The following is a 72,089-nucleotide window of genomic DNA, read 5'->3' on the forward strand; positions in this document are numbered from 1 at the left end:
GTCGCTATACCCAAATCCATGATGCAATCCCTCCTGAACAGCAAATGGATTTCTTTTTCTGGATGTGCTGCTCAAGTTTTCTTTTATTTCTTTTTTGCAGCAGCAAATTTTTCCATCCTCACCATAATGGCACATGATCGCTGTGTTGCTATCTGCAAACCACTCCACTATGAGAGAATTATGCATAAAGGAGCCTGCATTCAAATGGCAGGGAGTGCATGGATTGCTGGTATGCTCTATGGTATATTACACACTGGGGGCACTTTTGCCATCAACTTCTGCTCTAATATTGTCAATCAGTTCTTCTGCGAAATTCCCAAGTTACTAATACTTTCATGCTCAGATTTGTACCTAGTTGAGGTTGGATTTATTGCAGCTAGTTGCTGTGCAGTATTAAGTTGCTTCATTTTCATGATAACAACCTACATTCAGATATTTATGGCAGTGCTTAAAGTCCCCTCTGCACGGGGACAGAAAAAAGCCCTCTCCACCTGCCTTCCTCACCTCATTGTCTTCTCACTTTTTCTGTTAACTTCAATCTTTGCCTATGTAGTACCTCCCAGTAATAGTTCCTCTGAACAGGGCCTAATCTTTGCTATTATATATATCACAGTTCCACCCACAATGAATCCAGTGATCTATAGCATGAGAAACAAGGAGATCAAGTTAGCCTTGCAGAAGATGTTAACTGTCAGGCATTCTTCTACTACTATTCCCTGAATTGTTCTATGAACAGACTAAGAATGGTGATTCTTGTATTTGTTGACCATATGTGCATACTAGATGAACTTTTACATAAAATAAAGTAAAGTGTGCCATCGAGTCAGTGTCGACTCGTGGCAACCACAGAGGTCCATGGTTGTATTTGGTAGAATACAGGAGGAGATTACCATTGCCTCTTCCTGAGCAGTATGAGATGATGCCTTTCAGCATCTTCCTATATCACTACTGCCCAATATAGATGTTTCCCATAGTCTGGGAAACATACCAGCGGGGATTCGAAACGGCAACCTCTGGCTTGCTAATCAAGTCATTTCCCCACTGTGCCATGACGTGGCTAGTACATATCCATAATATTTCATCCCCATGTCTTTGCATCAGCACCAAGAGGGAACTTCAGTTCTAGAACATCTTCCGCTAATGCCAGGACATCAACTATGAACTATGGGTCAGGGGAGTAATAAGGAAGATTATTTCTGAGGATATCACATATATGGAATGCGCTCCCTACTAAGATACGAGCCTCCCCATCTCTGGCAATCTTTAAAAAACTTCTGAAAACACATCTCTTCAATGAAACTTTCTCAGCTTTTTAAAATTTGTTTTTAAATTGTTTTGGCTATTTAATTGGTGTTTTATGATGTTTTGTTAATTATTATTTTATGTATTTTTATAACTTCTGTTTTAATTGTTAATTGATTTTAATTGGGTTTTAATGTAAACCGCCCTGAGCCTGAGCCTTTTGGAAGGGTGGTATAACATTTTTTAATAATAAAAGACTAAATAAATAAATAAATAAATAAATAAATAGATAGATAGATAGATAGATAGTTATTGGGGGGGTGTTTTGATTGCTTTTTCTGCCCCCCCTTGGACCTTCAGTGTCCCTTACAAATACAAATTTGTACAAATACATACTCTACAGTCCTCTAATAGGCAAATCAACCTCCATTCTTTCCTACCCCTTGGCCCACAGTAATATATAGAACTGCTGGTTTCAAATTTATCTGTTGAGCGGTCTTGGATTTTGATGTTCTTGTTCCATCTCCATATTAAAGTGTCAATACATCCCACTTGCCATTGCTTAAACTTGGGAGGTACATTTATTAGGGGTGTGCACAAAACTGGGTTGCCTGGTTCAGTTTGAGTCCAGACTGGGCTTGAACCGCACCCGAGCATGTTTAGTTTTCCCACAACCCCGAACACCCCCTGTCCCGTCCGGCGGGTTTGAGATTCTTAAAAAAAAAAAAACTTCACTCACCCCCTCCAGGGGGCTTCTCTGAGGCCATCGGGGGGGGGGGGGGTCTCTGTAAGTTCCCTCTCCCCCTTCCAGCCTCCATTATGTGCCAATCCACCTAGTTCAGGCTATTTTAAAAAAATTCTTATTCTTATTCTTATTAATTTGATTTCTATACCGCTCTTCCAAAAATGGCTCAGGCCAGTTTACACAGAGAAATAATAAATAAATAAGATGGCTCCCTGTCCCCAAAGGGCTCACATTCTTTTTTTTTTTTTTAAAAAAAGACAGACACCAGCAACAGTTACTGGAGGTACTGTGCTGGGGGTGGATAGGGCCAGTTACTCTCCCCCTGCTAAATAAAGAGAATCACCACGATAAAAGGTGCCTCTTTGCCCAGTTAGCAGGGGATAAGTCCATTTTAGTCCATTCCAGGCCTCATCTCCATGATGGAGGTCATTTTGGAGGCTGCTGCTCATACCTGATGGGCCTCTGTGTGGCCGGGTCATAAGCCAGGCCATGCAGAGGCACATTGGGCATGTGGAGCAGCCTCCAAAATGGCCGGCCTCCAGAATGGCTGGCCCCACAGGGGTGAGGCCCAGAAGGGGTCAAAGACTGCCTGAACCAGCGGGGGGGGGCCTTCCAGGACACCCCCCCCCACAGCTTCAGCGAAGTCCCTTGGTGTGTGTGTGTGTGTGTAAAATGTGAACCCCCACAAATGGCCGGGGGGTTCAGTCCAATAATGAATCGATTGGGTTCGGTTCGATATTGGGCCATCGAACCTGTTTGCACATCCCTAACTTTTATATCATTGATAGGTTTCCCCCCATAAAATACACACACATATTAGCACTTTAAGTGAATAGTTTTCAATTTATACTTGTGTGTCCTGTATACCTGATATAATATGCATGTATGCATAGTTTTAGCTTATGAGCCCTTTTGGACAGGTAATTATCTTTTAAAAAATGTGAACTGTTTTAAGAACATTTTGTTGTTGTTGAAAAGCAGCATATACATATCTGTAATAATAATGTGTGGTTCTTGAGTTTGAGCCAAAAGGTCATTGCAATTTAAACAACATGTTTACATAGCTCATAAATATAGCCTTCCATGTCAAAAAGGGGAGATATCTAAATTACTCTGTGCTAGATTTTACAACTTTCTACAATTCTTATCCAAGTGGTTTGTCTGCTGCTCCAACTAGGTATAATTGTCTCCATCGCCCCCATGGAAACTATTCTTCTATTGGCTCATTTTTCTCCCACATGCTCTTATTACCACTCTTCATCTATCCAAAGGTCAGAAATATAAATCTCAGCATGGGGGTGGGGAGAGAGAGAGAGAGAGAGAGAGAGAGAGAGAGAGAGAGAGAGAGAGAGAGAGAGATGAATTTTTCTATTTATATTTTTGAAAGCTGCCTTATGGGTTTTTTGATGGGGATATGTAGGGATTGGAAGGAAATCACATAAGCAATGCATTTTCTTTGCCAGGCGAAGCTACCTCACAGGGTTGTTGTTGAGAATAAGTCATAGGTGGTTTTTTTTGTTTTTTTAAAATAATAATCCAAGTGCACACAAGCAGTTGTGCACCCTGTTTGACGGTGTTAGGTTTTGAAACTATATATTTGCTCACAGTCCTTGTACTGTTATCATAGTAATATGCATCTTTAGCCTTCTTTCCTTAAGGAAAGTAAGCTCATGAGATCACCCGTGTGTGTGTGTGTGTGTGTGTGTGTGAGAGAGAGAGAGAGAGCGAGAGCGAGCGCCCCCTATCAACTTCACAATGCCTAGACCGATTTGGACCAAATTTGATACAGTTGTAGTGGCACACAGAGCTACCTCAACAGCATAATTTGTTATGTCATCCACCCCGATTCAAGATGGCAGATGCATGGATATAAAGCACAAATGAGCTAAATTTTGAAGAGGCTAATGATCAATTATCCTTATACCCCCTACCAGATGTAGAGGACTTGCCCAGGTGGCCCCCAGCTGAAACGGAGTCCCCCATTTCCCGAAGAAGAGTGGAGAAGTCAAGTCCCCCAGAGAAGACCTGATCCCTCTGGGGCTTGTAAAAATATAATATATATTGGTGGGCTCTAGTCTTGGCTTAGTGTTTTACTTATATAGAATTTGATGGCCGTATTCCCAAAGACTAGGGGCTGGCGATTATCATCCCCATATTCAAGAAAGGAAAGAAAGGATGACCCTGCCAACTATAGGCCCATCAGCTTGCTCAACATCATCAGCAAACTCTATTCTGGACATCTACATGGGAAACATAAGGACTGGCTAGACCAAGAAAAACTGCTGGTAGAGGAGCAAGCGGGCTTCAGGGAGGGCAGATCCACAACCAATCAGTGCCTTGTGCTTCAGCACCTCATTGAAAAATATTCTTGCAGTGACCCGTCCTCCCTCTATGCTGCCTTCATTGATCTTAAGGCTGCCTTTGATTCTATCTTCTGAGTCAAGCTATGGGAGAAGTTGGAAGCCTCCTCAATCAACTGCCGTCTGCTTTATATGATTCACATTCTGCATGCAGACACAACCCTCAAGATAAGGTGCCACAAAGGCACCTAAAAACCTCTGTCCTGACACAGAAGGGAGTCAAACAAGGATGCATTCTGGTCCCACTCTCCTTTTCAACATTTATATCAATGACATGTTGTTGAGGCACCTTAGTAGACCAGACTTTCACCCTCCTAAGCTGATGGAGATATGCATTGCCTTCCTGCTCTGTGACAACGATGCTGCAATCCTCTCTGGGACCCACATAGGTCTCAAAAGAGCGCTGATGGCTCTAGCTCAGTATTGCAGGAACGATCCACTAGAAATCAACGATAAAAAACCTAAAGTTATGGTTTTTGCCAGAAGACCCAAGTTACAGCCCTGGAGTATAAATGGCCACAAGATCGAAAAGGTCGCCTGTTTCAAATATCTGGGAGGGGTCCTACATGCCTCTCGCTCAAGAAAGGCCCACTGCGATCATGTTGCCCTCACTGCTCAGAGGAGCTCAGCCACCATTCTAAAATTCTTACAGTCTAGGGGCAGTACATTCTCGCAGTGCTCAAACTATTTGAGGCCAAGACGCTGGCACAACTCCTTTATGGTGCCAATTGGGGCTCCCCTTTCATTCTTGTCCCCTTGGAGCTTGTGCAGTCCAAATTCCTAACAGTGGCCCGCCTAACTGTGTCTCAAATGCCGCTCTGTGCTTGGAAACAGGAATGATAAATGTTGAGGCCAGAATGTGGCTGCCCATTCTTAACCACTGGATTAAACTATCCCTCAACTCTCGGGGCTTGGCCCCTTTGACCCTATTGGACAATTTTCAATCTTCCTGGAAAGGGCCATGTGGACTAAATTGTTGCTCCTGAGCTTTACCCCCCCCCCACTTGCTATGGGCCATGACCAGGCAAAAACAGTCATCAAACAGAGTATAATGGATACTAAGCACCAGGCCAACTGAGGCAGGGTCCCATCCTTCCTGTCCTTGGAAAGGCTCAGCTATTTGGCCTCCCCCACCAAGTACCTGTCACAGCTAGAAATCCCAAGCCACAGAAGGGCTTATACTGGGGAGCCTCCCAGCCGGGGGTCTACTCGTGAGTAGGTGTGATGCGAAGCCGCACTGCGGATACTCATTATTAAAAAACCCAGGTTTGCAGAGCACTCGCTCTGCAAACCTGGTTTTTTATCAGGGGTTCTCGAGCGGGTTACCCGCTCTAGAACCACTGGGCTCGCAGCCGAGCCTGATGGTTCTAACAACTAACAAAAATCAGGCTAGGCTCTCCTAGCCCAATTTTTTGTTAATCGTGAGAATAGCCCCGTAATCTCCAATTCAAATGCAAAACAGGGCAGACCTTGTTTAGCAGATTCATTTTTGCTACCACAAGACCAGCTCTCCTTTCCAAGTCTTTGACTGCAGGGTTGCATTTCCCCCTTTATCCTTCTGCCATTGCTTTGGATTTTATATTACACTGTAGTAAAAATGTGAATATTTCCCCATCAAAATTGAAATATTTGTTGTGGGATCCGTGAGTAAAAAAATATTTGGAGATCACATTATTCGTTTATGTTATTCTTTATTTAACTTACTTCCAAGGCTCTAGTGGGCCTCTTCCATGTTTCCAGTCAGCCTCCACCTAATATCTAATTAGGTTTGCTTACAAAAGAAGAATCGGCTCTAGCAATTACAGAGAACGTTATAGGTTTTATCCGTCAGCTGTTTTAGATCATGGGCACAAGTCCCAGGCAGCCATGGAATTAACCTCTTTCTCACACAAGTACTACGTAGCCTTTCAAAAATGATGTATGTTACAGTGCAGTGAGACTGTGAGGCTATTCTGACAATCAAGTGAAATCAGGCTAGGAGAGCCTAGCCTGATTTCACCTGACCATGTGAACCACTGAGCTCAAAGGCAAGCCCGGTGGCCTCCAGGTGGTTAAGCCGCCAAAGTAACCCTCCCCTTAAACCGGGTTTGCGGAACGAGCGCTCTGCAAACCCAGTTTTTTTGCTTGTGAGTTGCTGTGGCACTGCTCCGTGCCACGGCTACTCATGAGTAGACCCTCGACTGGGAGGCTGAAAAGCAGCCTCCCAGCTTGGGGTGCTATCCAGCATGCCTTGTGTGCTCACACAGGGCATGCTGGAGCTTCTGGGGGCCACGCGGCCCCCGACCCCCCTAGCCCCTGCTGACTCCATAATGGAGCCGGCATTCATGTGGGTGGCCGATCTGGCCACCCAGGGCTGCCGCCCTGCTCATCAGTGGGGAAAGCAGGCTAAGCCCTCTCTCCCTGCTAATCTCCTCGTGGCTCTTCTCACTAATCGTGAGAAGAGTCTCATACTAGCTGCAAAAGAAGGTAGAAGGCTCTAGAATTAATAGATGTATGGGCAGAAAACATGTCCTGAAACAGCTAGAGGGAAAACTGCATCTAACATTGAGAGACATATCTTTAAAAGGATTTAAAGTGTCTTAGTACATTTTTCCTTAAAAAACAACAACACAACTATGACTTTATTTGAATCCCATGCCTCTTTTCTTCCCTTTCCTCATTCTCTCTCCATTGTACACTTGCAACTTAATATTTTCTCCTAGAAGTCTCTGTCAATCAAACCCATTTGGCTAATTAAAGAAGCACTTCAGCTTAACTGATACTAAAAGTTTTGAATGATTGCTCAGGAATTATTCCTATAAAGTATGGAATCAGTGGCCAATGTCCAGCACTGTGCGCGTGCAGCAGTGCTGAGATCCAGATACACAGAAATGAGAAAGGGGTGATTTTCACTGGACTCCCCTTCCCTCTGAAGCCAACTGTTTGTCACAAAAATATGTCCCCGGAGCCAATTGTTTTAATCTTTTCCTTTGTTCCACGGAGAAATCCTGGTTAAAACGTGGACCACGCAACTGCTTAATTGTATTAATTGAAATAGTGTTCTGCCACTGTTCCCCAATCTTTCCAGAGTCAGCACAGATGTATCTGGTACCTTTGCACTACTAATTGCAAGGGATCTCATTGAATAAACTGCTTAATCAATGCTATTGATTAAGAGATCTGGTCTTGTGGTAGCAAGCATTAGGGATGTGCACAGAATTGGCTGGCCCAGTTTGGTTTGGGTCCGAATCAGACTCAAACCAGACCGGGCCAATTCAGTCCGGCACCCCCTCGAGCCCCCCACCCAGTTTGGTTCGTCCGGGGGGGGGTCATGGACCAAGTTCTATTTTTTTTTAAAGCCTCATAACCCCTTGGGAGAGTTCTTGGAGGTGGCTGGGGGTGGGGAGGTCCGCGGAGGTTCCCCCTCCCCCATGAGCCTCCGTTATGCCCCTCTTCCCCCTGTTCGGGTGCTCTTAGGCCAGTTTTCGACCTCCACCCAGTGGCCCAGCGGCCATTCTGGAGACCGCACCTCTGCGCACATGGCCTCTGTGTGGCCTGGGCCATGCTGTTAGTTGGGGTTAAGGGAAAAGTGCTCCCTTAATCTGGGCTAAAGGATTGTGTGTCAGTACAGCTCCTTGCAGCCCATGCTGAAACAGAGACAGGCTCCTAGAGTGCCAGTCTCCTGGGGTAATCCCCCAATGCATCACATTCAGCGCACAGTGTATTGTGAGATTTCCGGAGACTGGGGCATGGTCTCCAGAGTTGTGTGCTGATTGGTGCAGCATGCAATCATTTGGGAGCATTTTCCATGCCCCTGGCAACAGTTCTTGCTTGTCTGGGGGGAAAGTAAGACTCATTCAGCCTTCCTCCTCCTGTCTGCTCCCCCACCTTTCCAGTTGTGTGAATGGGCTCTTTGTGATGTCCATGGGCCAATACAAAGGACTAGGGGTGTGCACAAAACCCGTTTTCCTGGTTCAGTTCAAGTCTGAACCAGACTCAAACAGAACCAGGCATGTTCAGTTGTGTGCCACCAAAAAACCCCACCCCGCTTGGCTCAAACCGATTCTAATTCCCCCCCTAGAATGACTCACTGATGGGTATGGCGGCCTCTGGGGGTGCTCGTGCAGCTACAGGGGGTCTTTGCAGTCCCCCTCCCCCACTGCTGGCCACTTTTAAGTGCCGGTGGCCCGTTTTCAGGCTGTTCCGGCCCTTTCCCCTAATAGTGGAGGCCATTTGGGAGGCCGCCGCACATGCGCCCTGTCCATTTGTGTGGCCTGGGCCATGAGGACCGGGTAGAGGTCAGCGGGAAAAGAGGGAGACTAAAATATATTTGTTAAAATGTTAGAATCCCCGAACCAGCTGGAGTTGGCTCGAGGTCGAGAAGAAGCAGGTCCAGTCTGGCTCGAGAGTGAGCCCTTGAGCTGGACCAGTTTGATGGTAAACTGGCTCAACTTCAAGCCAGTTTGCACATCCCTACTAAGGACATACAGAAAAGCTCTCTCTCTCTCTGTGCAAATTTTCTACCTAGCAAGCACACACCATCTGTGTCAATGCTGAGTACAGAATGGTCCAAAGTCATGAGTGCTGACTCAGCATGATAAAGCTACATCAGTAGAACAGGCTCTTTATAGGATACCCCAGCTTGCTTCAAGCCACACATCTTGTCAAGACATGGTGCAGGCTACAGAAGCATAGCAAGGAGGAACCATGTCATAGAAAATAGGCATATGTCCCAAGGCCTTGCTAGAGTGCATGTTGAAATCCATGATTTGTGCCAAGCCCATAATGAGACTCATACTTGTAATATGGATGCGCACAGAACTGGTTTGGGCAGTTTGGTTCAAATTCAATCCAAATTCAAAATGAACCGCTGGTCCATGGTACTGGTTCAGTTGAACAGATTGCCAGTTCACTCCATTCAGCCAAAACTGGTTCAAACTGGTTTGACATTTTGGTGGGGGGGCAGTGAGAGGGAAATGGGAACTTTTAGCATTTGTTTTTAGTGTATATTAGTGGTCCCCGGCATGGTGCTGAAGATCAGAGGCCTCCTCATGATATGCATGGCTGTGGCATGCTCGTCATGAGGGGGCCTCTTTGATCTTCCGTATCGAGACAGGGACCAATAATATACACTAAAAATAAATGCTAAAAGGTACCGCTGCCCTCTTGCCACCCCCAGTCCTGAACAGTTGAACTGGTTCAACTCAAACTGGGTTAGGTACAGTTCGACTGCTGACCAGCTGCCTCTGTTCCAGTTTGTGGCTGAACCAGCTCTGTTCAGGGTTAAACCAGGTTTGTTTTGAATAGGTTCACACACCCCTAATCTGTAGGGTGCAAACTAGAACAGCAGGTCTCACCCATGGAAAAAAATAACACAAAATGTTGGTACCTTGTCCAGTGTTAATGGAACTACTCCTGGGGAATTGCCAAGTACCCCAGCTACATATTGGGCTTGTGTGGGGGGAATTAGAAAGCTTGAATGGAGTGGTCCACCTCCAGAATAAATTTGTGTAAAGCTTCAGTTGCAGGAAGAACTGAACAGAGAGGTTAGACTTAAATCAGGTTTATTTTAGGGTTTTTAGGGATACAGGAAGAGAAATAATGATTAATAGGCAACAATATTTGACTAGCAAGACTAAGAGATTAACAGGACTATGTTACAGCTTACAAGGAGGCAATTTGGCTTGCGTTTCTCAATTAAATTCGCTCAAGGCCTGTGAGAGAAACAGGCTTTGGATTTTAGAAGAAGTTAGAGGAGAGGAAGTGAGAGGTTCGAAAGCAGGAGTTAGCTACTCCCTTGATGCTTCCAGTGGGGTGATGTAAACTCTTGCAGCTCAATCATTACTGAGGGATGTAGAGGAGGGCAGGAACAGGACCCCAGGGACCAGGGATAGGCAGGAAGGATAGGCAGGAGGGCAGAAACAGGAACCCAGGGACCAGGTGGAAGTTTGGGAGCCAGGAAAAATCAATAAGAGACCAGAATCTCACAGCCAAGAGTGCTGCACAGACTGGGTCAGGGGAAAGGGCTTGTCTGGAGGTGACAAGTGGGACAGGAGCGAGAGTCAAGGCAAGGCAAGATGGAGGTGCCAAAGCCAAGATGTAGTGAAAAGCAGTTGGTGGATCCGAGGAAGAAACACCAGTTGAATCTGGGGTAGAGACACATAGTATGCTGATCTCCCCTTGAATAGGTGGACAAAAGAGACAAAGGACAGGATGAAGCATTGTCCCTTTCAATTTGCTGGGTGTGCTGAAAAGGTCTAAAAGTCCCATGTTGGGTGAAATGCAATGGGTGCATCAGAGTTTATCTTGTGTCCTTAGAATATCTGGGAGTGACTAAAATGCAAACAAGGTAGATTTCTGTGCCCTGAGCCAAACATTAACATGCTTGTTAGCCCAGGAGATGACCTGCTACCATCTTAACATTCCTTCCTGAGGAAGCAATACCTTGACCTGATTTGCTGTGCCAAGAGAGAATAGCAATAGCAATAGCAATAGCACTTACATTTATATACCGCTCTATAGCTGGAGCTCTCATGATATGAATACTTGGCTAATCCTTGAAAGAATAGTGCTGACTCAAAAATGTCTACTCTGGCATTCCTCACCTGAAAGTAATCATGGAGGCGAGTGCAAGGAGATTCTCCTGCAGTTTTGTAATTGAACTTGACCTGAGAGCTATCATCCCAGGCTTCATGCCAAGTGACATGCCCTATGAGTTAGTTCATGTGAACTGAAAAAAAAGATCTCACGGTCCCATGGGGTCTGAACAGCAGAGTGTGGGAACTACCAGCCAGTAGCCTCAAACTAGGTATGAGGTGCTCCTGGGAGCCTCCAAACAGGCTCTCTTGGAAACATGAAGAAGGCCCATTCTGTGGTGGGTGTGAAACCCACCCACACCCACACCAGTTTAGATATTCTTCACAAATTTTTCACTGCAGAAATACACTCAGAAAAGGATATCTAAAACGGTGATGGTGAAGGCATCTCCTGGCTCCTTAGTTATCTCCTTAGTTCTCCTTCTCTATCTCCTTAGTTATTGAATATCTAAACTGGAGCCATTGTATACATTAGGTATCTGTGTGGTTTATGATGCATATGGTCTAGGACAGGGATGGAAACACATTATTTGTCTGCCATAAAGCCCATATGTGGAAGTTGGGGATGTAATTTTGGATAGGGTGTGCTAAAGACCTATGCTACTGAGACTATTTTTGTTGATTTGTATTGGATTTATTTCTCACCTGTACTGTGTTTGCATGTTTCAGTGCAGCTTGCATATGCAACGTAGGTGTCTCTTTTTAAGTTAAAATAAAAGCAAAATTACATGCAGGAAACAGGGAAGAAGATCTTGTGATTTTTCCCTCTCTTGTGCTGGGCTCTTGGGAGCAAATTATGAAGAAGCCAAAGAAAACATCACATTAATCACCTTTGCGTGAAAATATGCTTTTAAATGCCAATTTAGACTGAAATTAGCTGTGTACACACACATGCATATAGGCATCTCTAAAGAATTAAGAACCATTCATGGATGTATGCATGGGGTGAAGGATAATGATCTAACGAGTAATTGCATGTCATAATGACAGATGTCTACAAAGAAGTGTTAGAAGTATTTTGGTAAGATTTTTTTTCATTATGACTTTACTAGGCTACAAATCACCATATGCCAGTCATGTTTGTCTCTTTCTGACCTTAAGTTCTCTCATCTGCAATATTCTTTCTATAAGATTTCTCTTAGTTATTGAATTAAATGGAACTCAGCTAGTATAAGATTTAAAACGGATGGATTCATCTGTTAAGATATTTTCACGTGGCTATACACGGGGAAGCACAACCCCATTTTCACACACACCCCTTTATTTTTTTTAATTTAATCCAGCTTTAAAAAGCCAGGAGATGCCTTCACCATCACTGTTTTAGATATCTTTTTCTGAGTGTATTTCTGCAGTGAAAAATTTGTGAAGAATATCTAAACTGGTCTGTATCAGCATTGCTAAATTATACTTATGACTGTTTCACTAATACATGTATCTTTTGCTGCATCACTTAATGACTTGCAGCTGAAACATTTACTGCCTCAGTTGGAAAGTATTGGGTTAAAGGTAAAAAAAATGATTTGCATATAAATATTTGATTCATACTTAATACCCTGTGCACATGATCACAATACATTAGCAGACTATGTCATAAGAAATCCCCTTGAATGTTTAGTCTTCTGAGGTAGCATTACACATTTCAAAGATCTTCTTCTACTGCAAATTAATTTTCATCCTTTATTGTGTGAAATGTCTCCATTTTCCTTTCCAACCTCTCTGATGTTTATCAGAGAGATGTTTATCAGAGATGGCTACTCGAGGATGGTCCTTCTTCTCTGCTGCCCTGAAGCTTTGGAACATGCTCTCTGCTGAAATAAGAGCCTCCCCATCTCTGGCAATTTTTAAAAAACCTTTAAAGACACACCTGTTCACCCAGGCTTATATTTAAATATTGTTGTAATAGTTTTAACATTGTTTTAAAATATTGTTTTAAGGTTTTAAACTGTTGTAATGTGTTGACTTTTTGCAGTCATTTATTTTAACCAATGTTTTAACTTGTCTGTTGTCATTTTTTGTTGTAAACTGCCCAAAGACGTACGTTTTGGGTGGTATAAAAATATGTTAAATAAATAATATCCTAGAACTTAGTATAATGGAATAGAGAACTCCCCCCCCCATTTCTTTTCCTGTGTAGACTACATTGACAACTCTCAATAGTGTTTTATGTAATGTATTGTAGTTCCTCAGTATTGCTTCTTTGCCAGTCACTCTGTTTAATTTAGAGCAGGGGTTTCCAACCTGTCGTACTGAATATATTACTGGACTACACCTCCCATCATCCCCATCTACAATTTATTGTGGCTGGGAACGATGGGAATTGTAGCTCGGCAACATCTGAAGTACCACAGGTTGGGACCTCCTGATTTAGAGCATGGTTACACCTGCCAGTGAAAATGTTGTGGGAAGCTGGCTGCATAATTAGACAACTGTGTGCATTGGGGGTAAACAGAATATGAACTAAGTCTTTGCTTCCTGTCTTTGCTTTTTTGCTTTGTTATCACAAACTTCCACGGAGGCAAAAACATTTCAAAAAAATTAGTAAGGCTATTCACACGACTAGGGCCCCTGAGGATCCTGGCGCTGCACACGAGCAGCCTAACCTGGCTGGGCTGCCCTAACCTGGGTAAGGCTGCTTGTGAGAACAGTCTTAATGTTTGCAAGGAAGGTGGGAGGCGGTTGCTGAACTAGCCAATCTCACCAGGCTCGGCTAATTTTATGACAACTTAAAGGAACACAAAGGTCTGTGCTCCCCTGCTTTATCCAAAACCTCTACATACACACAAGAAGACCTCATTTCATTGATGAATACCATTGAATATGCATGAATGCATGAATATGCATTTCATTGATGAATATCAGTACACTAATGCTTTCTTTATTCCCCCAAGATAAAGGGACCTGAGAGAAACAACCATGTCCAATTTTACTGCTGAGTCTGGGTTTCTGCTCCTGACATTCTCAGAGGTCCGAGAACTGCAGCTCCTACACTTCTTTGTGTTCCTCGCATTGTACCTGACAGCAGTAACAGGGAATCTTCTCATCATCATGGCAGTGGCCCTTGATCATCACCTTCATGCCCCAATGTACTTCTTCCTCATGAACTTGGCCATTCTAGACATTGGTTGTATTTCTGTCGCTATACCCAAATCCATGGCACAATCCCTCCTGAACAGCAGATGGATTTCTTTTTCTGGATGTGCTGCTCAAGTTTTCTTTTATTGCCTTTTTTGCAGCAGCAGATTTTTCCATCCTAACCATAATGGCACATGATCGCTGTGTTGCTATCTGCAAACCACTCCACTATGAGAGAATTATGCATAAAGGAGCCTGCATTCAAATGGCAGGGAGTGCATGGATTGCTGGTATACTCTATGGTATATTACATACTGGGGGCACTTTTGCCATCAACTTCTGCTCTAATATTGTCAATCAGTTCTTCTGTGAAATTCCCAAGTTACTAATACTTTCATGCTCAGATTTGTACCTAGTTGAGGTTGGGCTTCTTGCAACTAGTTGCTTTGCAGCATTATGCTGTTTCATTTTCATGATGATAACCGATACACAGATTTTCACAGCAGTGCTTAAAATCCCTTCTGTGCAGGGACAGAAAAAAGCCCTCTCTACCTGCCTTCCTCACCTCATTGTTCTCTCGGTTTTCCTGTTCACTGGGACCCTGGCCTATACCAGACCTCCCAGTAACAGTTCCTCTGTACAGGACTTTGCCTTTGCTATTATATATATCATAGTTCCACCCATAATGAATCCAGTGATATATAGCATGAGAAATGAGAAGATTAAGGAAGTTCTGCGGAAGATGTTGTCAGGCATTCTTCTACTACCATTCAGTCATTCGTTGTGAGATGGTAAGACTATGAATGATGATCTGTACATGTGCTGACCTTATGTGTGTACTGTGTGAACCTTTTAGTACATATCATCCCCACCCACATCTTTTTACTGGTACCAAGAGGGACCTGACCAGAACTCCTGTTATAGAGCATACTTCTGAGGATATGAGTATTTACTTTTCCCCCTGCTGTTGTACATTTTGCTTTTCCTGCCTTTTTCACTTTTATTGGAAGCCACTCTGGCCCTATTTATGCTGGATAAGAGGTATATTAATGCTAATAAAATGTGTAGCACATATTGCAAACAAGAGCATCTAAAGAGAATGTATTTTCACTTTTATCACTGTCATTGCAAAAATGCTAACTAGTACTCCGAAAGAAAGAAAAAAACTTGAAAAAACTTTGCAGTTGATCAGGCTGCCAAGAGGAAACCAGGATTTCAGCCTGCTCACCCATGGAACAGAATATTTCAGATTAGTAGTTGAGGGTCATTGCTGACTATGTCGCAAATTCATTTTGTGTAGATTATACTTTCAGGAAATTTCAACAAATTACATATATGTAATATAATTTTTTCTTAATGTTGTTGCAAAAGGGAATTAAAAACAGTTTTAAATTTGTAAGATGTCATCTTCAGACACCTCATTTTATTGAATAATAACCATATATGCTAAATTTGAACAGTATTAAATCTGAATCTGAGAAGATCTGCTTCTCTTGGGTAAGGTGTTATTTTCTGAATTAGTGATCTGATTATTGATTAGTGTTAAAATATGTTGAGAACAAAAACATTTCAAAAATGATTGTTGTATTGAGAATTGCTTCTAAAAAATAAACAGTTTCCCCACCATATTCCAGAGTAAAATGTAAGTACATCAGCTCATTTTAGTGGCAGGATTGTGTATGCAAAATTTGGTATCCATAAGGTAACTGGGAAGTATGACTTATTGCACACAAACAAATCCCCAAGCAAACTCTTCTAAATATCTGCAGTAATAGATTAATGTTCACTTTAAATAGAAAGTTATCCTAGAAGTAATCATGAGAATATTTTAAGGTTCAAGAGGCAAAACACTAAACCGAATAGAATTTAGGGACAGATTAGGAATTTTTCTAAAATTTCTAGGAAGATGACTCAACATTTCTCATTGTACATTGGACATTTTTCTCCACAGGGAAAAAGCTTAAAGATGCACAATCTTCAGAAATTCTTTAAAAATCACACCTTTGCCCAATTTCTTTGAAATCTGGGTGGTAGCAGGCACCCATTAGGGCACTATCACCTGACCCACTCTTCTGCCCCCCAAAGCCCTTTCTGCCCCAAATCTGCCCCCAAAATATGCCAACTTCAAAAATTTTTAAAAAATCACCACTTTGCCCAATTTCTTTGAAATTTGGGTGGAAACACATCCTGTAATAGGAATGTGCCTATTGGTGTTGCTATAGTCAGATTTGTTTATGGGGAATATAGCTGCTAGGTTAGTCTCAGGAAAAATGTAGGGAACACTCAGCCCTAAAAACACAACTGCTCTTTACTGCTAGAATCAGGAGCTCCACCCAACATCTACAGCTCCCAAAAACTACAGGAGCTGCTGAGGTCAAAAAGCACACCTAAACAATTCGGCATCACCTGGCATACATAACAACCGCATTGTATTAAATAGGATGACCCTTTAATTCTACATCCAATTAATTGCATTGCCTCACAGAAATAACGGGCTTCATGTGGAAGCAACAACCCAGGCAACTCTGCATATTTCCTATGGAGGTCAAATTGAATTCCCTTCATCTTCCCCTGCTCCTCTGTCTCCATCACAATTTTTAGAAAACATGTTAAAATGACGTGCTTCATCCACACTTTTATAGAAAAGAGCTGATTGTTGCTGCTGGTGCCGCTGCTCTATCTTTTTGTCTTTTAGTGTTATATTTTACATATTTGTAAAAACCCTTTAAATAGAGATATAAGATTTTTATATTTCAGTTAATAATTGTACATATAATTGGGTATTGTTTTGATTGTGCATTGTTGTAACTATACTGTAAATTGCTTTGGGATTATCTTAATGAAAGGCAGTATATACATTCAACAATAAAATAAATAAATAAACTATTATGAAAACCATTGCATAGCACACATTAACCATGCTCGTTAAGCCCTATCGAATAAATTGGGCAGGGGCAGGCTTTTTACCCAACTTACAGTATCTGTAATACTGCACTGCTGAGCCGCTACACCCTTCAAGGGCAGCATTGGGGCTGCACAAAATATGGGGCTGCACAAGTGGAAACCTGTGGAAGAGTTGCTTGTGCAACTGCCCATTATGTGTATTGACAAATTGGCTCATTATGGTTTCTCTCAGGATAAGATTATCAAAATGGGATATGATCGAGCCAGGATTGAGATCAAACAACGTATCATGGACATGGAACTGCAGGAAGAAGTTGCTTCCTTGCCCAAGAATATCTTTCTGGGGGATCAAATATTTAACATTAAACCAGCTAGCTATCTGAGTCTAATTACCATTCCTAAATTTAGATGTGCTTTGATGCTCGCCCGTCTTAATGCACTTCCATCTGCTGTTATGGAGGGAAGATTTCAAGGTACCCCTTTATCTGCTCAACTTTGCCCTTGCGGGTCTGGTCAAGTGGAGACAACTGCGCATGCCATTTTATACTGTAACTTCTATAGGGACGCCCGCTTAAGATTAGTGTCCCCTTTGCTGCAACGTTTTCCTGGGCATTCGGATGACTTCTATTTGAAGTATTTACTGTCCAGTCTTGATGACAACCTAATCAGCAAAATGACAAGGTACTGTTATATCATTTGCAACATCCGCTTAGGTTTTCAATAATGTTCTGCTTTCTTCTTTCCGTGATTCCTATTTTATGATTGTAATGGAGGGTGCTCTGCTCTCTTTGGCTTTCAGTAAGTTCACCACAACTGTCCTAATTTTAACCTTTCAGTATTGCATTGATTGTTTGTTTTATTATGCTGAGTTTTGTGTAAGTATGTTTTACTAAATACTGGTCTATGACCGCAATAAAGGATGACTGACTGCAGTCCCAATGCTGCTATAGTGATGGTCAGGCCTGATGGAGGGCTAGACCTCAGTTACAGTTCTAATGAGTCAGAAAACATTTACCACAATCATTTATGGATTTTATTGTGAGGATCATATCAACCTTACTGATAGTATCAACTGAAGAACCAAATATTACCTGATGATGCATTCTCCAAAATTGTAATGTAAATCAGATACACTACAAAAATGAAGCAATAGAAATGGTACTCTAGTAGAGAAGGATTTTAAAGGATAGTGATGCATATCTTAAAGCTTCTTCTATCTCACTGCCATCCAATACTTACATGTAGTCAGGGCTGTCCTTAGGGCATGGCAAGCAGGATGACCGCCCCAGGCCCTGCTCTTTTAACCCCCATTAGGATTAACTGGAAAAGGCCTCTGCACTGACTGATTTGCCCTGCCCCCACCCCCAGGGGTATCTAAGGGCAGCCCTGCATGTGGTGCACCCTATTCATACAGAAGAGGCTCTAGCAACTACTCTTTTACCATACCTTGCATATTGCATTTGCTGTTTACTAATAAAAAATTCATGGATTTTTCAAAATGGTAATTATAAATTAAAATTATAGAGAAAAGAAAGTAGTAGGCAGATTAGTTTATTATCATTATTGTGCAATTACATTGCCACAGAAGCATTAAAGGATATCACTCAACAATGGGATTTGGCAAGTGCTATGTACGGTTGTGCACAGAACCGTCTGGCCTGGTTCAGTTTGAGGCCGGAGCGGCCTCGAATGGAACCAGGCCAGTTCAGTCCGTCCCCCCATCGGCCCCCCCTCAGTCTGGTCCAGTCCCAGACCGATCCGCAAACATTTTTAATTTTTTTTTAAAGTCAATTAAATACCTGTAGCCCCTTTGGGGGCTTGCTAAAGCCATGGGGGGTCCACGTGGGTTCCCTCTCCCCCTGCCGGCCTTTGTCATCACCGCTGCAGCCGGGTAAGTAATGACTTTTCAGCCCTTTGGGGCCGCCGTAAGTTTGAGTGGCCGCCATTTTAGCAGCCGGTGTGGACGCGCAAATGCCCTCTGCTGTGGCCATGATGATGAAGGCAGGTGGGGGAGAGGGAACATGTCCAGACCCCCCTGTGGCTTCAGCAAGCCCCCCAAAGGGGCTACAGGTACTTAATTGACTTTAATTTTTTTAAAAAGTTCATGGACCTGCCAGACAGGACCGGTGGTCCGGTTCTGGTCCGATGGAACCTGGGGTGATGGTTCAGTTCGACCACGAACCCCCGGACTGCCAGACCGAACCGCTGGACCGCCAGACCACCGGACCGGTCCGCACATCCCTAGTGCTATGTACTGATGTGCAGACCTGTTTGAAGGTTTGAACTTGGACCAAACAGGGCATTGCATTGACAATGCGGATCTGAGTTTGAACCGATCGAGTCAGGTTTGGTTCGAGCCTGTTCGAGCTGGTTCGAAGGTTCTAGAGGTCATTTTAGATCATGTTCTCCATTTTGTGTGACTTGTGTTGCTTGATTTCATTGGCTGAGCTCTTGGTTCCCTGATTGACCAGATGAGTCTGGCTCTCTGGTAGGCTGTGCACTGTGCCAGTCCTCTTTATTTTTTGGATAAATTCTGCCTAACTAATACAGAAACTTTTTGTCACAGTTCAGAAGGATCAAAAGGCATGTGGTCATGACTGCTGGCTCAGTGTGCTATAAAGCTATATTAATGGGATGGGCTATTTATGGATGCTCCACCATGCTCAAAGCAAAATATTTCACCCACTTCATAAACAGAACATGGAGAAGCCACATGATATACAGAAGGGGTTATACTGGCAAAATGGTTCCAGCATAGTTAGGATGAAGAGTGTTTTCAACATTCCACCATTGTAATCCCTGAAAATTATATTGCTTGCAAAATCATTCTATCACTTATAAAGATCAACATTATCCATCAAAATCACCATGAAAGTTTTCACACATCAACTAGGGGGCAGCAGAACCCTACACCTCAATCCTAGAGAGCTACAGCAACCTACGACAGGAATTAGGGATGTGTGAACAGGTTCATTTCCGAACCTATTCAAAATCAAACTGATTCGGTTCAAAGGTTTGATATTGGACCGACCTGACCCCCACCATGCCTATTCAGTGGGTCCTAAGTTTTTAAAAAAGGTTTTTTAAATTTACTCATCCCCTCTGGGTGGCTTCTCCAAGGCTGTTGGTGGGTCCCCAGAGGTTTCCTCTCCCCCGCCAGCCTCAATTAATTGCCAAATTGCCCAGTTTGGGCTGTCTTTGGCCAATTCCAGGCCTCACCCCTGTGGCAGCAACCATTTGGGAGGCTGCCATGCATGCCCGATGGGCCTCTGCATGGCCGGGTCATGACCAAGGCCATGTAGAGGCCCATTGAGCATGCACGGCGGGCTTCAAAATGGCCACTGCCACAGAAGTGAGGCCTGGAACTGGCTGGAAACCACCTGAACCAGATGATTTGGGCATTAACAGAGGCTGGAGGGGAAGGGAAAACTTCTGGAGACCCACATGCAGCCTCAGAGAGGCTCCCAGAGCAGGTGAGTAAATTAAAAAAACTCTAAATTTTAAAAAAAGCATGAACCTCTGAACCAAACTGGGGCTGTTTGCGGGGTGGCAAAACCAAACATGCTCAGTCCAGTTCAGACCCATAAAATTCTTCTGGTCAAATGGAGGCTATTATATACCTGAAGCCCTCAAACTATATGAAACAAATTTGCTGGCCCAACTTCTCTGTATTGCCCATCTGGGCCCCTTGTCCTACATTACCCCTCTGGAGCTCAATCAATCTAAATTCCTAAGAGTTATCCTGCTGTGTTTCACAATAACTAAATTCGAGTTATCCTGCTGTGTTTTCAATGCTGCTTTATGCCTGGAGGTGGGACTGGTGAAAGTAAAGGCCAGAGTATGGCTGTCAATACTCAATTTCTGGCTAAGAAAATCTTTCTTCCCAATGGGCCTTGCCCTCTTAACAATGGAGGATGGATACCAATCCACCTAGAAGTTATCCCTCTTGGTGAAACTAACATCACTTGGGCTCCTCTCCAACCCTCCACTGCGTTCCCTGGGTTATGAACAGGCCAAAAAGTGTCTTGTTTAAGGACATTTCTACCCCTGATAACTTGGCAAAGGGGCACCTTTTAACGTGGTGATTCTCTTTATTTAGCAGGGGGAGAGTAACTGGCCCTATCCACCCCCAGCACAGTACCTCCAGTGACTATTGCTGGTGTCTATCTTGTGTTTCTTTTTAGATTGTGAGCCCTTCGGGGACAGGGTTCCATCTTATTCAGAGGCGTAACGATAGGGGGGGGCAGGGGGGGCACGTGTCCCGGGCGCCACCTGCTAGGGGGCGCCAAAAAGTACCCCGGAAGATCCCCTGCCATTTTCGGAATTTTTTTTTTGAGAAAAAATTTTGTGTGTGTGTGTGCACTGCAGCAGACCCCCCTCCCCCTCCCCTCCCCTCCCCCAGTCCCAGCGCCAGCTCCAGCACTGGGCGCCGCCGCCGCCGCGTTTGCCTTTTGTAGTGCGGTGCGGTGCCTGCCTGCTTTGCAAATTGCAGCGTCGGCAAGGCAACGGCTATGACTCACTGACTGTCTCTGTCTCAGCTCAGACACTCCGAGAGTCCGCGCTGAGCACATGCGTGTTGGGGGACACACCACGCATGCATGTCTGGCTGGGAGAGCTCGCCGCCATGTGCACTTGCCGGGGAGGACGGAAGGATTCGGCGCGGCGGTCAGCCGAGCCGAGCCAGCATAGGAGGACAAGCAACAAGGACGATGGAGCATTGAGCAAGGATTCAGGATTCTCTTCCTGTGAGTTTGTTTGTTTGTTTGGTGGAGGGGGTAGTCTGCCTTATGTCTTTAACTTCAGTTTTCGTTCTTGACGTCTTTTGTGTTCCCAAGATATGAACCAGAGATATACTGGCCCGCGCCTTCAACTGCCACTTCCTCACAACTGGCGGGCAGGAAAACAGCAGCAACAGTTGCCCCACCAGCTGGGTTTCTTCGTCCCTCCCGCTTGCGCTGTGCCCTTTCCAGGGGGACGAAACCAACACAGTCTCTGCTCGGGAGAGACAAGCGAAGGGAAGCTGCTGCTGGCTGGGGCGGACCCTCCCTTCCCTTCCACCCGCCATCCCCTCTCTTCCACCCACCGTCCCCTCTCTTCCACCCACCGTCCCCTCTTTCTCCTCCCCCTGCAGGCTGCGCTAGAGACGGCGGGCTGGCTTCTGCAGCCCCCGCCCATCCGCCGGCTCAACCACTGGACCAAGAGCAGCAGCTGAGGAGCTGAGGTTTGCTGCTGCTGCTGCTGCTTCTCCTCACCCTTCTGCCTCCCCTCCCTCCCTTTAAAAAATAACAATAATAGTAATCCCCCCCACCTTCCTCCCCCGTTCGAGCTTTTGGCAGCATGGCCCGGCTCAAGGCATGCTCTGCCTTCCCCAGTATCTACTTCAGGGTCCTCCTCTGGGCCAGGAGCCTCTTGTGCTTGGCTTCTGCACAGCAGCCGCCGCCACAGCGGGGGAGCATGTGGTGCCCGAGCCGCTGCCTCTGCTTCCGCACCACGGTGCGCTGCATGCATCTCATGCTGGAGAGCGTCCCCGCCGTGTCACCACAGACCACCATCCTGTATGTGGGAGACGGAGAATGGGGGTCATCTCCATTTGTTGGGATTAGCTGCCTCTCTCTGCCCTGGTTGCGGGAGGGCGAGGACGGGCGCTACCTGGCAATGGCGAGAGGACGAGGGCACTTCAGCGGCGCTGAAGTTGCCGTCTCACTCCTTTGTCTGTATCTGATTGGGGTCTGGGTGGATCCCCTGCTCTTCCTCCTAGTTGTTCGCTCCGCTGTAGAGATTCTTTTGTTAGCTTCATCATCAACTTGTATATGTATGTAGGTAATGTATGTTTTGTCTGCAGGCATTTGGCTGCGATCCACAAATTAGTTAAGCTGGACGGCTTTGATGGATCCTCATCTCACATACAGCCCAGTTAAAATGAAGTAGTAGAGTTTAAGCCCCAGGGAATGGGGGCGGGGGGCGGGGGAGAGATTTATATCCCAATACATATATATCTGATTTTTAACTGGGTTGTCATTTGCTCTGTTAATTCAATTGAGTTCCGTTCCAAATACTTACTTCAGTGTAATTCATTATGCGTCTGGTTGCAGGATCTTCCATGTTTAAAACAAAAACATGCTTCATAGTTTTGTGGGTTCTTCCTTCCTGGCTGAGTTTGAGCCATAGTTTCAATACTTTTGTGTGGCTTTGTCCTCTTTAGGAAAGTAATCACAAGCATGAGCTGTGTGGTTTTTCCAAGTCACTGGTTGCAGAAGTCTCTTTGTTAGAGTAGCTTTCCATTCATTCTCTAGTTCTGTTCAATTCAGAATGTCTGTTTAAAGCTGTTGTGCAATAGGTTAAGAATGAAACCATTATCATTTGTATTGGTTTTGGTACCTGTCATAAATGAGAATGTTGGTTTTCAAAATGTCATATTTTGGGCAAGAGAGTGCGGGTCTATATATTTTCTTAATATAAAAATTTAAAAGGAATGTGGCCATGCAACATGAATGCTTGTGCATGCGGATTTTCTTTGCCAACTACAACTATTTCTGAGCGCTTTTTAAGTATGAGTCTTATCCTTATAAGAATTATGATGCAATGATGATACATACTACATTATACTTAGGTTTTTCCTCACAACAACCCTGTGGAGTTGGCTTGTATGCAGCTAGGGGCCCTTAACCACAGAAGAGCCTTCACCTTGGCTTGCTGCAGCACCCTCCCTTCGGCTGTGTTAGATGGAAGATACAAGAAGATCCCCTTACTGGAACAATGATGCTGGGCAAGTTGAAACAACTGAGCAGATCCTCCTATACTTCTTATTTTATAGGGACATTTGTAATACCCTCATTCCACATACCACTTCTTACAAGGTTGCCAGGCCTCACAAGCCGGTTCTACATCTCCACCGTACTCTCTGACTGTAACCCTTTTACAACACATAATGATGCCAAGTTCTGCATGGCAGTGTGCAGAATTTGCCAGGATCTGATTGCCAGCAAACAATTAATTAGGGCTGACATAGCTCACACCTGCACTTCACACACAATTTTCTTCACACAAAGTTTTCATGTTATCATATTTTAATCAACTTTTAATTCTAATCAACTTTAAATAGCTTCTCATAGATTTTAGCTTTATGCTCATAGTTATTAACTGGGTATTTCTCACAGGTTTTTTTCCTCATTTGCTGGCACCCTAATGTGAAATAATTTGCCAACAGGACTAGGACATTATGAAACAAATTTGAAATAATATTATACATGTATGTCCATTGAATTAGTGTTTTTTTAATAAAGCCACCTGGGTTTTGCTCATCATTTGTTTAGTTTTGTTACAAAAATAGAAGCAGCAACACAAGCTGGATATGGAACATTCTCTCATGAGGATCCCACCTATACAGCAGTTCTAAACCAATTTGCAAAAGAAGTAATAACAGTAAACCTCCCAGAACTACCCGAATAAATACCCAGTAGATAGTCTGAAATTTTCTTTGTCTCCTATAAGTATGAACTTGCCCATTCAAGCAAGTCCAGCTAGTTTTCCTCACAGTTTTTGAGAACCCTAAGCAACAAACTAATTAACACGCAGAGGAATGATCTCATTAAAAATTCCCACACAAATTAACAGCAAGGGAATCTCTTACTCAAACACACAATTTGTATCAGTATGTTTGTAAAATGCCCTTCATTGTTTTGCACAAATGATTAAAAACTTTGCCATATATTTTTTCACTGTAAGCTAAGTGAATGGATTCCTTCTCCACAGAAGGAGTTCATTAGTAAGAATCATCTTTAAGGGTACAGATCATTATTTCTAGGGCTGAGAGAGACTCCTGCCTGCTGCCAGTCTGTGTACACAATACTGAGCTAGATGGACCAATGGTCTGACTTGGTATAAGGCAGTTTCCTATATTCCTATATGTTGACTTTCAGCATACTACCAATTACAGTCCTTGCCTGCCCATCAATAAACCATCTACAGCTTGACATTTCAAGGTCATTTTGAAGGGGTCTACTGGTCTCTGTGCCTATATTATGCTCCCTTGTTCCCTCTCAACTCTGATTTCAGATCTCAGTTTAGTACATTAACAAGCTTTCTCATCTTCCTCCCACAGGCAGCATGGAACAGAGTATTGAAGATAAAGGGCCAAATCTGACATCAGTGTCTGAGTTTCTGCTCCTAGAATTCTCAAACATCTGAGAACTACAGATCACACACTTCTTTGTTTTCCTGGCATTGTATTTGGTGGCAATTACAGGGAATCTTCTCATCATTTTTGCAGTTGCCCATGATCATAATCTGCACACACCCATGTACTTCTTTTTAATGAATTTGGCCGTACTGGATCTTGGCACAGTTTCTGTCATGGTTCCAAAGTCTATGGCTAATTCACTCATGAACAGCCAATCCATTTCTTATTTGGGATGTGTCGCTCAAGTTTTCTTTTATTTCTTCTTTGGAGCAACCAATTTTGGAATCCTAACAATAATGGCACACGATCGCTACGTTGCTATCTGCAACCCACTGCGCTATGAGACAGTCATGCATAAAGAGGTCTGCATTTGATTGGCCGTGAGTGCATTGATTGTTGGTATACTTTATGCCACATTACACACAGGAGGCACTTTTGCTATCACCTTCTGCTCCAATATTGTCAGTCAGATTTTCTGTGAGATCCCACATTTATTAAAGCTGGCATGCACGGATTTATATCTAGTTGAAGTTGGCTTTCTTTTTTTTAATTGCGGTCTTGGAACGGGGTGCTTCATCTACATCATTATAACGTACATACAGATATTTGCTGCAGTGCTCAGAATCCCCTCAGCACAGGGTCAGAAAAAAACTCTCTCCACTTGCATTCCCCACCTCATTGTTGTGTCTTTGCTTGTGTTCACTATAATATTTGCCTATGAAAGGCCTCCCAGTAGCCATTCTTCTGTTGTTGATATAGTTGATGCTGTGATATATGTCATGGTTCCGCCAATGCTAAATCCCTTCATCTATAGCATGAGAAACAAAGACATCAAGAATGCTCTGCGGAAGCTCTTTGGTGTTGGCCATTCATCAAAGATATCCTGAGAAGCTGTACTGTAAATGTGGGGTTATAACTAGATAGTACTCAATGTATGAATAGTCCTTTGTGACAGTGGTTGTGTGTGCTATAAGCATTTATTATACACCCATATATTTTGTTCCTGTGGTTGTTCTCTTTGCACCATTGTGGTGATGTAGAATTTTCCAGCTTCTGGGATTCACCTGGAGGGCCTCCCTGATTGGCCTCAGTAGTAGCAGAGGGGTTCTTGTCACCCTTCTCCTTGCACTAGCTCCTTTTTGAGGCTGACCGTTTTCCGGGAGACCCAGGCACTCGCTGGTGCTCCCTGCCCTCCTCCTTGGCCAGGCCCACTTTAAATAGCAACTCACAGGCCAGACCTCCTGCCACATCCCAGTCTCCCCATCCTTCACCACCTCATCCCTCAGCAGGCCATTTCTGGCCTTGTCCTCTGGCCTGACTCCCCCAGAGCCACCATTCATCCTGCCACTCCATGGCTGCATTCATGGTTGCAGGCTGGTGTCTCTGCCTGCTTCACCCACTGGCTGATGTTGCTGTTCCTCCTTCCTCTGGTGCATATCCTGATGCCTCGTTTCAGACCACCTTGGCTGGCCTGGTAAGTGGTAGGGGCTTGGTGTCTAGACAACCATTGGGGTGTGCAAACAGGTTCATGGTAAAACCGGTTCAATTGTTTGGTTTGACAGTTCAGTTCTACAGTTCAGCACTGGACTGAACACCCACCCACCCCCAGTTCAGTTTGGCATTGGACCAAATACCCCTGGCCCTTTGGGGGGTGTTTGTGATTTTTTTAAAAAATAAGTTACTTACCCCCTCCAGGGGTCGCTAGTGTGGCCACGGGGGGCCTCCAGAGGTGCCTCCCCCACCACCAGCTTCCATAATTGCCCTCTCATGGGGATTGGCACTCTTTGGACCATTCCAGGCACTCTTCAGTCTGTTCTGGGCCTCACCCCCATCATTGTGGCCATTTTGGAGGCTGCCACAACTGCCTAACAGGTCTCTGTTATGACCCAAGCCATGCAGAGGCCAATTAGGCATGCATGGTGGCCTCCAAAATGGCCAGCGTGATGGGGGTAAGGCCCAGAACAGGCCGAAGAGCACCTGGAATGAGCTGAAGAGTGTCCAAACCCGGCAAGGGTAGCAATTTCAGAGGCAAGCAGGGGGAGGAGGTGCCTCCAGAGGCCCTCCCCACAGCCACACTAGTAACCCATGGAGGGGGTAAGTAAATTAAAAAAAATTGTGTCCCCCCCCAAACCAAATGGGGTGTGTGTGCTGGACTAAACTGGACAGGTTTGGTTCGGGTCCAGTTTGGGCAACTGAACCAGGCTAGTTGGTTTTGTGAACCCCCTAACAACCATTCATCCAGTTTTGGTCATCTCCTAATTAGTATCCCTTTTTGGCTACTGAAGGCCCACTATTTCTGGAAGCCCAAGTTTCATTTTAAAATGGGGAGTATGATTTGTAATGTTTCTTAATTACTTTTTAATAAAAACCTTCTTCATAAGAATTGTTCATGATCTAGTTTAAACTCTCCAAATTAGGTATGTCTGAAGATACACCTACTTCAATCAACCATTATCTGTTTTAGAGTCTTAGACTAGCCTAAGTAAGTACAAACTTAGATAATTATGCCAGATATGTCTAAATTATGCAGGTTATAAAACTGAATAATATTAAAGAGTATTGCTAAAAGCTGTTGAACTGTATAAACAGTAGCACTAAAAGTGATTAAAAAAACCTTTAAAGTATGCAGGGTATATAAAACTGTAAAACTATAAGAATGTAAAATACTATTGCTAAAAGCTGATGAGTTGTATAAACAGTAGCACTGACAGCTCTAAGATTTAAAACATCTAAAAAAGTATAAAGTGAAGTAACATATATAACTGGGGTGTGGGTAAAAGTGCATAGGAACTGTACACATGCAGGAATGTAAAGACTGCCACAGAGCAGTATAGTTGAGTGCAGAATTCATCATGGTCAGGACTTGCTGGCTGTCAGGACCTGGCAGATCTTGCATGCTGCTGCACAGAATCTGGCAACATTATGCATGATGGCAGGTTCATCATCAGAGAGCAGCAGAGAAATGTATAATTGGGTTGGGAACTTGTGTTGGCTACCACCAGGGGTCCATCCACACTTTCCATGACCAATCAAAGGAAACCAGTGCGACAGCCCCCACAATTCTAGTTCCTAATGTGGCTCATGGACAGACTGATGTTACAAAGAGAGAACCAGACCCAAGGCTATTGAAGAAATGTAAATGTAAGAAAGTAGAAACATAATGGAGCATCTGAGCAATACTACATACAATGTTTAGCAATCAGAGTTCAGAGCACAATACTAACTTCCTAATGATGGATTCATGTAAGCTCTTATCTATTCTCAATGACCAAATTAAAAAACAACAGTTTCGACTGAGAAGGGCGGGAGAGAAGACATGCTTAGACAAATGGGGGAGTGGGGTGGGTGGAATACAGGTGAGTGAATGGAGGAAGGCTGGGTACCAGCAGCTCAGACAAGCAGCTGCTGCTTATCAGTGGGGGAAGTGGAGGAGGATTTCAAGCAGGAGAATCTCCAAAAAGGCAGAGGAGCTGCATAATTACCTGTTTAGGCTTGGCAGTCAGACACGAAATCCCAGTTCAAGTCACTCAGGCTGGCAGATGGGAAACATACATCTAGGATCTCATCCAAATATTGATAGCATAGGAGACTTACTCTGCATAACAGCCACACAGCGTTATAAAATTAATAAGATCTCTCTATGAAAACTGACTTCTGTCAATGCTCAAGTTGGACAGACAGACAAGATAAATTGTTTCCCTTATTGTTCTGCCATATTGGTACAAAGATGGAATAATGAACTCACTAGAACAGTAGACACAATAGCTCCTATGCATCCTCTCCAACTTGCTTTAAGGACAGCCCTGAGGCATTCGGATGAGTTACGGGAGCTGATGTGGCGAGGTAGATGATTAGAGCGCAAGTGGAGGAAGAATTGGCGTGAGTCTGATAGGGCGCAACACAGAACACATTTGAAGACCTATGCTCTGGTAGTGAGGGCGACAAAGAAGCAGTTCTTTTCTGCCCGCATTGCTTCCGCAAATTCACGTCCAGCTGAGTTGTCTAGGGTTGTGAGGGGGCTAGTATGTAGGGACCCAGCTATTTGAGACAGTGCCTCCTTGTCATAATCCCTGCTGCATATTATGATCTTCTGGAGAGGTCCAGTTAATGTTGCCACTGGCTTGTTTGGTGGCGACCCAGGACTGGGCTTTCTCTGTGGCTGCCCCAGGGCTTTGGAATAAGCTCCCTGCTGAAATAAGAGCATTTCCTTCTCTTTTTGTTTTCAGGAAGAACCTTAAGACCCTCCTGTTTTCTCAGGCTTTTAATTAGAGTGAATTTTAATAATTAAAAAAACTTCATTTAATAATTATTTTATTCTATTGTTTTTATTGTCAAGTATTTTCATTTGTGACTTTTAAATTTTTTTTTTTGTACACTGCCTAGAGATGTACATATCAGGCGATATATAAACATGAGAAAGAAAGAAAGAAAGAAAGAGTCAGACAACCAACCTCTCTTATAGGGTTCCAGATGCATAGATCTGCCCCTATAGCTTTCAGATGGATTTTTCCATGCCCATCAAGACTGGTACTGTAAACAATTTGCCTTAGACAGCATATGTACTCCTGGCCAGCCCCCTCTCCACCTACATGGTGGTCTTATCAATAAGACTATGTCTCTGAAGAAACATGTCAATAACTTGCACGGGCAACTCAGAGCCTCTGTATGGGTCAAGACAGGGAGGGGCCCTTGTTGCCCTGGAAACAGCTGTGAGAGGGACCTCCGCTAGTGCTGGATGAGGAAATCTTTTCCCACTCCCAAAGAAAGAGAAATGTCTTAAAAGGGTAACCATTACATTCAAATGGTATGCCTCATGTTTCTGAGGTAAACAGAAGAACAGGCTCGATCACACAGGCCTTGTTTCTTGCTTCTGGCTGCTTCTGTTTTATTCAACCTACTTCAGACCTGGTAGGCCTCAGTGCTTCTGTATGGTTTTTTCCCACCTTCCCACCTTGTTTCTCATAAGTGGAAAGAGCTCATAGACAACCTCCAGTAGAGGAGGGGTGTGTTAGAGTTTCCTGGAGGCCCCTAAGTGGGGCCTCCTTCAAAACGCTACAGTTAAAAAACAGGATCATGTATTCTGGAGGGTTTTCCATAGATATGAGAGAATGGTTGACATGCAGAGCAATGGCTTGAGGACACAAGGGGAGTGGCTTTCTCACTGCTGGAAGCTGCTCTTAATGCAGCAAGAGGCTTATTCATGGCTCTTGTGCCCTGCGGGCTGCATGAGCCTCAGGGATGTAATTTGATAAGGTACAAGGGTTTTCCAGAGAATGATTGCCCAAATCTCCTCTCCCATGCATGTATAGGCACAGCAGCTGTGAGGAAACTCACCCAAAATTGCTCCTCCTCCTCTCCCTCTCCTCCCACATCCTTGCCATGTGATGTGGTTATGGCCACCAGCTTGGTTGTCTTTAAAGGGGGCTTAGACAGATTCAGGGTGGACAGGTCTATCACTGGCTACTAGTCTGGTGGCTGTGGGCCATCTCCAGCCTAAGAGGCATGATGCTCTCAATACCAGTTGCAGGGGAGAAACAGCAGGGGAGCGGGCAGGCATATACCTCTTGCCTGTGGGCTCTCCAGAGGCATCTGGTGTGCCACTGTGTGAAACAGGATGCTGGACTAGATGGGCATTGTGCCTGATCCAGCAGGGCTGTTTTTATGTTCTTAGGAGCCTTCTGCATCCAAATGGCCTCTTGGGGATAAAAATGGTCAGAGAGCACATCCATAATTCCCCAATGTCCCCCAAACCCTCCCCCCCAAAAAATCAAAAATTGGTTCACCTTTTTCACCTGAATCAAATGCAAGATGCATTTTGGATCAGCTGTAGTAGCCAGCATTTCAGGGGGCTATTGTCTGGGCTTCCCCCAAGCCTTTTTAAGAAATAATATTTCATGCACTTAGAGGTGTCTGTACTTATGTATGTTCTTGTGTATGAATGGCATTCATTTTAAAAGTGTACCTGAGTACAGGCTCCCTCAAATGCAGAGTACACAAAGGAACTATACTAATGCAAGTACTTTGAACAAAAGGGGAAATAACTTTATGTAAAAACATAATAGGACCTTGCCAATTATAGCTGGCATTGTCAGATTTTTAATAGGGAATATAGTGCTAATTTCACACCCATTTAATTCCACTTCCAACTAACTGCAGTGCCTCACAGAGCTAAAGGGCTTCACTATGAATACAACCTGACTGACTGTGCATGTTTAACTCGCCTCATCTTCATTCTCTGTGTTAAAGTAAGCATTAGCATAAGTCCTTCCTAGCCCTTAATTGACTACAAAACAACAATCCTAAGTACACCACATGTAAGTTAACGAAGAACAAGCATAGTTATTTTTGACACTGCAACTTCAGTTGCCTCCTAGTGAACATAAGAAGAGCCTTGCAGGATCAGGCCCACAGCCTAGCTTGCCCACAAGCAGGAGTTCCCCTATCCAAGGGCAGGGTGCTTTTTCCATAGTGGTCCAATTCAATTACTTTCCTCTTCCTTCAACGATTATGAAATCCATTGCATTAGCCAAGTTTAACTCGCCATGTGGAAAAAACAGCCTGGGGCAGGCTTATACCCCAACTTATTTGCTTTCATTAGAACATTTCTAGGGAGCCCATGTGCTTCTCCTGTGATTTCCAGTAAGTCAGGAGAACTTCCTGACTCACAATTCTTTAACACCCACAACAGCAAAAAAAAAAAAAAAAAAAAAAGCCTTTCCCTACTCCCCCACCTCACCAACTTAGGCTGTAGAAACAGAGGCCAGGCCGCCTTTGCACATAATGCCAAACCACAGATTTATGAATCTGAGGTTAGAACATAAGAACAGCCCTGCTGGATCAGGCCCAAGCCCCATCCTGTTTCACACAATGCCCCACCAGTTGCCGCTGGAATCCTACAGGCAGGAGTTGAGGGCATGCCCTCTCTCCTGCTCTTGCTCCCCTGCAACTGACATTCAGAGTCATACTGCCTCTGAGGCTGGAGGCGGCCTATAGCCCTCAGACTAGTAGCCATTGATATACCTCTCCTCCATGAAGTTATCCAAACCCCTCTTAAATCCTTCCAGGTTGTGTAGCTTTAACTACTACAGGATTTAACAGAACTGATTTATTCACATTCTGAATATTGACATGTTTGCATAATGAGCAAAGGTGCACTAGTGCAAACATATTGCATAAAACAGGGATTTTGGGAATTGCTCTTGCACTATAGTGCTTGTGTGCAAAAGTTCTCCTTTTTAAAAAAGAGGCTTTTGGAAGGCTGTAAAACAGCTGCACAAGCACAAGCATGTTAGTGGCAGTACAACAGTAGTGTGGAACACAAGATCCAGACTTAACACCAGCAACTAGGCCAAATATCCTGCTTCATTAATTAGAATGTTAGCCATTGACAATATTGGAGCAGAATGGACATGATGAAAGAAGGCTGAGATACAGCTAGGCATAGATCTCATTCATATTATCTTTTTCATCTACTCTGACATACCTTGCCTGTGCTAATTATCTCTATGTTTGTTAGAAAAGCAGAAGCTGCAATTCAAGATGGGGAAAAGGTTCCAGCACTGCACTCTTGGGAGTAAGTTGCTGTGAACCAAAACAGTTGTTCCATTAATCCCTTCCCATTTAAGCAGCCCTTGAAAAGCTGGTGTCAACACAAATCTGACATTTAGACATGTAGCAAGCATCAAAAGAAGACTGACAATGTTTGGATGAGATGATGCATGGACTGAACCAAATTTTGCCACATCATTCTGGAGGGCAAAGTGAATATATATATATATATATATCTAGAAGAAATATTTTCAGGTCTTTTGGTAGGTTTTACTTTTTACCATAATTAGAGGGTTAAGGAGAATTGTATATCATTTTTATCTGTATCATCTTCCATCTCTCTCTCTCTCAACAGATGTTTTCTATTCATAGTTTATTCTACCCTCAGAATTTCCCCAGTCACTGAAGTCACTGGGACTTAAATATAATAGAACACATTTCATTTTCTTGTTACAACAAATGTTTAAGTGATATCTTATCATTCATAAACATAGGAATAGTTAAAGTTATAGGTATATACATCTTTCTTTCTTTCTTTCTTTCTTTCTTTCTTTCTTTCTTTCTTTCTTTCTTCACTGTTTGACTTAAATGAACAATGGTGGTCTGGTCTGGTATTAAGAGCCAATGCAGACACTACTTCATCTAGATAACTCTCTGCAACAGAAAAAACAACAACTGCTTGCTTTATAGATGCAAGAGCTTGTAGAGCTCGAGGTAAATCACAGTTGCTTTTCCACTGATAGAAAACTTAGTGGCTACAACCAATTTTATTACTGTATTGAAAACATTCTGCTATATAGGGCTGCTTAGGGACATTTGAGTTCATCATAATTTGGTGGTGGGGGGAGTCCTCAAATTATGTGGACTGTTCACTGAAGGGAAAGGGGAAACTTGTGTGAGTTCACTCATCCAACACTACAGTTGTGTGAGTGGTAGTTTAAAGGGATTCTGAGTATCACTTCATGAGAGCAAAACTGGATCTGAAACACCCACCGAATATGTTGGGATGAATACTTGTGTTTTGGTCTGGGAAGGTCATCATATACTTTTGTGCTAGGTTGATACTTAAATTAAATTTCAGGAGGCTACTCAAATTCAATTGTACCAATAGGAAATAAAAGAATGCTTCATCCCCTAAAATTCTCAGCAGAGTCACAATGCAGGTTTCACTCTATGCTGCATTACTTAGTGATTCACAGCTAAAAGTGTGAATTGCCTCCACATTGAAAAAGAATTGTTTGAACTTAAGTGGAAGCTCTTGCAGGGGTGTTGAGATATGATTGTAGGCATGCAAACAGTAATGTGATGTTGCATCTATCATGGATGGAAGAAAACACTTCCAAACTGCCCCAGGTGGCAAAGTCATGATTCAAGACTCTCCTCTATGAATGCTCCCAACATACTCAATCAGTTAGTCTCTCAGACGTTCCTCCTCATATTCTTCATCATGTTATACAATTAGCATTAGCCCTGTGTTGTGCATCGATATTGCTTAGTTTTGTTGGTATCAAGTGACATCTACAACCAACTTTATGATTCTATTGAAAATATTCTGCTATATAGGGCTGCTTAGGGACATTTGAGTTCATCATAATTTTGGGGGCAGGAGTCCTCAAATTATGTACATCATTGTCCAATGTATATTCTCTTCTGAAGCTCAGCAAGATTTTGATAAAGGGACACAAATGAAAAACACTGGTTACAAACTCTTCATATGAATGCACGTTGCTCTCCATATTGAAATACCAAATTCTGCTGAAGCCTCTTTACACCAAGATCAGAATGACTCCTAGGAACACAGGAACATAGGAAGCTGCCATATACTGAGTCAGACCATTGATCTTTCTAGCTCAGTATTGTCTACACAGACTGGCAGTGGCTTTTCCAAGGTTGCAGGCAGGAACTTCTCTCAGCCCTGTCTTGGAGAAGCCAGGGAGGGAACTTGAAACCTTCTGCTCTTCCCAGAGCAGCTCCCCAACTAAGCATCATGGATCACAGAGATGGATGGCACTGCTAAGAGGTATGCATACTTTATTCCAAAATCAAAATACTGTTAAAAGAGCCAAATTCCTCGAGAAAATACTACAGAAATGCAAGAGTCTGAAGGAGACTATCACATAAACACCGAGGAAAGGATGTAGGCATCACAACTGCTTGTATATTATGCAAAGCAATATCTGATGGATTGGATTGCTAAAAAGGTTAAGTGGTTGCTCAATATTAATGAATGACCTAGTCTTTCCTTTTTCCTCCCACAGGAAGTATTCAAATGCATACTGAAGACAGCAAGCAGAATTACACTTCAGTGTCCAAATTTCTGCTCCTAGAATTTTCAGAAGTTCGGGAACTTCAGATCTTCTACTTCTTTGTGTTCCTAGCATTGTACTTGATGACAGTATCTGGAAATCTTCTCATTGTTATTGCAATTGCCTTTGATCATCACCTGCACAGCCCCATGTACTTCTTCCTAATTAATTTGGCCATATTGGATCTAGGCTCAATTTCTGTCATTGTACCCAAATCAATGGCTAATTCCCTCATGAACAGCAGGTCAATTTCTTTTTCTGGATGTGTTGCTCAAGTTTTCTTTTATTTCTTCTTTGCCACAGCAGATTTTTCCATTCTAACAATAATGGCACATGATCGCTATGTAGCTATCTGCAAACCACTCCAATATGAGAAAATTATGCACAAAGGAGCCTGCATTCAAATGGCTGTCAGTGCAGGGATTGCCAGTATGCTGTATGCCACATTGCACACAGGGGGCACTTTTGCCATCAACTTCTGCTCTAATATTGTCAATCAGTTTTTCTGTGAAGTCCCAAAGCTAATAAAGCTCTCCTGCTCTGATTTAAACTTAATAGAAATTGGATTTCTTGCCCTTGGCTGTAGTTATGGTTTAGGATGTTTTATCTTCATCATATTTACTTACATGCACATCTTCGCTGCAGTGCTTAGAATCCCATCAGAGCAGGGTCAGAAGAAAGCTCTCTCCACTTGCCTTCCCCACCTCATTGTTGTGTCTCTGCTTCTTTTCAGCGGAATGTTTCAGTATGCAAGGCCTCCCACTAACACTTTTTCTGATGTGGACATAATTGTTTCTGTGATATATACCATAATTCCACCCCTCCTGAATCCCTTCATCTATAGCATGAGAAACAAAGAGATCAAGACTGCATTATGGAAGCTGTTACATTTGTCTAAGATGATGTCCAGAGAAGTTCTTCTGTGAGATGTTCTTGTACGCTTTTCTGTATGTGATTTGTTCTCACTGAATCTTATTAACCTTACAATACACAGCAAATAGTAATTCTATTATTAATTCTATCAATATGTCCTTCTGAATTTTTTAGTCTATTTTCTCTGTCATTCATTCCTTGTTACCTTATTTTCTTCCCTCTTTGGCTACATAATTCCCAGTATTCCACAAAGTGAAAGACTGCACATTGGGAATATGAAGAAATGCAGAGGAAATTTAAACATTTCCAACCCTGCATTCCTTGGTCAACATTGCTTAGACCAAGGTTCCCCAACTTTTAAAAAACAAGTGTAGCTCTTCCATCACAAAACTTCAACACACGCACAAATGTTACAGTTCTGAGACAGGCCACTCCAGTGACTGGCTTATATCCAGAAAATGTTACTCAAGAGTACTACTCCCATCAAAATTAATGGGACAAGTTTACTTACCCATTCATTTCAATGGGAGTACTCAAAGCTAATTTTCTGAAGCCTGTCAGTCAGGGCAGTGGCAGATGGTGAGAGCACTGATGTTGGGCAGCAAGAGGTACCTTTAAAATGAAATTACTAGCAGCACTGCCAGGACCTGCAAGCTTCTGCAAGCAGCGGCACCTTGCCTGGCATCCCATGTAGTGGCTACCATGGATCAAGCAGTTACCTGGCCTCCGTGCATGCACAGAGGCCATTTGTGTGGTCAGCATGGTGTTGCTGACCAGCAAATGACCTCCACGTATGCACAGAGGCCAGGTGACTACTGGAGCCATGTCAGTCATGTTGTGGGATGTCAGACAGGGTGCAGCTGCTCATGGTGGCTTGCAGATGCTGTTGGTACTGCCAGTAATTACTTTTTAAAGTTACCTCTTTCTGCCCCAATAGTGCTGCCCTCACCGGCCATCACTGAGTCAGGGTAAAGTGAGCTTCAGCACATAGCTAGCCAATCAGGATCAGAGGAGTAGGGTCTTCACCTCCCTCCCTCCTCTTCTGCTGTGGACACATCTCTGAGCATACAGCAGCTTCAAGCTGGCAATCCTCAGATGGGGTACTATGATGAGATGAGATTAGAGAATAAAACTGATAGAGTTATGTTTGGGTTTAGAATATTATGTGGGCAAAAAGGAACTAAAGCACATATTAAGTGTCTAGTAGAGAAAAGTCCTGCAGCCAAGATTGGGAAACCGTTAGTAGAGAGACAAAAGAAGGGAGGCAGTTTAAAAAAAATGTCCAGTTAGAAAGCAGATATATTTCGGTTGTTGAAGAGATCACCTGGAAACAAAGGTCTGTTTGTTTGTTTCATTCAGTCATTCAATTTATTTACTGCACTTCCTAAAGCGGCTCTGGGAGGTTTACATTAAAATGATAAACACACAATAAAACAATCTAAAAACACACATTTAAAAACCAGATTAAAACTCAAATTAAAACTAAAACTAGATATCACTAAAAGCCAGGCTAAAAAAAATTAAAGCCAGCCTCTTATATCCACGAGGAGCATGTTCCACAACATAGGGGCAACAACTGAGAAGCTCTGGTCCTAGGTCGCCACCAGATGAACCTGTGGCACCAGAATATGGACCCCTTCTGATGATCTTAATAAGCACCAATGATCTTAATAAGCAGTGGGAATCTTATAGAGAAAGGTCTGCTCTCAAGTAAATCCTAAGCCATTCAGGGCTTTAAAGGTAATATCCCATACTTTGCCCAGAAACATATCAGAAACAAGTGCAAGAACAGGCATAACGTAGTTTCTCCAGGATACCCCAGAGACCAATCTGGCTGCTGTATTTTGAACTAACAGAAGTTTCTGAACTATATACAAAGGCAGTCCTAAATAGAGCACATTGCAGTAGTCCAACCTGGAGGTTATTAGCTTGAGTACCACTATTTTCAGGTCGTTCACCTCAAAAAATGAGCAGAGTTGTTGAATCATTTGCAGTTGATAAAAAGCGCACCTGGCCACAGAAGCCTGAGGCACCAGGGTGAGACCCAAGTCCAAGAACACTCCAAGTTATGAACCTGGTTTTTTTTTGGGGGGGGAGTGTAATATTGTCCAGAACAGGAAGCTCTATCCCGTCCAGCAGATTGCAACCCCCAACAATGAGCACCTCTGTCTTGCTTGGATTCATGTGGTCATATCATGTTGTGAACCGCACTGAGCCGTATCGGAAGGGCGGTATACAAATCTAATAAATAAATAAATAAATAAATAAATAAATAAATAAATAAATAAATTCAGGCACAGTTTATTATCCCTCATCCAACTCATTACTGCTTGTAGGTGCACATTTAAGGGGATAATGTAATTTCCTGATATCAATGACAGGAGAAATAGATGCAGGTGTCATCAGCATATTGATAACAACCTGCACCAAATCCCCTGATGATGTCACCCAGTGGTTTCACGTAGATGTTAAAAAGCATTGGTTACAGAATGGAGCAACTCGACGGCACACTTTTTCTTTACAAAGGATATGTGCCTGCAGTGTCTGCATGCATGTGCCTGCAGTACATGTATGCCTGCAGTTGTTGTTGTGGGACTTCAATGTTCACTAGGTTGTCCAGGTTGTCATGAGTGGCTCAGGAGTTCATAGTGACCATGACGACTATGGGACTATCCCAGGTGGTCTCTGGACCAATGCATGTTGCTGGTCACAGCTCGATTTGATCCTTTATTTTGATCAGGGTGGTGTTCTGTGGGTGGGAATGCCTGTTATTTCCCCATTGTCACGGAGGGAACACCATCTCATTAAAGTAGGACTTGCATCCACCCTCTTTAGGGATAAAGAACACATTAGGTTGGTTCACCTAAGAAGGTTATTAGATCCAATGGGATTCCAAGAAGCCTTGGAAGGGTTTCAAGTTGTCTCTGCCGATGATTCTGTCAATGTTCTGATGCAAACTTGGAATTAGGGATGTGCAAATTGATTCATATACAAATCGATTCGTACCTGAATCTAGCTGATTTTGGAGATTTGGAGACAAAACGAATCACCCTTGTGGTCCATTGGCTAGATTCGGGTACAAATCTAATCGCGGCTGATTCGATTTGAATCTATTCGGGTTTAAGATCTGTCCTATTAATTCCCCCAGATTCCTGGCTTTCATTTAAAAAAAAAGCTAAGCTCCAGCTCTTATAGAAGAGGAGTTGTGGAGCAAAATGTGTGGTCACTATTTTTCAAGTGTTCAGATTCTTTGATGTATAATAACTTCCACTCAATGAATCCTTATGAGGATTCATTACACACCTTCATTTCTTCTATTCATTTTGACTGTCTTAATGCATCTTTAAGGTTTTTCTCCATAGGGCATCATGTTTTTGAAGAAAGATTTATACTATGATTGTAACCTTATCTCCTGGATAAGCAATGATTGAGAGTAACTCTTGGGACTAGAAAATCTTTTGTGGGTAAATATTAGCTGTGCAGAGATATTGCTCATTGTAAGGTTTTTTTTTAACTGGAGTGGAAAGTGAAGATGTATGTTAAAGGAAAACCTTCTGGATGGGGAAAGATCAAATTTAATTTAACTGGTGTGTATATCTATCTATCTATCTATCTATCTATCTATCTATCTATCTATCTATATATTTTCTTAATAGACCCCAATAGATACTCAAACATATATTTAACATTGAGACAACCACAATAGTAATCTACATTTATGCTTTCACACTAAGTATTGAACCTAGAGATAGATAGATAGATAGATAGATAGATAGATAGAGATAGAGATCTTTAACCACTATTAATTTTATTATAGTTAGATAATTCTTTTCTTTTTGCTTTTCTTTTTTCTATTTTAATTTAAGTTTTTTATTGAAATAGTTTTGAAATGTTGCATTTACGTATTTTAGTCTCTAATTAGAATTTTGGTCTTAGCTGTATTACTCTGGGTTTTTTTGGTCCTTGTTATTTTCTCATTGGTCCTTATTATTTTATAATTTGTACGAGGGTTTCTCCCTTAAACTTCATAGACACATTTTTATTACTCTGTTTTCTGATGTCTACATATTGGCATTTTGTACTACTATTTGTAACTTGGAAAGTCCGGACTTAACTATGTTTTTATCTCAACTTGCTATCAAAATAATAAAAAACTTTATTAAAAAAATAAAAATAAACGTTTTCTTGGAGGGATGCCCTAAATCTAACAGTTTCCACAATTCAATCTTGATCTCTCTGTTCCTTATGCTGTAGATGAAGGGATTTACCAGAGGTGGGATTATAGTCTACCTACCTACCAAGTGGAGAGAGCTTTCTGACTTTGCAATAAGGGGATACTAAGCACTGCAGTGAAAATTTGCATGTATGTTACAAGAATAAAGATGAAGCACCCAAAGTAGTCAATTGCTCCCCTTTTAAGAGATCATAGATTGACCTCAGGTCAGGAAAGAGAGGAGTTTTTACTCAAAGACTTGGATGATTTCATCTTTGCAAGAGTTGCCAAGTTCCTTTGCATTGCAAGTAAACTTTGCAGAAGAAATGTTGAGAGGGTAGATGTGGACATAATACATTAGGAGGGTGAACAGATTTTATTTATTTGAAACTTTCCTATGTATGATACTGTAGCTTTTATTGTATTGTTTGTATTGTAATTTCTATTGATGCCACTGATGTGACGAGATGTATAGTTTTCTGTGTGGTTCTGTTGTAATGAGAGGCTGTTGGCTGTAATAACAATAAAGTTGAAGTTGAAAGTAGACAATTTGATTCCCCCCCCCCCAAAAAAATATTTTGCACCTATAGCAGGAAAGAACTGCTAAAAGAATGAAAATGCATCAGTACATTCTCAAAGACAGCAAACATTCGAATTTTTAAAATCCTATTGCTTCTGGGCACAATGATGGTTTTCCGAGGGCTCTGAAGACTGTGGTGTGGCCAAATTTATACAAAAAGGTTGGTACCTTCTCTAAAATTCTATTGTTTCTCAGTGGGTTCACAGCTGTGGCTGGCCTCCAGTGCCCACCACCCTATTGTCAATCACAGCAGGGCATGATGGGAGTCAAAGTACAACACTTGCAAGTGGACCAAAGTTGGCTGGGTGTGCAGCGCATTATGGGATACCTGGAGGCAGCAACATGTCATCCCAGCCTCCGGATTACTGTGCTGCCTGCCACAGCAGTGGATCATCTGGGATCACAGTTCGCACTCCCAGCAACTTTCCATGGCCCATCTGGGGGGAAAGTAAGCTTTGTGCAGCCTTCACCACACCTGCCCGTTCCTCTGCCTGCCCGGTTGTGTAAATGGCCACAATAAGTCTTAGTGTACCTCTCCTAATTGTGTATGCCTTCTACAGCAAAGTTTGTGTGGGTCATCCTGAAACTTATTTTTCCTACACTATCACATTCCCAAATCAATATGTTTTAATCATTTTTCTAAATGAGCTGTGGTACTTACCTTGCTCCCTGGATTTCTGGTTATGATGGTGGAATGCAATTCATCTGACTCACCCTTAAGAGAATAATAATTGTAAACGTTCTCCTGGCAACTGACCCAAAATGAAAGACCAGCTTGATAGTTTGAAGACAAACCAGCTGAGGAACCTAAGCTTCCTGGTGGCTTCTCTGCCCTCAGCTTCTATCAACCCTTTCCTTTCCTTTCCCTGAATGACTCATTGAGGTGATGGCAGCGGGGAATAGAGTCAAATCTGATTCAGGAGAGGCAACAAACCTTTGAGATCATCATCAAGGAGATGACCCCAGTTCCATTCTCCCCCACCATTCCCTTTTTTCAACTAACAGCCTGATCCTAAATCATCTGTCAAGAGAACTTGGACAAAATAGCATAGCATAGCATAGCATAGCATAGCATAGTCTTTATTTCGTTCTTCAACCAGCAAATGGACAATATAAATCTGACATAATATTAAATAGTGGTTTCAGTCTGTGAAATATGCTCTTCTTTCATGTACAGAAACTAGCCTTGCACAGGTGAATGATCTCTGTTTGATAAAGATGTAACAGTGCAGGAGTAAAAGTTCCAAGAACTTTTTTTTCCCCATCAGGTGTATTGCACTCTTGGGAGTGTGATGCTGAGAAGCTAAATTACTCTTTCCTCCACGCCTGTTGTAACAGAATTGCTCCAATTGTCATTCCGGATGCAGGCTTTTAGAATCAAGCTTAGACAGAATTGTGGCAAGAGCCACAGGAAGACTGAAAATGTTTGGATGAGAAGCTACATGAACTGACATGTCTTTCAGCACATCAAGCTCTAAAGCAATTGAAGATCAAACTGAATTTTACAGTGAGAAAAGGTAGAGAAGAAAAGATTTAAGGAGTTTTGGTCGGTTTTCTTTGTATTATGATTTGGAGGTTACAATTTTGCTCTTCCCTGTCATCCTTCTATTGATATATCTAACTGTTACTCTTACTTTAATGCATTTTATCTTGAAAATATGTTTTACCTTCAGAATTCCTTCAGTTACTTCTCTGAAGTCAGTGGAACTGGGGTTGTATATACTGCAGTTGAAGACAGAGATGCATCAAAATGATAAGGAAAGGTTGTTCACACTGTTTAATTCTAGGTGGCAGCCCCAAATGACCCAATATAGACATGATGACCTTGATCTGACTAACTCTGATAGATGTTGCTTGATCTGACTAACTCTCTGCCATAGAAACAACTTCTCAGGTTGCTGGTATGTGAATGTGAGCAGTGCAGCAGTTAAGAGTGAGCTCAAGTCAGACAAAAATCCCCTTTCCACTGACAGGAACATTTGCAATGTTCTTGTTTACTACAGGGAAAGAGGGACCTTGTGTGAATCCACTGTCTCAGAGTTATATTTGTGTGAGCTGTTATTTGGGTACAGTAACATCTCATCCTCCTCTTTCACACTTTCTAGGAATACTAGTCCACACTGGGTCATAACCGCATACTGAACTGCTGGTGAAATGTGTTGGCATGATCACTGATGTTTTGGTCTGTGAAGTTTATCATGTGCTTTGTGATTCACAGTTATTATTTGGGGTTTTAGGAGCCTTTCATATAAGGATATACACTATCCATATGTGATATGATATTTTCAATACAAAAAAAATCAAGATTGTATTGAAATCTTTATAGGTATGGTATAAATACCTCTCTGTTCCAAAGACAAACTTCAAAATGACCTCTTTAATGTGCAAAAGATATTAAAATAACTTACAGATTTTTACACAAAACATGTAAGTTAAAACAAATACCGAAATTGCATTACATCAAAATGTTTGCTTGCGTTTTTTTAGCTTATATTTTTTTATTGGTGCATGTGCGGAGGCCATTTTATTGACCTCCACATACATGAAGAGGTCTGAACTGGGCCCAAACCGGCCCTGCCTGAACTAGGGGGAGGGTTTAGGGAGGCCACACACCCACGCCCACCCCTGTGGCCGCCACAGCTGCCACAGCTGGTGGCATTTTAAAGGTAAAAATATACTCCTCTCCTTTCCCAGCTAGTGAAGTCCCCTGCTCCCCACTTACCCTTCACTGGTAAAGAAGAAACCTTACCAGATTCCCCCTTACCAGTAGAGCTTCAAGCCCACTTGAACTGGGTTTGGTTTGAACCAAACCGGACCCAATTCAAGTGTGCACAAAACCGAACTGGACACAGTCTGGTTCACTTTGAGCCGAACCAGGTTTTCTGTTTTTGTGCACACCTCTAATTATTACATAAAGGTAAAGTGTGCCATCAAGTCGATGTCGACTCTTGGTAACCACAGAGCCCTGTGGTTTTTCTTTGGTGGAATACAGTAGGGGTTTACCATTGCCATCTCCTGCACAGTATGAGATGATGCCTTTCAGCATCTTCCTATATCGCTGCTGTCCGATATAGGTGTTCCCATAGTCTGGGAAACATACCAGCGGAGATTCGAACTGGGCAACCTTTGGCTTGCTATTCAAGTCATTTCCCCACTGCCCACTATTTACTGGGACAAATGACTCTTGCCAGAAGCCTTGCTGCTTCAAGACATCCAACCTTTGGGGGTGTTAATGCTGCCCGTGTTAAAGAGAGGCAAAACCCCAACTTTCCTTGTGCCCTTGAAGAACTGATTGGAGCCTCCTCTTTTCTTTTAAGGGTTTGTTGGGAATAATACACTGAGAGGTCATTCATACATTCAAAAATTGTGTTCTACCTGTGTTCGGGAGCTGTGTGTACTCCCAATTTTTGGTTGTGTGGAAGCAAGGTAAGAGGAAATCCTGGGTAGAAGTTATTGCGTGGAAGCACAAACCGGGGTAGCTTTTCCTCCTGCCTTGCATCCACACAATCTGGATTGTGCAAAGACAATTAATAGATGCATGTTGAAGCCTTAGGCACTCTAGTTCTAGGAAATTATCTTTGATTTATCGGCTTTTTATTATTATGGTACCATGTTTTCCCTCATCTTCCTGCCTCTGTTCTTCAGCCACTCTCTTCTCTCCAGACATTTTCTTGTGCCTACATTTATCACCAAGACTTACTCCTTGTGCCAATGACTTATCAACTAACAGTACACCTGCTCTGAGAAGATAACAAAAGTGGACAAAGAGGAGATGGCCTTGTTGATACAGTTCATGCTGTCATGGATTCTTTCACTGAGCCAAATTCTGTGTGCAAGGATCTGGGAGAGAAAGACATGACAACAGTGTAGAAGCAAAACCATGATCACACTGGTGTACAATTCTCTACTGATTATGCAAAGAAATTGGGATTGTTTTTAATGAAAGGCGGCATATAAATTTAACAATAAATAAAATAAAATAAATAAAAATAACTGGTGAATATGATTGCTGAAAGAAAGGAATCCTGACACATTTATTGTGCTATCCTAATTACACAATAGTAACTAAAATTAATGAATTAAGATGTCTCCTTTTTCCTGCAGGTAGCATGCAACTGCATACTGAGGACAACATGAACAATTTTACTTCGGTGTCCACATTTCTGCTCCTGGAAATTTCAGAGGTCCGAGAACTACAGATCTTACACTTCTTTGTCTTTCTAGCATTATACTTTACAACAATATCAGGGAATCTTGCCATCATTGTTGTAGTTGCCCACGATCATCACCTACACACTCCCATGTATTTCTTTCTAATGAACTTGGCCATGATGGACCTTGGCACAGTTTCTGTCATTGTACCCAAATCTCTGGCTAATTCCCTCATGGACAGCTGGTCAATTTCCTATTTGGGTTGTGTTGCTCAAGTTTTCTTCATCTTCTTCTTTGAAGCATCAAGTGTAGGCATCCTCACCATAATGGCACATGATCGCTATGTTGCTATTTGCAACCCACTTCAGTATGAGATAATTATGCACAAAGAAGCCTGCATGCAAATGGCAGTGAGTGCATGGATTGCCAGTATACTCTATGCCATGTTACACACAGGGGGCACATTTGCAATCCCCTTCTGCTCCAATATTGTCAGTCAGTTCTTCTGTGAAATCCCTCAGTTACTAAAGCTCTCCTGCTCTGACTTGTATCTAGTTGAAGTTGGGTTTCTTGTATTTGGGTGTAGTTTAGGATTAGGTTGCTTCATCTTTATTGTTGTAACATATATGCAGATCTTCACTGCGGTGCTTAGAATCCCCTCAGTGAGAAGTCAGAAGAAAGTCCTCTCCACATGTCTTCCCCACCTCACTGTTGTCTCTCTGATGATGTTCAGTGGAATATTTACCTATGTGAGACCTCCCACTAAGACCTCCTCTGATATGGACATAGTTTTTGCTGTGATATATACGGTAATCCCTCCTTTGCTGAATCCCTTCATCTACAGTATGAGGAACAAAGAGATCAAGATTGCATTGTGGAAGCTGTTTGGTTTTGGACATTCCTCTAAGTTGACATCCAGAAATGTTCTTATATGAGAATGGGATTGTATGCTCTTTTGTAGGTGAGTGTTTCTCTAAACTTTAGCTGAGTAGGACATATATGACATCCTACTCTCAATTACTCCCATTGTTTACAGTGGATGCTTCCAACTTTTCCAGACCACAGAGTTTATAGTAACAGTATGTTTCACTTCAGGGGAGTGCAGCAGTGTCCACTAGTGGTGTGCACACAGCTGGTGTTCCCAGTTTGGTTCAAATTTGAACTGTACTGGACATGTTCCATTCCCCACCACCACTGGACAGGGCCTCCAATTCACTTCAAATTGGGGGAGGGATTTGAACCGGTTCAGGCCTGGTTTGGAGGTATCAGATACTATTAAATTTTGTTTTCCTAAAGGTTGACTTACCACCATCAAGGGCTTCAGGGGAGACCCGGCCAGTGGCTACAGCAGCACACCTGAGGTCACCAAAGCCCTCAGAGGCAGTGTCAACCTTTATTAAAACAAAATCTTATGGTAAACTGACCCAGAGGGTTCAGATTGACCTTGAGCTGAACCTGGCCCGGTTGGAGGTCAAGACTTTGAAGTTGCATATTAGAGGTGTGCACAGAACTGGCTGACCAGACCAGACCCAAACCGGACAAGGCCAGTTCAGTCTGGCACCCCCTTGAAAACGTCCCCCCACACAGTTCAGTTCAGTCTGGCAGAGTTCACAAACATTTTCTTTTGTTAAATATTAAAAAATATTTTTACTTACTCCCTCTGGGGGAGTGGTTGGAGGCAGTGTGTGTGTGGGAGTCTGTGGAGGTTCTCCCTCCCCCCACTGGCCTCCCTTGATGCCCATACTGGCCCTCTGGCATGGTGGCCGTTTTGGAGGCTGCTGTGCCTGCGCAATTGGCCTCTGCATGGCCTGGGTCAGAGCCAAAGAGCTGGCTGGACAGCTGGTATGGGCATCAAGGGAGGCCAGTGGGGGGTGGACCTCTGTGGACTCCCACCCCAGCACCTCCAACAACTCCCCTGGAGGGGGTAGGTAAACATTTATTTTATTTATTATTATTTTATTTTTTAAAATGTCTATGAAACCACAGGGAGTGTTCTGTCTGGGGTCCAACCAAACAGGGGATGGTTTGGTTTGACCCTGAATGGTTGAACCGAACTGTTTTGACATCGAATATGTTCAACATCGAACCTGTTTGCACATCCCTATTGCACATCCCTAATGGCCCCCTCTCAAACATGGTCTGCTTTCCAACTGCACAACTCACGGAAAGTGTGAGTTGCTCCCTAAGAAAAAAATAATATTTCAAAGCCAACACTAATGAGGATCCAAACTTCAATAGTTCAGTTTTCAATATACATTAGAGGTTTATGCCTGCACAATTCCCTGCATCACCCTGCTCCAACTGCCCCACGTAGTTCCACAAGGCCTCCCATTACCTTGTCACAACCTCATGCTTCCTCATAAGCCCATTAGTCCCACTTTCTGTTCCTTTGCACAGTCCCTCATGACCTCTATGCATTCCTCTGCAAGTTGATGCACCCCTTTGCCACAGCTACTAAAATGGGTATAGCACTGGGAGGAAACACACTTCCCAGGTCTCTTTTCCCATGCCCCTGACTGCCTTCCTAGCCAGCCATTTGGGGTCCGATTCCCACAGAAGAGGCTCTCCCAGCACCAGGAAAGTGATGAACTGTGCAGAGATAGCCACAACTAGTGGTGTGCAGGGTTCGGTTCGGGGCCATTAAAAAAAGCCTCTGGACCGGTCCGGAATTCTGGCGGTCCAGCGGTTCGGAAGGGCGGGGGAGTGTCACTTTAAGGGGGGGTGGTAGTACTTACCCCCCTGCCGCTCTTCCCCCTCCGGCGCTGGTGCTTTAAAAAACCTTCTTGGGGCGGTGGAGTTCCTCCCTGCCGCCCCTGCCCTCGTCGTTGTCCTTCTAAGCCTTAAACAAGAAGAGCTGGTGGCACACATGCACCCTTCGTGGCGTGCGTGCTCGTCTCTGCTGCTGGTGCGTGCATGCAGTGTGATGTATGCAGCGCGCACCAGTGGCGAAGATGAGTATGCACGCCACGAAGGGCACATGCACGCCGCCAGCTCTTCTCGTTTAAGGCTTAGAAGGCCAACGACAGGGGCAGGGGCGGCAGGGAGGAACTCTGCCGCCCCAAGAAGGTTTTTAAAAGCACCAGCGCCGGAGGGGGAAGAGCGGCGGGGGGGTAAGTACTACCACCCCCCTTAAAGCGACACTCCCCCCAGTGCCGGACCACCCTTCTGTGGTTCCGTGCACATCCCTAGCCACAACAGGAGCAGTCATCTCATAAAGCATCAACAGGATGCTTCAGATTCAGAATTGGAGCACCCAATGAACAGCCCTAGTAGCCAACAATTGTTTTCTATAGTTTAAGGAGTTTTGGAATTGTTGTTATTCTTGTTGCATCTCAATCTCTTTACCTCAGATTTGCACCAGATTTGAAGGGGTATTTTCACCTAGTTAATGTCTATAAACAGGCAGATTAGTCAGACAGTTTGGATTTTATCACCAATAGAATATCCAGGGCTTATAAAATGAGAATACTAAAACTCCTCACCTTAATTATATTGGCACTATCATTTCTTAAAGAAAGGTTCTTTGATAGGAGTTTTGTTCCACCTCATAAGTTCCCTCTGCAGTGGCAGGATAATTTTTCCTTTTCAACTGAAAAACTGGGTTTTGGATTAGTATTTTTTATTATTTCATTCACACACACACACACACACACACGGATGATCCATTTGTTTGTTTGTTGTTTGAACTATATATAGGGAAAGGCAAATAGAGCAGTACCTTAGACATAGAGATGACTTTTTGGGTAATCCACAGACTTTACGCCAGCCAGATATTTAAGCCAAATCTTGATGTTGAAATAACAAAGGTCTTTAACATTAGCTCATTGTAATATACTACCCACAGTTCTCAGAAGGAAAATTTAAGGAAATTCCTTATGCAGATCACCGTTGCCCATGTGGCGTGTGAACTATTGTAATGATGGCTCATGATTTATTATATTGTAACTTCTATAAAAAAACCATGTATGCTCATTATATAACACCTTTATTAATCAACTTTTAAGGCTGTACAGATCCCCTTTATCTTTAGTATTTACAGTCTGATCAGAATGATCTATTCTACCTAAGCACTGCTAAATTTTGTTTATCTGTCTGTAGAAAGCAGCAAGAGCAGATTGCTTTTTTATCTGTATTAATAATTCCTGTAAGTGGACAAGGGGGATGCATGGGGATGTGGCAAGTCCTGCCCTCACTGCAGCCACGACCAATGGTGGGCCCTGAGGGAGTGATACATGCAAGGGCAGGAGGGAGTAGCGCATGCCAGGAGGTGGTTGGCGAGACTCCACAGGGGTCACAGTTGAGGGAGGTCGTGGCTGAGGGAGGTGAGTAGTTGACCGGCAGGGAGGAGAGGTGCCTTCAGGAGCTGCTGGGTCACCTGACAAGCACCAGACAAAAATGGTGGCCTGCCACCCAGTGAGGTTAGAGACTCTGTGCAGGGTCAGCGGGGGGGGGGGAGGGCAGAAGTGACAGTGGGATATGGGGGAGGGCAAGAGAGACTGGGGAAGAGGTGGGGGGATGACAAGGGAGATGAGGGCAGGAGGTGGGGGAGGACAAGAGAGATTGGAGAAGGTGGTGGGGCAGGTGAGGGCAAGAGAGACTGGGGTAGGAGATGGAGCAGAGAAGGGAGAGAGAGACTAGAGCATGAGGTGGGGGAGGGCAGGAGAGACAGCAGGAGGTGGGGTGGGGAGGGCAGGAGAGACTGGGGCAGGAGGTGGGGCAGGGGAGGTCAGGAGAGACTAAGGCAGGAGGTTGGGCAGGGGTGGGCAGGAGAGACTGGGGCAGGAGCTGCGGGGAGGGGGAACCACCAGCCCCAAAGAGTGTACAGATGCTCTGTTCGGGGTCATAAGAACATAAGAACAGCCCTGCTGGATCAGGCCCAATCCCCATCTAGTCCAGAATCCTGTTTCGCACAGTGGCCCACCAGATGCCACTGGAAGCCACAGGCAGGAGTTGAGGGCATGCCCTCTCTCCTGCTGTTACTCCCCTGCAACTGACATTCATAGGCATACTGCCTTTGAGGCTGGAGGTGGACAATAGACCTCCAACTAGTAGCCATTCATATACCCCTCCTCCAGGAAGATATCGTAACCTTTCTTAAAGCCACAGAGGGTGTTGGCTGTCACCACATCTTGTGGCAGAGAATTCCACAAACTGATTATGCATTGTGTGAAAAAGTACTTCCGTTTATTGGTCCTAGATTTCCTGGCAATCAATTTCATGGGATGACCCCTGGTTCTAGTGTTATGTGAGAGGGAGAAGAATTTCTCTCTATCCACTTCCTCCACACCATGCATGATTTTATAAACCTCTATCATGTCTCCCCGCAGTCATCTTTTTTCTAAACTAAATAGTCCCAGTTGTTGTAGCCTTGCTTCATAAGAAAGGTGCTCTAGGCCCCTGATAATCTTGGTTGCACTCTTCTGCACCTTTTACAGTTCTACAATGTCCTTTTTAAGATGTGGTGACCAGAACTGTACGCAGTACTCCAAGTGTGGTCGCACCATAGTTTTGTATAAGGGCATTATAATATTAGCCATTTTATTTTCAACCCCTTCCTAATGATCCCTAGCATGGAATTGGCCTTTTTCACAGCTGCTGCACATTGCGTCGACACGTGTTACATTTGCTACTTTCCAGTGCTCTGGTACAGAGCCTGATTGCAGGGATAAGTTATATATTTTAGTAAGGAGTTTGGCAATTTCACATTTGAGTTCTTTGAGGACTCTTGGATGGATGCCATCCGGTTCTGGCGATTTGTTAGTTTTCAGTTTTTCCAGACAATTTAAAACATCATCTCTTGTCACTTCTATCTGACTCAGTTCTTTAGCCTCCATACCTAAAAAGCCTGTTTCAGGAATAGCTATATGCTCAGTATCCTCTGCCATGAAGACAGACGCAAAGAGCTCATTTAGCTTATCTGCAACCTCCATATCCTCCTTAATAATCCATTTCACTCCCTCATTGTCTAATGGTCCAACTGCCTCCCTGGCAGGTTTCCTGCTTCTGATGTATTTAAAGAAGTTTTTGTTATTCCCCTTGATACTTTTGTCTAAATGTTCCTCAAACTCTCTTTTTGCCTCCCTTATTGTCACCTTGCATTTCTTTTGCCAGAGTTTGTGTTCCTTTCTGTTCTCTTCATTTGGACAGGCCTTCCAGTTTTGGAAGGAAGTCTTTTTCCCTTTTATGGCTTCCTTGATGGCACCTTGCTAGCTTGATGGGTCAGCTAGTAAGTTTTATTTTCTGTATTTACCAGCGGTTTGTATGTGATTTTTCTGGTCTGTGACTATTAAAGATTTCGACTACTTACTATTACTAGGGTTATGCATGGAACCACCTGGTTCGGTTCGAGTCTGAACTGGACCCAAACTGGACCAGGCCAGTTCAGTCCAGCACCCCCTCAAGTCCTCCTGGTTTGGTTCAGTCCGGTGGGGTTCGCAAGCTTTTTAATTTTTTTCTTTCTTACTCCCTCCAGGGGAGTTGTTCAAGGTGGTGGTGGTGGTTGGTCTGTGGAGGTTCCCCCTCCCCCACGGCCTGCCTTATTCTTTAAATCAGCCATTCACATGTTCTTCAGCTGGTTTTCAGCCTCCCCCCACCCTCCCCACTGGCACAGTGGCCATTTTGGGAGGCTGCCATGCCTGTGCAATGGGCCTCTGCATGTTCTGGCATGACCCAGGCCACACAGAGGGGGTGGTTTGGTTTGACCCCAAAAAGTCAAACCAAACTGATTCAACATCTAACATGTTAGACCTAACTACTACTACCCATGCTTCTGCATTAAGAGATTAAAAGGACTCAGTAAATAGGCACAGAATGGATCTTCAAACTCACAGAATACATTTCCCACTTTACTACAACAGGAGTTGTACTCCCACAATGTCAGATCTAGTGTTTGAAACAAGTAAAGCATTCAGCTTAGGATCACAACAGCAACAACCACAACTTGTCAGATTCCATAAGCCTGGTATGAGTGATCCAATCATCTGCAGTACATCTCTGGTTTCCCCCCATTTCTCCTAAGGGGATACAGCCCAGAATGGGGGTGTTGGAGTTTGTTTCCAGGTGGAGAGAGCAAGAAGATGTAGCGGTGGGATGTGTGGCACTTAACACCCTTAGGGAGGAGGAATCCAAATACTGCCCAGAGTCCTGAAGAGTCACTGCCAGTCAGAGTAGACAATGATGCTCTAGATCAACCTATGGTTTGTCTCAGCAGGCAGCAGCTCCCTATTTTTTTTTTTTTAATGAAAGCACCTTTACCTAACAAGTACTTAGTGCAACTTAGTCCTGGCTGCTGTGCTTCAGCCCTGCAAGGTCTGTGGGCAGTACATTTGGGGCCTTCCTACTTCTGTGTCACGATGCTGCTGTGATTATTTGAGGACATTAGAGGTAACTTAAGGTTCAATAACAAAGCTGGATGACAGGAGAGGAGAGTGATTGCCAAGCTGGCAACCATTACAGGTATCTAGACAGTTTTTGTGCAGCTACATTCCAGGGTCTGACCAGCCGTTGATGAGCAGCTGTCAGGTTGATGCTGAGATGCTGTTGCTTTTGGCAACACATTCCAAGCAAGATTGCACAAATTAAAACGGCTTGGAACTGTCTCCCCTTTTTACCAATCACCATCAAGGCAGTTCCATCAACACTAGTTTTAATTGCAATTTTAATCTGCTTTTAATTGGTTTTTGATATTAATCATTATGTATTTTTTATTTTAATGTAAACCACCATGAGCCACCTCTGGAAGGTCACTATATAAATCAAATATAACAACAAATATTTATATACCACTTTTCAACAAAAGTCTCCAAAGCAGTTTACATAAAGAAATAATAAATAAATAAATAAGATGGCCCCCTGTCCCCGAAGGGCTCATAATCTAAAAAAAGAAACATAAGATAGACACCAGCAACAGTCATTGGAGGTACTGTGCTGGGGGTGGATAGGGCCAGTTACTTTCCTCCTCCTAAATAAATAAATAAATAAATAACTTTTTCAGATCCAGGGAATGGCATGCTTCCTATTGCTAAATATGGCAGTGTGCAGAATACACCAGGGTGAAGAATGAAAGGAAGGAAATGAATAGGGGAAGCCAAAGCAGAAGAAAAGAGACTGCATTCATGGTTTTTTGTTTTTTGTTTTAAATGAAAACATCTCCTGGGAACTGGCCCAAGAAGTTGACAATCCCAACTTTCCTCATGACATCTCTGCACTCAGCATCATAGAAACATAGAAAGCTCCCTTATACTGATTCAGACCATTGGTCCATCTAGCTCAGAACTGTCTGCACAAATGGGCAGAGGCTTCTCCAAGGTTACAGGCAGGAATCTCTCTCATTCCTATCTGGAGAAACCAGGGAGGAAACTTGGAACCATCTGCATGCATCTATTGAGCCTCCCCTATCCCTGTCCATGAATTGCTAGTAGGGGTTCTGGGGCAACAAACAAGGCCACATCTCCTCCAGCAGAGGCAACAAACCCTTGAGATGATCATCAGGATCATTCTACCTATTCTCATTCTCCCTCATTCAGCTTTTTCAGCAGACACCCTGATCCAAAACCAGTTTTCAACAGAGCTGGGACAGAAGAGATCTGGCATAATTAAAAATAATGTTTTCACTCTTATAAATGTGCTTCCATTTCATATATAGAAACATGGCTTCTATGTGCTAATTATCTGTTTTGGTTTGGTACAGATGCTGCAATACAGAGTAGGAACAAGCTTTTCGAGAACTTTTTCTGATCTGGTATTCAGATCTAAGAATGAAGAGTTCTGGAGAATGAAGAATGAAGAGGACTCTTGGGAGCAAGATATTGAGAAGCTAAATTGCTCTAGTTCTCATGCATGTTGTATGAATCTGAATCAAGGGTTCTGATTGGACTTTTGGGAGCGCGATGTTGAGAAGCTAAATTGGTCTTCTTCCCATGTGTGTTGTAATAAGACTGTGGCTCCTGCTGTCATCCTGGATGCAGCCTTTTAGATGCAAATGAGTGTCACATGTGGTGGTGACAGCCACAGGAAGACTGAAGATGCTTGGAAGGGAGGATACATGGGCTAACTCTCCACATCATGCTCAAAAGCTCTTGAATGGCAAATTGAATCTTACAATGAGAGAAATCAAGAGGAAAAGATTTAAGGTGTTTGGGTGAGTTTTACTTGTTCTAAGGTTTAGGAGTTACCCATGTCAGATTATTATGCTTGTCACTCCCCCATTGATCAACCCAATAGTCAGTAATCTGACTACTACTATTTCTTTAATAGATGGTTCCTCTTGTAAGTATTTTTTTTTCTATCCTCAGAACTGTCTCAGTCACCTCTCTGAAATCAGTAGAACTTAAGTAGAACAAAACAGCAGCAGTTGTATTGGGTTGCACGTGAGGATGTTAGGTACTTTCAGACAGCCATGCATCAAAATGCAGAGTGAGCTTTGCTCACACTGTTTAATTGACAGTGGCAACCCAATATACACATTACTTCAACTGACTAACCTGCAAATAAAAATAAAGGCTCACATGGTAGGTGTGTATGTCTGAGTATTGCAGTGATGTGAGAGTGAATTGAAACCAGAACTCAATTCCTCTTCCACAACATTGCAGGAACATCTTCAATGCCCCTGTTTACTAATGACAAAGAGGGACCTTGTGTGAGTTCATGCCCAATGTTATGTTTGCATTATCTGTAATTGAAAGAGGTTTGTTTTCTAGTGGTCCAATGTATTTGTGGTGACTGAGGCCAGTAGCAAATTCTGCCTTGTCCTGTGCCACTGTGGAGAATAGCCCCTGCCTTTCAAACTAAACTTTAAAGATTTGAAAGTGATGGGGATAGAGAGGAGGGAAGGTTGCCAGTAGCCTCCTCTTCTCTTCCCATGCTTCTTGCAAGCTTAGCAAGGAGTATGAGGAGAAATGGTCCTTGCAAAGCTTGCAATGGTCAGATGGTTCCTAAGAGCTGTTTCAATAGTGGCTGTGGGGGGCATCTTCTCACTGTGCTTGTGCCCGAATAACCTGCTGCCTGAGGTGACCACCTTCACCATGCCTTATTAAAGTACTGCCTCTCTAGGTTCTTCTCTTCCTGTTCTCTGTTTCTCTTTATGGGAATAAATGCCCACATTAGAGCAGAATCTTCCACGGAACTGCTGGAGAGACAAGCCTGGATGTATGCTCTGTCTGCTAACTTCATCATGTGCTTTAGTTCCAGTTTGATTCATATTTAATTTCAGCCATATTTAGACAATATTTCAGGTGCTTTTTTGCCACAAGTGCTTTTGTTCTTTTGTGCCAGGTTGATTCCAGCCATATTTAGACTAGCCATAATTAACTGTAGTAGTAGAAACTTAAAGAATGCTTCCTTTCATAGATTTTGAGCTGATTCACAATGCATATCCCACTCTATATACCACACGACAGAGTAATTCAAAACTGAAAATGTGAATTTTAGGGTTGTGTTTTTTCCTACTCCACTTTAGGTTTTAGGTTTTGAACATTCTAATCATTAGTAGTGGGTGGATCCAACTTTCAGGTGAATGTGGGTTCAGGGGTATCACCACACTATCATCACTGGTGAGCAACTGGAGGCATCATTATAGAGAAGGTTTGAGGAATGGAGACCCAGACAGACCTCCCTTAACATAGCCAACTGGGCATCTTGAAGAGCTGGCATAAGACAGATGTCTGCTACATTTTTTAGCCCGGTTTGCTCACCGATGATGGCGGTGGCAAGGATAAATGCTATTATTATTATGGTTATGGTTATGACTCACTATATATCAAATTAAAGTTCTCAAAGTGTTCTACTATGAAAAATAAATAAGGGCTCACAATCTGAAAAGAAACACTATGTAGAGACCAGTGACAACCACCGGGAAATGCTATGCTGTGGTAGCACTGGGACAGTTGCTCCCTATATATAAGAGAATCAACACTTTAAAAGGTGCCTCTTTGCTCAGTAAGCAGAGAATACTCTCAGCCATAGAATTCTACCCACAGTCTAGGTTAATTGACATTGCAGACACAAGGCAAAGTTTGATTAATAACATTGTGGCTCTAATATTACTCCATACAATGTTATCTTATTTGACTCAGAGAAAGGTAGTTGAACCAGGTTCGAACCAGGAGGGGGTGGTTCGGTTTTGGTTTTGCTCGAACCTCCCCCTGGTTCGGTTCGAATTCGAACCAGTTAGAACCGGTTAGAATCAGTTTGGACATCCAAAAATTGGTAGGATGGTAGCTGGCACCCAGGGGTACCTGCCACCCAAACCCCAAAGCAATCGGACACTCGTACAATTTTTATGAATTTTTGAAAATTATTATTTTTTTTTCTCATAGGGTATAATGGGACTCGAAGATTTGAGAGATTGACTGGACTCTTGGGAGCAAAATATTGATTCTGCTTCTTCTTCTTCTGAATAACTAAATAACTTCTTCTGATCTGGTATTCAGATCTAAGAATGAAGAGTTCTGGAGAATGAAGAATGAAGAGGACTCTTGGGAGCAAGATATTGAGAAGCTAAATTGCTCTAGTTCTCATGCATGTTGTATGAATCTGAATCAAGGGTTCTGATTGGACTTTTGGGAGCGCGATGTTGAGAAGCTAAATTGCTCTCCTTCCCATGTGTGTTGTAATAGACTTTGGCTTCTTCTGTCATCCTGGATGCAGCCTTGCAGATGCGAATGTGTCACATGTGGTGGCGAGAGCCACAAGAAGACTGAAGATGCTTGGATGGGAGGATATATGGGCTAACTCTCCACTTCAAGCTCAAAAGCTCTTGAATAGCAAATTGAATCTTACAATGAGAGAAGTAGAGGGAAAGAGTTAAGTTGTTTTGGTAAGTTTTATTTATTCTGCGGATTGAGGGTTATCCAGATATAGTTCTCATTTTTCACTAGCCTGTCACAACTCCATTGATCCATCCAATAGTCAGTAACAGGACATAGGAAAGCTGTCTTCTACTGAGTCAGACCACTGGCCCATCTACCTACATTTGGTCCACACATACTGGCAGGTGTCTCCAAGGTTGCAGGCAGGAGCCTTTCTCAGTCCTACTTTGGAGATGCCAGGGAGGGAAGTTGGAGCCTTCTGCATGCAAGCATTCAGATAATCTGACTATTACTCTTACTTTAATAGATGGTTCCTCATGTAAGTATTTTTTTTCTATCTGCAGAATTGTCTCAGTCACTTCTCCGAAATCAGTAGAACTTAAGCAGAACAAAACAACAGCAGTTGTATTGGGTTGCACATGAGGATTTTAGGTACTTTCAGATCGTGATGCAATAGTAATAGCATAGTAGTAATAGTGATACATCAAAATGTAGAGGGAGTTTTACTCACACCAATTAATTGACAGTGGCAACCCAATATAGACATTACTATGATCCAATGTAGACATTACTTCAACTTACTAACCTTCAGCAAATAAAAATAATGGCTCAGGTGGTGGGTATGTATATCTGAGAATTGTAATGATGTGCAATAATGTGAGAGTAAGCTGAAGCCAGAACTCAATTCCTTTTTCACTGTCATTGCAGGAACATCTGCGATGTCCCTGTTTACTAATGAGCAAGAGGGACCTTGTTTGAATTCACGCCCAATGTTACATTTGTGTGAGCTGTTATTGAAAGAGATTTGTTCTCTAGTGGTCCAATGTATTTGTGGTGCCTGAAGCCAGGCACCAAATGCTGCCTTGCTTTGTGTCCCAGCAGAGAACAGCCCCACGTTTGAACTAAACTTTAAAGGTTTGAAAGTGATGGTGGGGGTAGGGAGGGAGGATGGTTGCCAGTAGCCTCTTCTTCTCTTCTCATGCTTCTTGCAAGCTTAGCAAGAAGTATGAGGAGAGATGGTCCCTGCAAACCTGTAAGGCTAAGATGAGTCCTGAAGAGGTGTTTCAATGGTGGCTGTGTGGGTGGGGTGATGGTGGTGGTGGAGGCACATCTTGTCACCATGCTTGTGCCTAAACCACTACCTGCTGTGACCCTTATTAAAGAACCATACCTTATCAAAGAACCACCTCTAGGTTCTTCTCTCCCTGTTCACTGTTTTTCTTTATGGGAATAATCACCCAAGATCAGAACCATCCATGGAACTGCAGGAGAAGCAAGCTGGCATGAATACTCTGTTTCTGTCTGTTAACTTCATCATGTGCTTTAGTTCCAGGTAGATTCATATTTAATTCCTGTTCTTTCCCCAACAGGCAGCATGTAGCTGGGTACTAAGGAAGACATGCACAATTTTACTTCGGTGTCCACATTTCTGCTCCTGGAAATTTCAGAGGCCAGAGAACTGCAGATCTTGCACCTCTTTGTCTTTCTAGCAACATATTTGACAACAGTATCAGGGAATCTTCTCATCAGCATTGTAATAGCCCTTGATCACCACCTACACACTCCCATGTACTTCTTCCTAATTAACTTGGCTGTGATGGATCTTGGCTCAGTTTCTGTCATTGTACCCAAATCTCTGGCTAATTCCCTCATGAACAACTGGTCAATTTCTTATTTGGGTTGTGTAGCTCAAGTTTTCTTTTACTTGTTCTTTGGAGCTTCAAATCTTGGCATCCTCACCATAATAGCAGCAAAATGGGTGAGACCGTGCAAAAATAATGGTAATGATAGCAATAGGAATTGATAACACTCCGAAAACATACAGCACTATCAAAACTCTTGTTCATAAGAAGAATCCAACCTATACATTATTGTGACAAAATCCAAACACTTTCAATGTTGTGAAAATATCCATTATTATTTTTTTGAGTATATACCAAAAAAAGACCTCAAAGGGTTTTTGATATACAAATCACTTAAACTTTAACTGCATAAATACAATGAGTGTGAATAGTACATAATGAACGTAGGTCCTGAACATCCAAATAATCAATTGGTACAGGAGAGTCCTGTTCTCAATGAAAAAAACTGCAAAAGTTTTTATTTATTTATTTATTTATTTTTGCATTTTTATACCGCCTTTCGTTAAAATATAGCCCCAAGGCGGTTTACAAAAGTTAAAAACATACAATAAAAACACAATAAAAACAACATGCTAAAAGTATAAAAACATATAAAAAACAGGCATAAAACAATACAAGAAATAAAAACACCCAGAAGCAGCAGTAAAAACCATTATGTAAAAGCCTGGGTAAAAAGCCAAGTCTTTACAAGCTTTCTAAAAGCCATGATGGAGTCCGAGGAGCGAATGACCACTGGGAGAGCATTCCAGAGTCTGGGGGCAGCAACAGAGAAGGCCCTGTCCCGAGTGCATGACAGCCGGGCCTCTCTCATTGTCGGCACCCGGAGCAGGGCCCCCTCAGATGTCCAAAAGTTCCAATTGCAGAAGTTGCAAGTGCAATAGCTAGTCAGCAAATCTGTACAAAAATGTCTGTCTAAAGCAGAGCTGTCTAAAGCAGAGCTGATGGGCGAACCCGGGAAATTCTCCAGCCCATTTCGAACATTCTTCATCAGAGCTGCAAAGCTTCTGGAAATGTGAGCATAAGAACAGTTCCGCAGCTGATTACATCATCCAACAAACATCATAATGTTATCCAAAACCTCCCCTCTATACGCCCATTAACACATACCCATTTCCTCCGAAAGTATTTTTTGGAGAGCTCTATCCTCCTACATCTCACTCCGGGAAAACAAATCATTCAATGACTAGTTAGTTCATGGGGCTCTGTGTTATATAGCCCGCTAATTGAAGGCGTGGTGATTCACAGGGAGTAACACGTTAATCGTACTGAGTGATTAATTACATAAACAAAACAGCTGCGGTCTGTTATTCATAAAGTAAATCATTCACATTGTCGGCACACTTACGTTGATACTATTGTCAGCACAATACACCAATCTGTTGTTAGCTCTTACTTTAGGAGGACAAATGCCAATAGCAATAATTACTGATCTGCTGGTAACTCTTATTTTAAAAAATAAGTACATATAACAGTAGTTGTTGACCTTGTCAACGGAATGTAGTATCGAGACAGCATTGCTGTTGATTCTTACTTTAAAAAGAACAGCTATGATTACTGATTGTTGACATTCCTAACAAAATACATTGACCAGTAGCATGCTATAGTCAATCTGCAATAATCTACTGTTAGTTCACACTTTTTTAAATCACTCAGTTAGACTGCCTACTAAGGAGGGCCATATCACACCTGGGTGAAAGGTCGGGTACTGATCCAATCAGGTGCCAGGTCATGATGTCCTCTCACCATGAGGCTTCCCCCCACTGAGCCACTGAATTCTGAGTTGGTGAGTTGAGCCACGCCCCCACAAGTGGGGGCCATTCCCAACTCTCCAAGCTGCAAAACCCCTGAAGGGCTATTCCTTGCCCCTCCACCCCAAATGGCCCTTCAGCTGAACACCATTAATCAATCTACCTACCCAAGACCCACACTCACCTGCAACAAAAGTGGGGCAAACCTCTCCTTAGCTCCGCTTACCCTACCCCCCTAGCACTTCCTGAATACCTTGTCGCAAGCCCTGGAGGAACAGCTCATTTTCCCGATCAGTCAAATGTACTCCATCCCCCTCTGTACAGCGAAGCATCCTGAACCCAAATGCCAGGATGCAGGATCACCTTTCTGCCCAAGGTGGTGCTCGCTCTGCCAATCTCCCTATTCACTTCCTTGCACACCTGATTAAAGCACAGCGAGCCCTCCTGGCTGCTCCAGCTCAGTCATGGAAGCAAGTTGGGTGAAACCAATAGCAGGTCTGGCCACTGCATAGCCAAACCACACAGGTCCTTTGCCTGTAGTATCAAGGCCTTGACCTGCAGAAAACTGATGTCATTGCCCTCCAGGTGGATGACTAGCACATGTGGTGGCCCCCATGTGATGGTATACTCATCCAGGAGTGGTAGGAAAAGGTTCCACAGTATTTCTCAATGCCCCAACTCAACCTCTGCATCCCCAGTGAGGCCCAACTGGGTGCCCATGTTGGTCTGCCATCTGGCCCCAAATACATAGCTGTGACCGTAGATCACAGGGGAAGGAATCTGCCACGAATCTGCAAAACAAAAGCATGTTAACACCTCCATCTGGGAAGCCCCCCCCCCTTACTGCTGCACCACCACCCCAGTTTCCATATACAACCCTTGGGCAACCCTACTGCCAAAGAAACTGCCCCGATCCTGAAGGAATGGGTGCCATACTCTGCTGGGTTAAGGCCCACCCTCCACAACACCTTCTTCACCATGGACCAAAACTGAAAATGGGTAAGAGGGGATGTGTCCTCGTGATAGAATGGGGGCCATCATCCTCCCCTTGCACCTCCAGGTAAGCAAGTAATACCCGCACTGGGCACAAGCCGGTGGCAGACCCCTTTACAGGGTTGATCATGGCACCCCTGGCCCACTGGTCAGTTTTTGCTTTCCACAAATGCAGCTTCACCCTGCCTGCCCCCTACTAGGTGCACATCCTTGCATCACAGGGCCCATGCAGTCATGTCAAACCTGAAAGCGGTGACCAGCTCACTGACCTGCAATGCCCCGAAGAAGACCACTAGGGTGGAGGCCTTAAGAAACCGGACCTTGAAGTTGGAAAAACAGATGTCATTAAAGTGTGATAGCAGCTGTCCTAGAGTTGAAGGGGAAAACAGAACCCTGGAATCTGGGCATGGAGGGGACATCTGTGCCCACACTTCCATCATCTTATGCACCTGAAAGTCAGCTGTGGAATTCACATGCCCCCCTAGCTTTAGCACAGCAAATGGTCTACTGGCAGAGGCAACAAATAACCCAATCCAGATGCCGCCCGGAATGTGAGAAACTCATGAACTGCTGCTCTCTTGTGCTAGGGGCTAAGGATAACCAAATGGCTTCCTCGACCTCTACCTTCCAAGGTTCCTTAGGTTGGAAGGAAAGATTTTGGGGAGTTTCCTGGCTGTTGGTGTGAGGATCTGAAGCACTCCTCCTCCATCTGAGACAGCGTGTCCGCGATGCTATTATCCAACCCAGGAATATGCCGTGCACTAAACTGAATGTTCTGCCACAAACATTGTAGTGTAAAACACCTCTCCAGGCACATCACCCGGGGACTCCTGGAAGTCCCCAAGTTGATCATGTGCACAGTCACCAGAACTGTACAGCTTGATCTGTGAACTCCCTGGACCAAATGTGAACTCCCTGGACCAAATGTGCACTGCCACGACAATCGGGAAGAATTCTAGGAACGTCTTGTGTTACTCCCCTTGCTTCCCACTACACAGGCCATCTAGCTGCACACCATCTCCCCTGAAAAAACTGTCCTGCCCCCCTGCTGCATCTGATTGGACTTGTAGCTCAGCCTCCAATAAGAACTTGGAGCGCCAGAGTGAAATGCCATTGAAGTCCCTAAGAAATTTGACCCACATCCTGGGATCCTCCCTAACATCGTGTGTTATCCAAATCCGGTGATGGGGGGCTTTAAGCCCCTTGATGGCATCACACAGCCTGCTGAGAAAAGCCGGCCCTGGCACCACTACCCTGCATGCAAAGTTCAAGTGCCCCATGATGCACTGAACCTCCTTCAAAGTCACCTTTTTGGCCCCCAGCAGCCATCCCAGTCTCTGCTCTAAAGCTTGGACCTTGTTAGCTGGCAGCCAGCAGCATTGGCAAAAGTGTCAATTTAAGTTCTGAGGAATGCTAGCCTTATGGTTGGCCTCTCAGTCGTTTCGGCTGTGCGCTGGATGCCTAGCTCATGCACCAGACCCTGAATGAGTGCATTAAGTATTCACAGCCTGCAGAGGATCCTGAGCCAGCAAAGCGGAAGTCATCAGAATAAGAACCACTAAAGCTAAGCCAGACCTGTCCCGTACCACCCACTCTAGAAAGGAACTAAAGCGCTCAAATGCGGAACAAGAGATGGAACACCCCATGGGTAGGGCCCTGTCCATAAAGCAGGCCCCATCAAAGGCGAATCCCAAGAGGTCAAAGTTGTCCAGCTGTACTGGTTGGAGATGGAAGGTAGACTCGATGTCACATTTTCCTGCCCTGCGTGTGGACCATCTCCACTGCAGCTTTGAATGACGTATACTGCACAAAGCACAGCTAGTGGGGTGTGGAGTCATTCACTAACCAATCACAGGGAAGGGAAGGTGATATATTAGGCAATATTCCCCACTAGATTTCTTGGGAACCAGCCCAGAGGGGGCACACTAAGGCTGGGCACAGGTGGCTCGAGGAAGGGTCCCAGCACTACAGATCTTCCACTTCTTTGTCTTTCTAGCAATCTACTTGGCAACAGTGTCAGGGAATCTTATCATCATCATTATAATAGCCCTTGATCACCACCTACACACTCCCATGTACTTCTTCCTAATTAACTTGGCTGTGATGGGTCTTGGCTCAGTTTCTGTCATTGTACTCCAAACTCTGGCTAATTCCCTCATGAACAGGTGGTCAATTTCATATTTGGGTTGTGCTGCTTAAGTTTTCTTTTACATCTTCTTTGGAACCTCAAATCTTGGCATCCTCAACATAATGGCACATGATCGCTACGTTGTGATTTTCAACTCACTCCAATATGAGACAATTATGCATAAAGGAGCTTGTATTCAAATGGCAATAAGTACATGGATTGCTGGAAATCCCTCAGTTACTAAAGCTCTCGTGCTTTGACTTGTATCTAGTTGAACATACAGCATGAGGAACAAAGAGGTTAAGGCTGCATTGTGGAGGCTGTTTGGTTTTGGACATTCATCTAAGTTGATATCCAGAGAAGTTTTTATGTGATAATTGGATTATGTGCCCTGCTGTGTGTGGGTGTCTCTCTTTTCCCATTTTAAAATGTCGAGATAGAAATTCTTCAGCATACATAAAAAACATATCCCACTAATTGTTCTCTCAACCCCCGTTCAGCCCACACTGCATCATGTCTCCTGGGATGTGCCACTGCCTTCTGCCCACCGAGCTGCCTCTGGCCCATGGCCTCCAAGGGCAGGGGTGAGTCTGTCCCTACAGTTACTGCAGACTCCCTGGTGCAGGACCCGGGCAAGGGCAGTGTCAAAGCAGGGGCAGAGCTATCATTGGGCGAACGGGTTCAAAGAACCCAGGCCGCGCCCGATCAGGGGCCATGCTTCGCGGCCCCGACATGTCCCCCGCGTCTGACGTCCGACGTGGGTATGTGTGCTAGTTTAGCTCCCAAGCGGGGGCCGTGCGCCCCTTCGAGAGCTTCACTAAGGCTGCCGCTGCATTCACAGCGCCAGCCACGTGCAGCTCTTCCCTGCTAAGGCAGGGAAGAGCCGCTCCTGGGCTGTGCTGCGTTCACAGTGCCAGCCGAAGTAGCTCCTGAAGGGGATGCGTGGCCCCTTCAGGAGTTAAAAGGCTGCCACTGTGTTCACAGTGCAGCCAGGAGCAGCTCTTCCCTGCAGGGCAGATCTGCTCCTGGCTGCGTTGTGAAAGCAGCCGCAGCCTTAGTTTAACTGCCGAAGGGGCCATGAGGCCCCTTCGGGAGTAAAACTCCACTCCTGAACAGAGCCTCAAGGATGTCAGAGACGTCAGATGCGGGGGGTGCTAATTTAGCTCCCGAGTGGGGGCTGCAGAGCCCCATTGGGAGCGAAACTAAGGCTGGCGCTGCATTCACTGCTAAGGCAGGGAAGAGACGCTCCTGGGCTGCGCTGAGAATGCAGCACCAGCCGAAGTAGCTCCTGAAGGGGCCATACGGATGGATTGTCGGGGTGTTCAGGTGTTGGCATACAGTTGGTGTGGTACACTATAAGCTCCATTACAAGTCAAGCTTAGTTGGAAAACTGATAAATCCTACTCAAGATGTGAGGCTGCACACCTGCAATCCCAAGTAGGGCTTATCATGTGAACAGCCCTACAGCCTCACAAAACTGGCTATCTGAATGCTTTCAGCACAATTTAACTTTCTCAATTCAATGTACTGTGCAGTGGGGCTGCCAGTACTGGGATTTTGTTCTGGCCTGTTATGAAACACTGGTGGCCACATGCTTAAGAAGGGAAACTGTTATTCACAAGGACAATAACTGGAAAAAGTGGCTGGCACCTAGACTAAATTGCTCACGTGTAGTCCAATTGAAATTAATCGGGTTAGTTAGTCATGGCTAACCTGTCCCATTTATTTCAGTGGGATTACTCATGCAGAACTTAGTCTGAATGTCAGCCAGTGTAAAACCATATTATTAAATTCCATCTAGATACATTCTCACTCTCTGCAAAGCATTGCAAATGTAGTTCCCAATCTTACATTAACAACTGAAAATTCTTGGAGACTGAGAAGGGTTTGGTTGTTATGGATGCTCTATCATGTTCATATATGAGCTATGCTTGCTAATTGCATCAGCAAAAGCAATGTAGAAATTAGTTTTGTGATGTATCCTTTTGCTATGGCTTGTATTGGACTCCTGAGACAAAGTCTGTAGGGGCAAAAACAGATATACGTAATAAAAGACCATGTAGTAACATGAATGGAGCAGGAAGCATTTATAATATGTCACAGGGAGATGAGCAAAAAGCATATCTGAAGCCCAAGGAGATCTATGAAGTAACATAGTAAGTTATTTATAGACATGCAAGTTTAGTGATCCACAGAGCCATTTTTCACTTTCTGAGACTGTTTTTGTGTAGATATTGGATTTTTCAGCTATTTTCTGATGGCAAAATGGATTAAATAGAACAGTGCTTTAATCTAACACCAACATGCTGAGGGATCTCCTAGAATTCAGATTGATTCCATTCATTGCAGCATTCGCCCACTCAGATTATACTCCAGCTATGAAGCTTTATAGCTCTCTCCTGTCTTGAAAGGACCTGGTAAGGAAATCACCTTGGGCACTGATGGCTTTATGGACACCCAAGACTTACTAATATTTGGAAGGAGGGGGTTATGGCACTGTGAGGAGTCTTTAAAGTTGGGTTGGCAGTGAGAAGTAAGTGTTAGGGATGACCTGACAAAGGCAGACAGCAAGATATATTACTTCCTAGCTCTTTTCTTATAAGCATTTAAGCTACACTGACAAGATGAGGAGGAGGAGGAGGAGGAGGAGGAGGAGGCCAGTTAACTAACCATTACACTGCAATGTAAATTAACTTAAATTTTAAGTTAATTGAACCCAGTTAATTAACTGTAATTAACTACAATTAATAAACTGTAGCCCTTAATTCAAGCCATATAAACCTGGTGCTCATGATCCCCCCACCCCGAGCCCCACCTTTAATGGCCGACCTTGGCTTAGTGTAGATATAAATATAACTTATATGTATCATGGAGACAAATGCAGGTGTACCAGGGGTCAGATGGTCAGAGAACTTTGGGACTGATGTATTCTGCTGCCACCATTGCTGTAACGTTGTGTCTCAGGAACACAGAGGCCTTCAAGAAATACTGTCACTCTCCAAAGTTGCTACTGAAGGCATGTCAAATGTTATTTTTATAACTATGATGGGGCTTCCCTACTGCAATGATAATATACTTGTGCTTTCCTCACTCTTTTATGTCCGAGAGCTGACAGGAGATGTGCAAGTGTTATTGTTGGATTCCAAAGCAAATTCAAAAATGTGCTGAGATAATTCAGGCCAGTACTTCTCTCTGGTTTTTTGTGTTGTTGTTTTTTTAAAGAAGAAGAAACATGATGCAGGACTGGAGAAAATCATATGAGCAGATACTGCTGAAGTCTACCGAGGTCAAACTTCCAGCCTCTCAACTCTTACAATTTTCAGGGGGCTTGGAACACTAGTCAACATTGAGATGAGAATTATGACCAGCAAATTCTCCTTTGGCTCAGTGGAAAAGCTGAATCAGAGAAGAATTCCCCTCCAACACTCCTCTCATTCACCAGTCTCTCAAAATTGCCTTCCTCTTCTCTCCAACTCCTCTTATCAGTGGTGCTCTAGTTGCAGAATACAGGGATGAGAAGGAATCCTTTCCTTGCTCTCCACTCTGGAAGTTGACATTGCAGTTGCTCTTGAGAGAGTAACATTTACCAAGGCTTCCTCAGGCTTGTGACCTGCCATGATGCTATACAGCAAGCCAAACACCATAGAGAACAAGGGCAGAGATACCTCACTCTCTTCCTGGCTTCTCTGTGTGTCTAGACACTCAACTGTGAAGGAGCAGGACTGAAGCATTAACTAAGAAAGTGGAGTAAGAGGAAAGGGGGGGGGATTGGGGGTGGCTGAAGACCTGGGATACATGGTAGGGAGGGATTGGGCATTATAGGGGACTGAAATCAGCCAAGCTACTTCCTGAATTTTGTACAGAATATGGAGACATGACTCGCAGTCCTACTTTTTTTTTGCATGTTTGTCTTTGCTTCTTCACACCTGAAAATTGAACAGACACTTGTAACTAGAACAGATGGTCTTTTAAAGAAATATCCCCGGGTTTCTTTGCAGAATTGCAGTGCTGTGTTATAAAGAATCTGAATGGATAATCAGACATCTGTGTCTGAATTTCTGCTCCTGGAATTATCAAAGATGCAGGAATTTCAGATGCTACACTTCCTTCTATTCCTGGTATTATACCTGGCAACAGTAACAGCAAATCTTCTCATCATCTCTGCAGTAGCTTTGGACTGTCATTTGCACACTCCGATGTACTTCTTCCTGATGAACCTAGCCATTCAGGACCTTGGCTCTGTTTCAGCCATTATGCCCAAATCCATGGCCAATTCCCTCTTTAATACCAGGCACATTTCTTATTCTGGATGTACAGCTCAAGTTTTCTTTTTTGTTTTCTTTGTAGAATCTAATTTCTTCCTGCTCACAGTCATGGCATACGATCGATACGTTGCCATTTGCAATCCATTACAATATGAGGTGGTGATGAATAGGGGAACGTGCACTCAGATGCTTGCTACTGTGTGGTTTCTTGGTATTTTCAGTGCAATGTTACATACGGGTGGCACATTTTCAACCCCTTTCTGTTCAAATGCTGTCAATCAGTTCTTCTGTGAAATCCCAAAGCTACTTAAACTCACCTGCTCTGATCTAACCGAATTGGGTGTTATTGTGTTAAATGTTATCACTGGGTTAAGCTGCTTTGTTTTCATTGTTATAACTTATGTGTACATCTTCACTGAAGTACTGAGAATCCCTTCTGTGCAGGGGAGACAAAAGGCCTTCTCTACTTGTCTCCCGCACCTTATTGTCTTCTCCACATTTGTATTTACTGTATGCTTTGCATACCTCAGACCCTCCTCCAATACCCCACCACATCTGGATTTGACATTTACAGTCTTGTACTCCATGGTTCCACCTGTGTTGAATCCTATTGTGTATAGTATGAGGAACAAGGATATGAAGGTTGCCCTGTCAAAGCTGTTCGGTTCTTGGTTTTCCCCCAGGAATGCATTTGCAATTTTTCTTCTTTAAGGGTAGATTCTCCACAGTCCTATATATGTATTCTTTAAGGGTGATGGAGAATGTTCCTGGAAAGTTGTTAAGAATTTGGGTAATGTGGAATATGAAATGATCTCCTTGCCATTCAGTGATCAAATGACTCACTTCCCCCTCTCCTTTTCTCCCCACGAACATTCCAACTCCACTAGGCATGTGCAACTTGATGTTAAGAGGCCCTCAGAACATGTCATGCTTTCAGGCCATCTTTTAAAATACCTATGCTCTGAATCTGCCAACTTATTCACTGTGGCCTATAAAAAAATTACCAGATCAAATGAGATTTATAGTAATGGCGATAATAAAAATCTGTCTTAGGAAATAAGTTGTGTTCTTTCCTGATGGTGATCCACTTCTGATTCTGTTGATCCTTCTGTTGATCCTTGTGTATGACATCATAGAAAGGGAAGTTGTAAACACTTTCTACACAAATGTACATTAGAGGAAGCACTATGGCTGCTTATGGCTGCTCCTGTCATGCATTCCCATCAGCTTCTGCCTCAGTAGTATGTCAATAACTGAATACACATGTAAATCAATTTCTAAGCAGAATATCTTTTCAACATGAGTTTCCGAGCACAATTTCTTTGTTAGTAAAGAGAAGACTCATTTTAACAAAATCTCCTTCCCCATGAAGAACTCTTATCTCCCCCTGGCAAAAATATTTTCTTGCTGAGTTTGAGAACTGGAACAAATCAGAAATTATTTGTTAACTACAGTAGCTTGTAACATGATGTTTCCATTCTTACTAATGCATGTTACTGTCAGGAAGGCAGGAGGGCAGAACAGGTGATGAAAGGATGCTTTACAGACAACAGAATCCCACAAGTAGAAGAATTTGTGAAGAATAGAAGAAATACAAATGTCACACCCTAACTTTGTGTGACATTTGTAGCCAGAGGAGACCCTTCCCCAAGTTTAGTTTTTTGTGAGGATAGACTACTACAAAGGCAAATGTGGTGCAGGCCCCATTACACACCTGACGTAGGTCAAGCAGTGTTGACCCAAACTCACAGTGAGGGGTCTTACACATATTTCATTGTGAGAAGGTTGCTTTTTATGTTCAGCTCTTCTAAAGTCTTTCACAAACTCTAGTAATGGTCATGACAACAAAGTTGTAACACAACAAACCAACACACAAACTGTGTTAGTGCTCACTACTATTTGTGCTCCCATTTATGAGATGATAAAAAGCATCATATTGACTTTTTGTCATGGCTCCTATGTGAGGCCAGCTAATGAAAGATCTATTATTTTCATACAGGTCTTTAATCTCCCGAGTCTAAGGTCTGAACTGAGGTGTCACAGAAGTGTATATCTGTTTGCTTTTGTCACCACGCAAAATGAAAAAAAGCAGTCTGGAATTCTGTTTTGCAATTGGGTTGCCAGTTCTGGCCTTGGGGGTAACTCTGCATTTATGGCGGGGGGCTTCATCTACCCCAGAACGTCCCCTCTAGCCCTTTTGCCCCATCATTATTTCATTTTAAAATAAAACATTTCAACCTTTCTTTTCTCCCCAGTCTCAGATGAGAAGGACTGTCAGTCACAATTCTAAGCCACATCATCACACACTTGTCTGTGTTAATTAACAAATAAATCAAGTCTGTCTTGCCAATTAAGAAAAAGCACTGGAGCAATAATGGCCACAAGTTAGCGAAGGGCAACCAGATGTGTTACTGGGCCCACTCACTTCACCATTTTGGGAGTACTTCAGTGTAATTCCTAAACTCAATCCTCATCCATTTTCTGTCCCTATGATTTCTTGGAAAATAAATGCTGAGGCTGTTCTCATGACCAGCCTAACCCAGCCTCGGGCAGTCCAGCCTGGATTAGGCTGGTTGTGAGAAGTGGTGGGATCCTTGCAGATACCTCCACTCCCTGCCCCCTAACCCTCTAAAACAAATCCTGCTGCTAGCCAATGTTACAGGTGCTCTCGCACCCTTAACCTGTATCTTGGTATTGTGTGTCTCCTTGGGCTGAGTTCAGCCCAAGGAGACACAGAGATGGGCGCATAGAGCATCTGTCCAATGGGGGGAATCCCCCAATGCAATGTGTATGCCACATAATGCATTTTGGGATTCCCAGAGGCCAGAACAAGTCCCGGCCCTGGATCCCTCTGCCCTGCTCTGTTCTTCATGGAACATCATAGAGCACGGCTGCCATTGTGGAAGCCTGGAGCACACTCCTACCACTTCCCCCTTGATCATCTGTGGGGAAGGGTTAGGGTGTGATGTTCTCTCCTTCCTCCTCTTTTGTACAAATGTTTGCTCTGCGATCTCCCTTTCTTGAACATAATTTGTCATGAAGTATACAGCAAAACACCTAATCATTATCCAATATTCATGCCTTATCAGGAGCAATAACTCTGGAAGTCATCAGGAATAAATCTTGATAGGGACCATCTGCTGGTCTCCCACTTGCCTCAGGACATATTTTCGCCTATAAGAATTCCCTTCAAACATGGGATCACACTTTTGCTTTTGGATCATGCCTTGTGATATGAACAGGCAGGTGGACCCCTTTTTAGAACCAGGGCCTGTTCTGAGACCCCCAAAAGCCAAAAGGCTAGATTGAGGCCTGTGTCTGGATTGACATTCTGCCAGGAAACTGAAAAAAATACTTTGATTTTTGTTCTCTAAGCCAAGCCAGTGAACAGAAATGCTTATTCTTGAGGTCTGAGAGAGGAGAGGAATTTTCCCTCTCTCCCAGCCTTGAAGCCTGTTGACTGTCTTACAAAAACCTTGGGCTGCTTGTTGACTTGCTAAAACCAAGCATGAAAATGAGTTTGACATGTCAAGTGTAATCATATTTAGTTGATTTAGGAAATTATAAGAAACCACATATAGATAAGACCGCCTACGCCATACTATAGGGGACATTACATTCATATAACACTGAGACCCCCCTCTTGCTTATGTAACATTTTCTGTCCTTCTAACAAATTTCTCTGGGCTGAAGAACATCAACAAGGATCTGAGATGACCACAAGCCAAGGCTGGCTGGACATTAAAAAAGTGTCTCTATCTTGAATTTAATCAAACAAAGAGCCAGGCCAAGCCCCCGATTGGCTCCTCAGCTGAAGGGTGAGAAAGGGATTCGGGGAACAGGGCTGGAGTTTGTTTATCAAATTGGAGACACCCTGGAGGAGATGAGGTGATTATTTTGACTTTGAGAGGTGACAAAAAGGTATAAAAAGTTGCAGACAGCCATTCATGGGGGAAAGGGTAGGCATGGGCTTACTTCATGGAAGAGGCACCATGTAACCCCTCTCTTTTAAAGAGAAAAGGAGGGGTATGCTAGACACTACTTTAACTGAAAGCAGCATCATGTGGCCCTTTTCCTGCATCTTTAGAGTCAAGTCGCCCTTTCACTGCAGAAGCCAGCTGAAGGAAGGACTGCCCTCTAGAGGTTGTTCCAGCTGACATGGAAGCCGGTAAATACTGCCCAGAGAGAGTCATGCCTTAACAAACCAGCCACTTCTGACTAACACACCTGCTTCCATCCCTTTCCCCCCTCCTCTTTCCCCCTCTGTCCCTGGATCTTCTCTCTTACCTATCCTGAGCCCCAGTTAAGTCCCTGCCGCAGCCATCATTTGCCAGGTGGTAGGTCTCCCCATCTCCTCCTTCTGCCCCCCCTTCTCCCTCTTCCTAAGCTGCCTTAATGGACATTCCTCTTGTCAGTCTCCCTCACTCTTTGAAAACCATACTTTTGCCTTCTTGCCCTCTGCCAACACAGCTTCTGGATTGTTTTGGAACAATCAGGAGATAGCAAAAGTCCTTCAACGACTTGCTCCTAATGAAAGGAAACTGTTTTAAACTATTCAGCATTTAGTAGAGGGTTAGAAAGAAATGCTTTTTCTGTTAAGAGTCAAAGATGCCTTGCACTTATTACTGGTATGAGTTAAATGTCATAGAAATTATTAGACAAAATTAAAGGGGAAACACTGATTGAATTGTCAGGTTGGGGGAATTATTTGGCTTATTGCTAAGTAGCAGCAAGATAAGGCACTCTTTGCACACAG

At 43.5% G+C, this 72,089-nt stretch overlaps 4 protein-coding genes and 2 pseudogenes across 4 annotated transcripts in view; all 6 read left to right on the top strand.

The window, feature by feature from the left end:
- The window catches only part of LOC128331067 (olfactory receptor 14A16-like), a 5,353-nt gene extending 4,633 nt beyond the window's left edge, over window positions 1-720 (top strand). Inside the window, exon 2 of the mRNA XM_053264431.1 lies at window positions 1-720. This exon is cut by the window's left edge and continues 229 nt beyond it. Within this exon, the coding sequence (XP_053120406.1) occupies window positions 1-720 (720 nt within the window).
- Window positions 721-13,826: 13,106 nt separating this feature from the next.
- Window positions 13,827-14,789, top strand: LOC128331068 (olfactory receptor 14A16-like; annotated as a pseudogene).
- Window positions 14,790-25,025: 10,236 nt separating this feature from the next.
- Window positions 25,026-25,964, top strand: LOC128331069 (olfactory receptor 14C36-like; annotated as a pseudogene).
- Window positions 25,965-34,894: 8,930 nt separating this feature from the next.
- LOC128331070 (olfactory receptor 14I1-like) lies at window positions 34,895-35,857 on the top strand. The gene has a single exon (XM_053264433.1). The coding sequence runs from the start codon at window positions 34,895-34,897 to the stop codon at window positions 35,855-35,857; it is 963 nt and encodes a 320-aa protein (XP_053120408.1).
- Window positions 35,858-44,706: 8,849 nt separating this feature from the next.
- On the top strand, window positions 44,707-45,684 carry LOC128331071 (olfactory receptor 14I1-like). Its single transcript, XM_053264434.1, has one exon. It carries the CDS (start codon window positions 44,707-44,709, stop codon window positions 45,682-45,684), a length of 978 nt encoding a protein of 325 aa, XP_053120409.1.
- Window positions 45,685-57,955: 12,271 nt separating this feature from the next.
- LOC128331072 (olfactory receptor 14A16-like) lies at window positions 57,956-68,044 on the top strand. Its single transcript, XM_053264435.1, has 2 exons — window positions 57,956-58,218; window positions 67,360-68,044. The coding sequence occupies exons 1-2, from the start codon at window positions 57,956-57,958 to the stop codon at window positions 68,042-68,044; spliced, it is 948 nt and encodes a 315-aa protein (XP_053120410.1).
- Window positions 68,045-72,089: the final 4,045 nt, after the last annotated feature.

This window comes from Hemicordylus capensis, chromosome 6 (assembly GCF_027244095.1).
Source record: "Hemicordylus capensis ecotype Gifberg chromosome 6, rHemCap1.1.pri, whole genome shotgun sequence".
Lineage (NCBI taxonomy): Eukaryota > Metazoa > Chordata > Lepidosauria > Squamata > Cordylidae > Hemicordylus > Hemicordylus capensis.

Bases quoted from the DNA above. Each gene is read 5' to 3' on its own strand.
- LOC128331070 (XM_053264433.1), top strand. From the start codon at position 34,895: ATGCATACTGAAGACAGCAAGCAGAATTACACTTCAGTGTCCAAATTT.
- LOC128331071 (XM_053264434.1), top strand. From the start codon at position 44,707: ATGCAACTGCATACTGAGGACAACATGAACAATTTTACTTCGGTGTCC.
- LOC128331072 (XM_053264435.1), top strand. From the start codon at position 57,956: ATGCACAATTTTACTTCGGTGTCCACATTTCTGCTCCTGGAAATTTCA. The intron at 58,219-67,359 runs GTCAATTTCTTA...CTTTAATACCAG, and splicing joins AATTCCCTCATGAACAACTG to GCACATTTCTTATTCTGGAT.